The sequence below is a fragment of the Pseudorca crassidens genome, chromosome X, assembly GCF_039906515.1.
Source record: "Pseudorca crassidens isolate mPseCra1 chromosome X, mPseCra1.hap1, whole genome shotgun sequence".
NCBI lineage: Eukaryota > Metazoa > Chordata > Mammalia > Artiodactyla > Delphinidae > Pseudorca > Pseudorca crassidens.
In genome coordinates this window covers 109,312,942-109,385,030 of record NC_090317.1, presented here as the reverse complement: position 1 = coordinate 109,385,030, position 72,089 = coordinate 109,312,942, and the positions used below count along the sequence as shown (strand labels likewise).

Sequence of the window (72,089 nt, the reverse complement as noted above, 5' to 3'; positions counted from 1 at the left end):
ATTAGTTATAGCAACAAATGGAAAACAACTTATGTGCCCATCAGAAGGAGAATGGTTAATTTAATTATGGCACATACACACTTTAGAATTATTGGGGGTAGTTAAAAGACTGAGATGGATCCATATGTGCTTTCACAGAAAATCCTGCGCTCATTTCGTTAAGTGACAGGGATGAGAGGCAAAACAATATTTATATCATTATCTATGTGTGTTAAGACTCACGTTGAATTTTCGTACTATATCTATGTAAGAAAAAAGCCCAGAATATATTTTAATATAATATATAAGCATTGAAAAATTATGGTTACCTGTAAGGCTGAATTTTGGAGGATGCAATAAGGAATGGGATTTGGATTCATCCATATTTTTGTAGCATCAAGAATATATGCAGTATTTCTATTGTAATTAGTATATTTAAGTAAGACGGACAACAGAAATAATTGTAGCTGTGTGTTATTCAGATAAAGTATCTGTTAGCAGAAATGTAGGACGAAGCCGGAAACCTGAATGACAACACTTCAAAAGTTTCTCTCTCCTACACATAAAGCTTGCCTTGGTTAGCCAGTGTCTCTGCTGTCACGTGACCCAGGGATCCAGGCTGCTTCCACCGTATGGATCCAAATCTCAGCACAGGTTTGCATATTTGCTGCTTAATTGAACAGAAAGCATTGAGGTAGCACACTGTCAAATGCCTTGGTCTGAAAAGGACAAACATTGTTTCTGTTCATATTTCAGTGGCAAGGGTAGTCACAAAACCCTTTCTAATACAAGTGGACTGGACGATACAGTCTTGCAATCTCTCCACAAACAGTTAATGGAGTAGGAGATCATCAGTAAAGTACAACGCTTACAGTTTGTATACAAAAGCCCTCTTCATTCTTGGAGAAGTTTCTGAGAAGGCAAAAATTGCCTTGCAACACTCCAACTTTTTCTAGTGTCTGCTATGTGACAGGTGTTTTCAGATACAGGCTCACACCAGTTTCCTAAAGGACACTAAATCTCAGCAGGGAAGTGTCGGTCACCTTTTGTCACTAAATAGTACCTTTCTGCACTTACCTTTACAGTAGTCTCAATACACTGAAACTTTTCTTCTTCTTTTTTCTGCGTGGTCAAAAATCACAGCTTGTGAGCCTCTGCTGCCCATCACCTGATGAACATGCCTGAACACTTGTACAGGTGTCTTTAGGCACACTGGAAAACCAGGGTTTTCCTCTTGGGCAGATACAGGCAAGAGTCAGGAAAATGATGGTCAATTTTTTTTTCTTATCAAAGGTGGCATGTCCACCATGGAGATTATGTTCTATATTGTTGGTAGACTGAATAATTGCTCCATGAAGATGCCCATACCTTATCCCTGAAACCTGTGAATGTGTTATGTTACATGGCCAAAGGCACTTTGCAGATGTGGTAAGGTTATGCAAGCGACTTTAAGATAAAGATATTATACTGGAATACCTGGCTGGACCCCAGGTAATCTAATGACATGACCCCTTACAAGCAGAGAACCTTCTCTGGCTTGCTGCAGAAGAGAGATGTGGCAGACAGGGAAGTTCAAGAAATGCCAAGCGTGAGGAAGATTCAAAGTTTAATTGCTGACTCAAAATATATGGGCCCACATGTGAGGACGGGGGAGAGGTCTGGAGAAACTATGGCAGCTCCAGCTGACAGTCAGCAAGAAAACAGGGCCTTGGTCTTATTATCACAAAGAACTGGGTTCTGCCACAACCTGCATGCTTTTGGAAGGAAATTGTTCCCAGAATTCATGAGGAGAGGTCTGGCAGCTGAAAGCTTGACTTGGGCCTTGTGAAACCCAGAACAGAGAAACCAGCAGACGCAACTTGGATTTCTTACCCACAGACATGTGAGAGAATAAATTTGTGTTGTTGTAAACTGCTAAATTTGTGGCAATATGTGGAATACTGGCATAAACTTCTGGAAGGGCTACAGGGTCTGTTAGAATCCAGTCTAGGCAGATGGTTGTGACACAGTGACTTCCTTGGTCCTTCCTCATCTACCATTTAGAAGGGAGGCTTTGGTTCTTTGCCACTTAGTTAAGCTCACTCATCAGTGTACCGATTCAGTGGCCAGTCTCAAATAAGTCAGCAGATTAAATTCTCTTTTCTTTCTAACATTGTCTGCTTTCTAAAACCTTCTAACTTCAGGTTTATCTTGCAAGAACCTGTAGATCCTGTGCCTAATCTACTCACAAGCCAATTTGGAAAAAATTTTGAAAGTGTGGTGGAAGCACCCAGAGCAGATGAGCAGACTTCTAAACTTCACCTCCAAAGTAAACAACAGTGGTTGGGGCTGCTGCTAGAAGAGAGATTCCACAGTCAGGGATGGGACAGATGGGATGTCTGCAGGGAGTTGGAATGCTCTAAATCAGGGGAAAGGTGGGTGATTCTGGGTTTTCTGTTCCACTGGGAGTAGAGTGCAGCCTTATAAAAGGAAGCAGGGGAGAGCTGGACAGCAGGTTAGGATCCAGATGTGGGCATGAGGGCACACTGGGGAAAACCCAGGGGAAGAGCGATGTAATTCGGAAAGGACTGGATCTGGTCCCATGTACCAGCACTGGGTAGAATCAGCCCTAAAAGAACCCTGTGGATAGGGGCAGGAGAACGTTAGGCAAATGCAGGCCATAGATAGTCCTCACTTGGTGTTTAATTCTCATTTTCACTTTATTAATACACCTGGGTTTAGTACATTGGCTGCAGATAACTTCTTTTTTTTATTTCCCGGGAGACATTGTGGAGTAATGAGAAATGAATTAAAAGATAGAAAGTTGGCCTCAGGCTGGGAGGGGTGGAACAGTGTGGGCTCTAGAGGAATTCAGACCAGGGTTCTGGTCCCAGCTCTGTCACTTACAAGCCAGGTGAACTCAGGAAAATTGCAAAACGCTATGAGCCTCAGAGTCTTCATCTGTGAAATGGACTTGATAAGTAGTCCTCTTGCTCTTGCTTCACATATATCATGTAAATAGGAATGTTGGAATGTAACTTATGCAAGACACTGGCACACTCTCTGGCATTTATTGGGTTTTACTAAACTTTAGTTATTACTATAATTATTTTCACCCTAAAACCTACTAACCTCCCCCTCTGGTTTATTTTTTTTTCAATCCAGGAAATATCATAGAATTTGTAGCTCTCTAGGATATGGCATAAGAAATCAGCCAATATGTTGCTTAGCATGTTAAACTAAGTTACTTGCTGTATAAATTTTCTTAGGATATATTATTTATTACTGGTGTGGGGGATCCTACCCAGTTTGATGCAACTCAAAATTCCTGAAATTTGTGTCAAAGGCTATTTCCATCCCTCCCTTATATCTTCCCTTCCATCCAAAACACTTGTGTTTGCAGTTACTTTACCTCCATCACAAATCTAGTTCTAGCTTAGAGTTTACCAAATTACATCCCAGATAACCTAATTAAAATGCCCATCTATTGGATGGACTATGTCTCTCCCAGCCCAAGGCAAAGATTGCCAGCACAGTGGCTTCTGAGCATCCCGCCTCATATAAGTATCACGCTTACTTCTCAGACACTCCATTGTTATAATGTGCACAAATCACCTATTTTTTGGACTGTGTTCCCCCACACTGGAAAAAGAGCACAGGCCCTCTTCCACTTCCGCCCCAGGTGAAGATCGCTCTGCTTTATACATGGTCTTGAAGCAACTGCTAAAAGCAGCTTTTCATTCCAGGCTTTAGTCTCTCAATCTGAGACACATCATCTGAGATTTTAGTCTCTGCCTACCGCTCAAACAAACTCATCTGACCGACCACCCAGCTTAATTAAAATTACCTCCCACTGAAGGGCTTGCAGTTTCCCAAGGTCTCAAACCCCTTTACCATGGGATATTTACATTTCACTACAATTAAAACCCCCAAGTCCTCACACCATCTTTTGACTTGTCATTTTAGTGGTAGGGAATATCTTACAATATTCCTAACGTCATAGCTGCTCCAAGACTTTAAAATTCTACTTTAAAATTCTATGGGCAGGAATGGTTCTTGTTCATCTTAGTATTCCCCATACTAACAGGGAGCTTTGCAAAGATTAGATGCTTAATTATTGTTAAGGGAGAAAAAAGTGGGCCACTGAAAAAGAGGTCTAATTTATTACAATATTATTTCTCCAATATTAATAATAATAAATATTATTATTACAATATTTATTACAATATTATTTTATTTTTATATATATATCATGTTATGAAATAACAGACCAAAAGTGATAAATGAAGCCAAGAATTTATCATCTTTTATTTATTTCTTGACCCCAACTATTACATTGTTGAGTTTTTCACATTTCCAAGGAAATGCCTCGTCTATTGCCATGTTACCTTATTCCAAATTACTAAATAAGGTAGAACTTTTCCAATTAGTTTTACAAAATAATAAAACTCTTACTCTTAAATCTCATTCACAGCCATCAGTGTTTGAGCAACATCACTCATAGATTTGGATTATGAAGCTACTTAAACCTTCTACTAAAAGGAACAATATTTTAAAAAATTATCCAAGTTACTACATAGAACAGAAACACAAATATATGTTATACACTATGTTGTCTGCAGCCCCACCCCAACCTTCTACTACTTAGAATGTGGACTTCTCTTTTTAACAACAAAGTGAAGAATCTGCCTCAGACTCTATTGGGGTGGGAGGAGCTGCTGGCTATGGCCCTGGAGCGCACGCTGGCCAGGGCAGCAGTGCCAGCCCTGGCTGCAGCCCTGGCTCGGGCTCTCTCTCCCTCATCTCTCAAAGCCCCTTCATACCAGGATGGGAAGGCCCTGGGGACCGTATCATGGATCTTGGCCACAAACTCCAGCACTTTCATCTTCCCGGTTTCAGTGTGGGCTCTTGGGCCCCACAGAAACTCATAGCACAGAGGATCGCTGTTGGGCACCTGGCGGTACTCCAGGTACCTTTCCCGCACTAAATCTTTGGTGATAAGCTTCCTGGGCTCCCCAAAAATGAAGTGCTTCCTCCCCTCATATAACCCCATCCCATTCAATATTTGCCAGACTTGCTCCTCAGTGGCACAAGTGCCCTTAGTCAAGATCACACCCAGAACAGCCATCAACAGGCCTGTCTTGGGAACCTCTTTATCATCGCTCAGGTTTGCATCATAGCTTGGTTCTGGCTTGTTGACAGGGACATAGATGTGCCAGTAGGGATCCACTTCCTTCAGGTCAAGGCCAAAGATCATTTCCAGGTGCTCAGAAGCTCTCTTGAGGATCTCAAGGAAGTGATTCCTATAAATCTGGATTATATTTCTCAGCATATCTGCCTTGGTAATAGGCTCTTTCATTTGATGCTTGTACAACAGGTAGTACACCAGTATAACCACCTTCTCATCCATATGGCCTCTGTAGATGGGCTCAGTGTATGAAACAGCTCTGGCTCTCTGACCCTGTGGATTGCAACATGACCAAGCAATAGGTGAGTTTTGGGAAATAGCTTTGCAATGAGGAAGAAGACGGGATCTCTTCTCCCACTCTCACAGTGGCCTGAGCACCTACCAGATCCTTGGGCTCGTCTAGGGCCTGGCAGCGTTTTTCTCAGGCACAGAGCTTACTCTTCTGACCCCGAGGCATGATGACTTTCAACAAAAGCAGCAGGCAAGTGGCGGGTGACTCAGTGACCTAAAGGAAAGAGGATGAGATTGCTGGGCCACTTCAACAGGGAGATAGATACAGGCTTGGCCTCTACTGAAGGCCGCCTCTGTAGGTTTCCTTGAGGGCACTGTTCTAGGAGCCCACAAAGTTCCTATTCTCTAATTTGCCTCTTCCCTGAGGACCCTGTGGAAATAACTAGGGTGTACCTTAGCTCCTACCTACCAAATCTGCCTGGGGCTCACTGGGGCTTAGAGCAGTGGCTCTGTTCCGAGTTAACGAACAGAGTGTCATCACTTCACTTTTGGCAAGCCCTGGGGTTCCTGTGCTCTACTGGTCTGATGCTGACCCCTCATTTCAAAGTCCTTATCACTCTGAGACCCCAGAGATGGAAATGAGCAGAACTTCATTATACCACACTTGCCTGGGAATGCACAGGGAAGAGAACACAGAGCTCCGTGGGACCCTCTATATCCTTGGATGATTAGCCGTCTCAGTCCTCACTCAGTGCCCTTACTTTCGCTTCTGGTAGGGCCTAGGACTCCTCCCTCTGCTGACATGAGACCTATGCTCTCAGAGCAAGGCCCTCAAATCCTGAAAGTTCTGAGGAGGAGGTTAGGGAGGCCTCAGTCTAACCTATCTGCCCCAGGTACCCTCGGGGCTAATGACATGGATAGGATTCTCTGTGACCCCCACTGTTCTGAGGCAGGTGGTCCCCCCGGCCCTCACTCGGGATCCTCACACTGACGGTTGGAAAAGCTTGGATTCCCTCCCTTTAATGACCATGAGGCTGCTGTCTCAGACCAGACTTCGTCTTGCTGAGAGTGCCCGAGGAGCACACGAGGGGATGCCGCGGCCTCACCCCTTACGGGAGGCTGCTTAGGGCTGACGGCGGTGGTGGGGCTTTGCAAGGCCCCCTTTGTCGGGGGTGGGAGTTCCCCAAGACCTCACTCGGCGCCCTCGCTGTAACAGGCCGCGGGGCCTGGGAGCACCTCCCCCTGACGCCATGCCATCCTCCTCCCATTCTCGAGTGTTCATTCCCCCCGGAACACCAAGAGACAGATGTCGCCTCTACCCCCATTAGGGCCTGGGACCCGTCTCGCTGTTGGTCTGAAGCTGACACCCTGCTCCGCCCTCATCCCCTCAGGGGAAATTTCAAAAATACTTAACAGGTCGTTCGGTCAGATGATTGCCATCCAGGTTCTCTCAGGGCTGAGAGCAGGGTGGAACTCTCTGGGGACACCTTTAATCTGGACTGGCCAGTCCCCTCAATCCCAACTCTGGGTCTTTACCGTAATTCCACACAGAGCCTGGAGCTTTTCCCTGGACTGACGTGATGCTGCCTCCTCAGACACCACAGGCAGAAGTTGGCCCACGTCACATCCTTACCCCTACCTAGGCCCCTCGCCGCAGCCGGCAAAAGGGGTTTGGGCTCTGCGAGGCCACCTATGCGCTGGAGCGGGTGGTTCCCTCAGACTTTGCCCAGGGTCCTTGCCTTTACTCCTTTAGGGCCTGGGACTCGTCCCTCTGCTAGTTTGAAGCTGACACCCTGGTCCCACCGCCCTCACCTGCCTTAGGCCTCTCAGAGGGAATTTAGAAGGTTCTCAGAGGTTGCTACATTCCTGCTTGGTTTCTTTAAGGGCTGATAGCAGGAGCGGGGCTCTCTGGGAGCCTCTCTAGTCCGCGACGGGCGGTACCCTCACATCTAACTCAGGATCTTTCCTGTAATTCCAGGCAGAGCCCAGAGTGCCTCCCTTAGCGTACAAGACACCGCTCCCCTCAGACCTATGCCTTCACTTCCCTGAGACCCCAAGGCAGATATCAGAGTGCACCACTTCTGGCCAGCTTTGCCTGGGGTCTCCCAGGACTGACATGGGGCGAGGGGGCGGGGTTCTATGGGTTCAACTTTGTTGTACGGGTGGGGATTCCCTTGGAATTCACATAGGGTTTTTTTTTTTTTTTTAATTCCTGCCTGATCCTGTGTATCCTCCCTCTGGTTAACTAGACTGAAACCAAGGCCCTCCATACATCGCTCTCCAGGTTTCAAAGGGTGAGGTGAAGGGACTTCTTGAGCCTCATAGCCATACCGGGGTTTCCCAGAGCTGACACCAGGAGCAGGCCACTCTGCTGCCCACATGTTCTGGGGTTCCTTCAGAATCAAACAGAATTCTCATGTTTACTTCTGTTAGTGCCTGGGACCCACTCTCCATTGAGCTGACACTCAGGTCCAATGCCCCCAACTTTCTGAGTCCCCAGAGGGGAAATGCAGAAGGCACTACTTTAGGAAATCCCTGCACAGAACTTGCCAGGACTGAAAGCAGGGGTGAGGCCCTGGGGTCCACTCTTCTGGGGTGCGGGGTCCCCTCAAACTAAATCAGGGACCTTACCTAAACGCCAAGCAAGACAGGAACTCTTCCCTCTGCTGACCTGATGCTGCCCACCTCAGATCAAAGTGTTCACATCCCTTAGACACCAGAGACAGAATTCAAGGGAAGCCATTTCCAGCCACGCTTTCTGGAGCTTCCCAAGGCTGACAACAGGGATGGGCCTCTGTATGGCACCATCTGTTCTGGAATGGCTGGTCCCTCTGACCTCATTCAGAGTCCTCACCTTTAATTTTGTTAGGGCCTGGGTTTCCTCCATCGGCCAGCCTGAAACTGACAGGCTGGTCCACTGTCCTCACTTCAGAGTTTGATTTTACTATATTTACTACAGATCACTGTGATGATTTCAGGAATGGCTGGCACAGAATTTTCTTTTTTTACTTTTAATTCAATCAAGTTAAACCATAAGAGTTATTACCATAAGAGAGATATAGCTTTGGATTCCACATATATCTGTCATCCACCGTCCATTTAACAAGGAACTACACAAACTACATGGTTCTCCATCTACCCTGTAAATGTTTGCATTGTGGACCAGCCCCCTACTCCAGTCAGTATCTGGTAGCAACACAGACCACCAAACAGAGCCAAAGTACTTCTGCCCTCTGGTGTGCAAAGAAATCAGGAACCATGGAGGCAGTCCAAGCTGGGGATAACACCAGAGTTGTTTTTCAAGGCATGTCTATACTCAGCCCTTTATTCCCAGAGTCACTGAGGTAATTAGCCTTAGGGAATTCCTCCTCCAGTTTCCCCCTCCTTGCAGCTGCACACCCCCTTCTACTCATTAGTAATACTTGCCCAGTTAAAACCTGACCTGGATCACCAACCAATTCCATCCACTTGCATAGCTTCAGCCTCAGCAGTAGGAGGGCCACATACATGGGGAGAAATAGTCGTCTCCCTCAGGCATCAAGACAGCTCTCGGCCCTGGTACACTGGCAAGGGTGCATGGAACCACCAGAGTAGTGAAGAGATGTACCCTCCCAGAATCCGTCAATAACGTCACTTGGTGGATGACACAGATCAGCTAGCTATACTCTGCCTGACATTGGGGAGGGGCATTCTCAGGCGTGCCTCTGGTACTTTGATCCAGCAGACCTTCCCACTCAGACCACTCTACAACTTCAGGGTGGTAATGATGATCCAGAGATTCCCTAGCCTTTCCATGTAAGCTGTCCAGTACCCTCCACCAGATTCTCCACCTTCTCTCCTCCTTGTACCTTTTCCATCTTTTGCTGAAGTCTGTATACAGGTCCCCGACTTCCAGCTGCCCTAGGCTCTCTGGACTTGTTTCAATATTTGATCTCTCTCATGGATTCTGGAAATTACTCCCCCCATCCCCCCATCACCCCATCACCCCTCCCAACATCCTCCTGTTGTCCCTCACTTAGTGATGTTTTCCTGTCCAGGCTCATTTCCTGGCACCTGATCATTCTGACAGATCCTTGCTTCTCAAAGTAAAGGGAACATTTACTTGACTTATCAGAATTCTTAAAGCGTGCACCTAGGGCAATCGTGGTACTTAAGATATCACTGAAGAAACTCTGCTTTATATGGGTGAAGGACTAAATTAATTTTCTGCTCAATCTATTTAGAAAATAGGGAAATACAAATTAAAATGACAGTGAGATGATATATTTTCAATCAAAAGTTTGACCAAAATTTAAAAGTTTGATAAAATACCAATGAGAGCTTAATTTATTCACATACATAAATATGTGAGAAGATAATTTAGTATAGCATTCTTGGAACAGAATATCACCAATATTCATAAAAATTTACTATCATCACACTCCTTCCACTTTAATCTAATTGCACTTTTGTACATCTTTCCTATGATAAAACATGCACATTTGCCCGAGAATTGATGTTCGATGATGTTGATGTCAGTTCTGTTAATCATAGCAGCAAATGAGAAACAACTTGTGTGTCTGTCAGGAAGAGAATGGTTAAATTAATTACAACACATACACACTTTAGAATTCTAGGGCATAGTTAAAAGAGCGACACGATCTATATATGTTCTCACGGAAAGATCCTGCATTCATTTTATTCAGTGACAAGGGCAAAAGCCAGAACAATAGTGTTATGCATGTATTTTAAAAACTCACAGTGTATATTTCTAGCACAGGTATGTAAGACTAGGCCTGGAATAAATGCTAAAATACTACACAGAAGAATTTTTAATGCAGTTACCTCTGGGCAAGGATGAATTTTGGAGGAACATGGTAAGGAAGAGGAATTGGGATTTCTTCCTATTGTTAGAATGTTTTGGAAACAAGAATATATGTCCTATTTCCTTTTTGGTTAAGATATTTAAATAAAAATAACAGAAAGAGTAGGTATGTATTATTCAGATAAAGATTTTTATGAGATGTGATGGGAGAAGTCTGATTTCTGAATGGCTTAACATAACAAAATGTTATTTCTTATGCACATAAAATCTGATGGGTGCTGGCAGGAGGTGGTGGTGTCTACACTGTCAGGTGACTCAGGGATCTAGGCTGCTTCCATCATGAGCTTCCACATCTCAACACAGGCTCTCCGCGTTTGCTGCTGAATGAAACACGAAGCATGGAGTTGACATACTGGTTCTCAAATACCTGGGTCTGGAGGTGACAAGCATGCTTCTGCTCATATTTCAGTGTCATGGATAATCACATGACCCTTCTTAGCTACAAGTGGTTGCGCGTGTAGTCTCCATATGAACTACAAGGATGGAGAGTAGGACACGAAGTGAATGAGCACTTGTAGACGTTCCCATTAACTGTCACACAGTAGTTGCTCAAAAAAGAGCAACTATTAAAATTTGTTATGACATTAGCCCTCATCATTCCTGGAGGATTTTCTGGGAAGATCAAATTTCCTTGCAATTCAACAACTTTTTCTAGTGCCCGTATGTGACCTGTGTTTTTCAAATACAGGGTCACCTCAGCTTTCAAAAGGATCTCATAAATCTCAGCAGGGAGGATGCACCCTTCTTCATTCTTAGCACCATTCTACACTGACCTTTTCAGTAACCTCTATAATCTCAATACACTGAGATTTTTCTTCTTCCTTCTGCTGCATGAAAAAATCATAGTTGTGAGTCTCTGCTATTCACCACCTGTTGAACATGCCTGAACACTTGTACAGATGTCTCTAGGCACACTGGAAAAGCAGGGTTTTCCTCTGGAGCAGATACAGACAAGACTCAGGAAAATGATGGTCAATTTCTTTTTCTTATTAAAGCTGGCATCTCCACCAAGGAGACATATTCTACCTCAGTGGTAGACTCAGTAGTCATTCCACATAATGCCCATAGCTTTATCTCTGAAATTTGTGAATATGTCATGTTACATAGCCAAAGGCACCTAGTGTATGTAATTAAAATTATGGAATGGACCTTAAAATAGGGAGGTTATACTGAATTATCTGGGTGGGCCCAATCAAACAACATGAGCCCTTACAAGCAAAGAACTTTTCTCTGGCTGGATGCAGAAGAGAGATGCAGCAGAGGGGAAAGTAGGAGTTTCCACAAGAGACAGATGCAATATGCTGTTTCAGAAGCAGGGGCCCATTTGCAAGGACTGAAGGAAGGCCTAGAGGAACTATGGCATCTCCGGCTGACAGTCTGCAAGGAAACGGCCTCAGTCTTATAACCACAAAGAACTGAATTCTTCATAGAACTGGATTCTGAGAGCAACCTGAGTAAGAGTGGAATGCAATTCTTCTCAGCACCTACCAATGAGAACCCAGTCTCCAACAGCTTGTTTTGGGCTTTGTGTAGCCCTGAACAAAGAAAACAGCATAGCCAACCCATATATCCCATCTACAGAAATGTGAGAATAAATGTGTGTTGTTGTAAGTCCCTTAATTTATGGCAATTTGTTTGTCAGCAATAGAAAAATACTAAATCCTCCTAAAAACCTGAGTTCTTAGGAATCCAGCCTCTGCAGATGGTTGTGACACAGCGATTTCCTTGGTTCTTCCTCATCTACCACTTAGGAAAGAAGCTTTGGTTCTTGGCCACTTAGTTAAGCTCACTCTTCAGTGTATGGATTCAGTGGTCAGTCTCAAATAAATCCCAAGTTAAATTCTCCTTTCTTACTAACCTCATCCGCTTTCTAAAATCTCTTCCCTAACTTCAGGGTTATCTTCCAATAACCCGTAGATCCTGTGCCAAACCAGACTCTACTCACAGGCCAATTTGGAAAAAACTTTGAGTGTAGGGGAAGGGCCCAGAGCAGATGAGCAGACGTCTAAACTTCACTGCCAAAGTGAACAACCACATGGACGGGGCTATTGTTATCAGAGGGATTCCATAGTCAAGGATGGGACAGACAGGGGACATCTGTGGGGATTGGGAGGCTCTAAATCAGGGGAGAGGCAGGTGATTCGGGGCTTTTTTTTCCACTGGGAGCAGATAGCAGCCTTAAGAAAGGAAACTAGACAGCAAGTCAGGATCTAGATTGTGACAGGAGGAAGACCCAGGCCAAGAGTGATATATTTCTGGAAGTGCTGGATTAGGGCAGAGTCAGATCTCAAGGATCTCTGGGGGTAGGGGCAGGAGGAGCCTAGGTAAACTAAGCTCACAGCCTATCCTGAATTGTTTTTAATTCTCATTTTAATTTTTACTTATTATACCTGGCGTTAGTACATTGGCAACAGGGTCCTTCATTTCATTGCCTAAAAGACATTGTGGAGTGTTGAGAGTAGAACTGAATTAAGCGACAGAGCAACTGCTTTATTCAAGGAGTGGAACAGTGAGAGCCCTAAATGAATTCAGACCAGAGGTCTAGTCCCAGTTCTGACACTCATGAGCCATGTGAAGTCAGGAAAATTGCGAAGCTCTGTGAGGCTTTTCTATGAAGTGAGTTTGATAAGCCCTGCTGTGTAGGACTCCTGGGATGTATGTAATGTATGAAAGCACCAGGCACAGTGTCTGGCAAGTATTGAGTCTTTTCATGATTTGCAGTTATTACTGTTATTATTTTGACCGCAGACCCTACGAAAATCTGCTCTATGATTTTTTTAATCCAAGAGATATCAGAGAATATGGGGCACCCTATGATATGGCATAACATATTAGCTAACATGATGCTTAGCAAGTAAAACTAAATTACTTACTACATAAGTTTTTGAGGTTATGTTATTTATTGTGTGTCTAGGGGAATCTTCCCCAGGTGGAACTTAGGGATTCCAGAATTTGTGTCAAGCACCAACTCCTTCCATCCCTTCCAACTGTCCTTCCATTCAAACCACCTCTATTTTCATTTATTTCAGTCCCATTAAAAATCTAGCCCTAAAAAAAAAAAAAAAAATCTAGCCCTAACCTGGAGTTTGCCAAATTACACACAAGACAACCTAAATAAGATGAACTTCAAATGTAGTGGACTCTGTCTCTCCCAGGCCAGAGCAAAGATTGCTAGCATGGTGGCTTCTGACCACACGCATGTCGTAGATGATCACCCCTATTTCTCAGAAATTCCCTGGGGATGATGAGCATAAAACACATAGTTCACGTGCTGTGCTCAACTGCACTGGGAAAAGGACACTGGAAAGGATGTAGGTCACCTTCCATTCTTATCCCAGGTGGAGAACTTTCTCTGGTTTATCCATGACTCAAACGTAACTGCTAGAAATTTTCCATTTCAGGCTTTAGTCTCTCAACTCTGGACACACCTTCTGAGTGTCTGGCCCTTGCCCACCACTCCCACAGCCTCATCTGACCCGCCTCCCAGCTTATCACAGCACTGACTCACACTGAAGGACTTGCCATTTCCCAAACCCACTGGCCTCAGGGCATTTACACTTGACTGCTCTCTTCTGGATCCTCCTATGTCCTCTCCTCCTTTTGACCTGTCCTTAGGTCTTAAGGTGTATCTCATTATCTTCCTTACTTTACAGCTGTTCCTAGACTCTAAAATTCTATGGGCACAGTTGGTCTTGTTTTTCCTGACATTCCCAGTAGTAGCCCAGAGCCTGCCAAAGAGCAGATGCTCATGGAATGTTTGAGAAATAGATGAGACAGTGTGCAAGAGGTCTAATTTCTTATGATGTAATTAATTCTACATTCTTGAATAAAGTAAGCACATCCAAGTATATATCTCTTAATTTTACAGAACAACAGACTAAACATGATAAGGGAATGTAAATATTTATCGCCTTTTACTTTTTCCTCTATTTCTTGATCCCAACCATTTTACTGCTGATTTCTTTTCACATTTCCAAGGAAATGCCTAACCCAATGACATGTTATCTTGTTCCAAATAACTAAATGAGATGGAAAATTTCCCAATTCTATAAAATAGTAAAACTCTTACTCTTAAACCTCATAAACATCAATAAATGTCTGATTTACATCATTCATAAACTCAGACTCTGAAGCTACTTAAACTTTCTACTAAAAGGAGCAACATTTAGGCAAATTTATCCAAGTTACTACATAGAACAGGAGCACAAACATGTTATATACTCTGTTTTCTCCAGCCCTGCCCCAACCTTCCACTAATGAGAACATTAGCTGTTCTCTTTGAACATGTTAAATAATCTTCCTCAGCCTTCACTCAGGGCAGGAAAAGCTGCTGGCTATGGCCCTGGAGCGCACGCTGGCCAGGGCAGCAGTGCCAGCCCTGGCTGCAGCCCTGGCTCGGGCTCTCTCTCCCTCATCTCTCAAAGCCTCTTCATACCAGGATGGGAAGGCAGTGGGGACCGTATCATGGATCTTGGCCAGAACCTCCAGCACTTTCATCTTGCTGGTTTCAGCGCGGGCTCTCGGGCCCCACAGAAACTCATAGCATGGAGGATCACTGTTGGCCACCTGGCAGTACTCCAGGTACCTTTCCTGCACTAAATCTTTGGCGATGAGCTTCTTGGGCTCCCCACTGATGAAGTTATTCCTCCCAGCATACAACCCCATTATATTCAGCAATTCCCAGACTTGCTCCTCAGTGGCGCAGTTGCCCTTCGTGAAGATCACACCCAGAACAGTCATCAGCACACCAGTCTTGGGAACCTCTCTGTCATCACTCGGCTTTGCATCATAGCTTAGTTCCAGTTTATTGACAAGGACATAAATATTCCTGTTGGGATCCACTTCCTTCACGTCAAGGCCAAAGACCAGCTCCAAATGCTCAGAGGCTTTCCTGAGGATCTTATAGAAGTGATTCTTGTACATCTGTATTACATTTCTCAACATATCCGCCTTGGTAACGGGCTCTTTCATTTGATACTTGTACAAAATCCTTTGGATTTTCTAAAATGATGATCAAATTTACAACGAATAACTTTTGTTTCTTTTTAATAGTCCTAAAATTTATTTATTTTTGTATTCTTATCCTCTGGCTATGCATTCCAGTCCAGTGTTGAACAGTAGAGTTGGTAGCATTCTGCTTGCTGTGTCTTCTTCCTTACCTTAACGGGAATGCTACTAACACTTTGTGTTTCACATTTCAATTCTTTTGCTGTAGATTTTAGGAAATGAAAATTCCCTTCTAATGTCAGTTTGCTAAATGGTATTACTATGCATTAGTGTTGAGTTCTTTTCAAAAGCTTTTTCTGCATTTCAGTACATGGTCAAAGCGTTTTAAAATTTTATCTGTTAATGTGGTAATATTTTAGGCAGTTTTTTCCTAATGTTATATCATCTTTACATTTCTTGGATTCGGCCTCATTTTTCTACATTTAATTCACTGCTGTATTGAAACTTCTATGGGTTTATTTAGGATCTTTGCCTGTGTGTGGGTGAGCTTGGCTCAAGTATTCTGTTTTCGGGGTGTCCTCAGCTGGTTTTCTTATCAAGGAAAGCTAGCCTGGGAAAATGAGTTGAAAGATTTCCCATCTTTTTGTATGCTTTGGATGTGTTTACATAAGATAATGGTTCATTTTTTGCTTATTATATGGCAGAACTGCCTTGTCCTGAAACATTTGAAGGTGGCTGGAGCTTTGAGGAGAGTTTCAGTTTGTATTTCTCAATTACAGTTTTCTATTTCTCTTTGGATCAATTGGGTAATTAATATTTTTTCTAAATAATGGTCTATTTTCATTGGGGTTTCAAATTTAATGGCAACATGTATATTCTTTTCATTGGAGAAATTCTCAAACATATACAACATAGAGAGACTAGTGTAGTAAAACCAGTACATCTGACATTAGAATCAACAATTATCAATACATAGTCAGTCTGGTTCCATTTATACCCATAGGTACTCCAATCTCTGCCACTGAAATAATGAGAAACAAATCCTAGATATAATACCATTTCATCTTTAAATATGTCAGTACCGGTTTCCAAAAGGTAAGTACTCTTTATGAAATATAAACCTTATATGGTAGGATTATACATATTCTACCTTAAAAAAACTAACTCTGTGATATCATCAAATGTCCAATTACTTTTCACATTTACCTGACATATTTTTTAAATGTTTTGTCCTTGAATTAGAGTCAAGTAAAGTCTGTTCATTGTCATTGTTTTTTATGTCCATTAATTTATAGATCTTATCCTCCCCCGTCTCCAATAGATACATTACTTCTTTTTCCTTGTCATTTTGTTGCTGTTGTTCGGGGGAAAACCCTCATCTTATGTTCAGTCCGGTTTCGTATGGCCTGGATTTTGCTGATGCCAACACTGGTGTCCTTCTCCCCGTGTATTTCTTTAAATCGGTTGAAGTTAGATCAGATTAAGGTTTAACTTTTTTCTCTTTGTTTTTTTTCTTCTTCTGGAAAGACTGCTCCATAGGTGATACTGTGCACTTTTATTACTAGGAACCTAATGTCTGTCTCCATTTGTGTTGATGTTTGCAGTCTTTGAAGATTAGCATATTTATCCATTAACTAATTGAGAGTTACACAATGTTAATTTTCTCTATCATTCCTTCTGAATTTATTAGATGAAATATATATTTATGTAGAAACCTATCCTTGTCCTCCATTTGGTAATATTTATACTGTTCTCTTAGAATATTTAAATTCCTTCTGCACCTATATTTTGTACAATATTATTCAACTAATATCACTTCTGTTTCTTTCTTTTGTAATTGATGATAACTATAAAACTGTCAGTTATATCAGCGTTTTCAAAGAGTAGGCTTTTGTTAGTTGGCTTCATTGTCTTTTTTTTTTTTTTTTTTTTTTTTTTTTGGCGGTACGCGTGCCTCTCACAGTTGTGGCCTCTCCCGTTGCGGAGCACAGGCTCCGGACGCGCAGGCTCAGCAGCCATGGCTCACGGGCCCAGCCGCTCTGCGGCATGTGGGATCCTCCCGGACAGGGGCGCAAACCCGTGTCCCCTGCATCGGCAGGCGGACTCTCAACCACTGCGCCACCAGGGAAGCCCTTTTTTTTTTTTTTCATTGTCTTTTAATTAATCATTTCTACACTATTTCATACATTCTATTTTGGGGGGTTTAATATGGTGCTCCTCTAGTTTCTTGAAATTTTTTGCGTGTTTTAAATATTTCTATTTTTTTTTGTCCATTGGGATTTCAATTTCAATAACTATATTTTTATTTCCAGATATTGTTTTAGTTCTTTTTCAAATTAGCCTGTTCTTTTCCCTAATTTCTTATTCCTATGGTCTCTATGCTTTCTATTCTCTTTAATGGATTTTATTTTTAAATTGAGTTATAATTGACATATAACATCATAATAGTTTCAGGTATACAACATAATGATTCGACTTTTGTATATATTGTGAAATGATCACCACAATAAGTCTAGTTAACACCCATCACCACACATGGTTACAATTTTTCTTGTGATGAGAACTTTTAAGATCTACCCTCTTAGCATCTTTCAAATATACACATACAGTATTATTAACCATGTTGCCATACTGTACATTACATCCCCGGGACTTATTTATTTTATAGCTGGAAGTTTGTACCTTTTGACTACCTTTATCCATTTTGCCCACTCTCCACCCCCTGCTTTTGGCAACCACCAGTAGTTTCTCTGTATCATTGAGTTCATTTTTTTTTTTTATTCTACATATAAGTGCCTTTCTCTGTCTGACTTATTTCACTTAGCATAATTCCCTCAAGGTCTATCCATGTTGTTGCAAATGGCAAGATTTCCTTCTTTTTATGGCTAAATAATATTACATTATGTATATATATATATACATACATATATATATATATGATATTTTCTTTATCCATTCATCCATTGGTGGACATCTAGGTTGTTTCCATATCTTGGCTATTGTAAATAATGCTGCTATGAACATGGGGGTGCATATATCTTTTCAAGTTAGCATTTTCATTTTCTTCCAAGAAATACCCAGAAGTGGAATTGCTGGATCATATGGTAGTTATATTTTTAGTTTTTTGAGGAACCTCCATACTGTTTTCCATAGCAGTTGCATTATTTTTTAAATAAATTTATTTAAGGCTATAAATATCCCTCTGAGTACCACTTGGGGTGTTTCCCACAAGTAATGCTAATAGAGCTTTATGTGTAGTGCTGGAATTTTTTACAAGCTGAATGTCTCTGTATTCCTTATGTTCTTAGAATTTTTTGAATATCTATATACATATATATACATACACACACACATATACATGCAAACACACACAAATACTAGTAAGTGGAGAAAATTATTTTGGAGAAGGATGTGAAGAGGAGGAGAGAAGCAGAGAATTATTTAGAGAGGTTTCAGGGTCCCAGTGGGTGTTTTGCTTTGTTTTGTTTTGGTTATATATGATATAAGAGACTTGAACACATTTAACTGCTTATGACTGAATTGAGTTTTTCCTAGGAGTGAAAGGAGAGTTTCACATTAGAAAATCAAACAAAATAATTACAAATGCAACTGTCAGAGATTATTCAGGAAAACAGAAGTTACTTTCAATCGATAACTCAGGTAGAATTTAATGCAAGAAATTGGTTACTCAAATAATGGAGAAGCCAAACAGGATAGAGTCAGGAAAACCAATACTTTGCAACTTGAGGAAATCACTCCCATCTTTAGGATAGAGAGACAAAGAGACGAGGTAGTGTTACTGGAGACTGGGAGTTGGGGTCAGCAGGATCCAGAACCATGGTTAACCAACATATTGGGGGCTAGAGTCATAGAGAAGATGTAACCATTGAAGGAGAAGCCACTTGATTCAGAGAGAGAAAGGGAGAAGGAGAAAATGTCTGACTGTTTCTCTCCTCCTGGACTATAATCTGCTGGTGTCCTTGTTGCCCGATCCTTGATAGTAGCCAAATATTGGAGAACCTAGGAGCTGCAGCCTGCAGGAGTTATCTGCAAAACACTACAGAGCAGAGCAAAGAAAGAGTAAGGAGTGGCTCTGAGGGCAAATAAGTATAGGGCTGGCATAACACAATGACATATTAAATGAGACAAATATACAAGTTGATAAAGAAAATTGTTTTATACAAATCAATATTGATTCATGATAAAAAGAGATGTTATCAAACTAGATAATGGATATCTACCAAAAAAATACCCTCCATTGCAAACATCATACTTAGTGGAAAACCACTGGAAATTGGGAATTAGATAAGAATGGCTACTATCACTATTTTTTATTCCACATTGTAAAAGAGACACCTGCCAGCCCAGTAAAAGGAAATAAATGAAATAAAGGAGTTAGAGATTGGAAAATGAGACCATTTAGTTGTCAGTTCTCCCCCAAATATCTCTAGGTTCAACAAAATCTCCATCAAAATCCCAGAAGGCCTTTATATTTTTTTAAAGAAATTGATATACTCTAAAATTTATGTGGGAATACAATGGACAAGAATAGCCAAAATGACTTCGAAAAAGAAAAGGAAATTTGGAGGACTGACACTACTTCATGTCAAGACATTATAAAGTATGATAATCAAGACAATGTGGTATTTTTGTAAAGATAGACAAATGGCTCAATGGAACGGAATAGAAAAACTGGCAATAGACTCTAACATATATAAACAACTGATTGTCAACAGTGGTACAAAGGCAATTCAGTGAAGAAAAGATAGTCGTTTCAAAAAATGATACTGGAACAATTGGAAATATACACACACACTTTGATCCATTACTTTCACTGTACAAGAAAAATAACAAAAAATGGATCACAGATCTAAATGTAAAATCCAAAACTATAAAACTGCTAGAAGGAAATTTAGGGGAAAGCCTTTGGGTTCTTGGGCTAGGCAAAGATTTTTTGGCTACTACTTCAAAAGGACAATTCATAAAAGAACAAATTGATAAATTGGATTCCACCAGAATTAAAAACATCTGTTCTTCAAAAAGACACTGCTAAGAGAATGAAAAGACAACTAATAGAGTGGGAGAAAATATTTGCAAAACATATATATGGTAAAAAGCTACCCAGCATTTATAAAGAACTTTTAAAGCTCAATAATAAGAAAACATATAACCCAATATAAATGGTCAAAAGGTTTAAACAGACAGTTCACTGAAAGACAGTTAAGACTGACAGAGAAGCACGTGAAAAGATGCTCAACATCATTAATCATTAGGGAAATAAAAATTAAAATCCCAATGAGATACCACTACACACATATCAGAATATGCACAGTAAAAAGACTGCTCATACCAAGTATTGCCAAGGATGTGAAGGAACTCTCAGAGACTGCTGGTGAGGATGTAAGTTGGTACATCCACTTCGGAGAACAGTTTGGCAGTTTCTTAAAAAGTTAACCACATACCTGCAACATGACCTAGCTATTATACTACCAGGTATATTTACCTGAGAGAAATGAAAGCTTATATCCATGCAAAGATGTTTATATGAAAGTTCATAGCATCTTTATTTGTAATAGTGAAAAACTGGAAAGAACTCAAATGTCCATCAACAGAGGAATAGATAAACTTTGGTGTATACATACAATGGAACAAAGTATTGATACATGCTATAACATACATGGCTCTCTAAATAATTATTTTGAGTGAAAGAACATAACACATAACTCATACTGTATGATTTCATTTATATGCAATTCTAGGAAATGAAAACGAATGTATAGTGACGTAAAGAGTATCATTCAGTGGTTGCCTGTGGACTGGGAGGGCTGTGAAAGAAATTACGAAGGAGCATGAGGAACCTTTTGGGGGTGATGGATATATTCATTATGTTGATTGTGCTGGTTGTTATGTGAATGTATTCATATGCCAAAATTTATCAAATTTTGTGCTTTCAATATATGCAGTTTATTGTATGTCAGTTACACCTTAATAAAGCTGTTAAAAATTCTAGAATGAGCCAATCCAATCTATAGTGGAAATCAGAACTGTGGAAGAGGAATGATGTGGAGGTGGTCTATTGGAATTGGCTGGGAAAGGCATGACTGATCTTTGTGAGGTGGTGGAATAACACTATATCTTGATGGGGATGGGTTACATATGTGTATGCATTTGTACATTTAGGTTTTGTGAATAGCCTCTATGAATATTGTATACATTTAGGTTTTGTGAATAGCCTCTATGAATATTGTATAAGAATTATAAGAATACGATATGATTCAGAATAGAACAACATGAACTTTAAGAAAACAGGAATACCCAAGTTTTACTGATAATGTTTAATTATCCACTTTATTTAACGCATTGGTGAAGCATAGGTTAAGTATTACTTAATCCTTCTTAGCTTTGTATACACCAAGTATTTGAGTAATTTTCCATGCATTTTCCCTTTTCACATGGCTGTGATGGTATTGTATATACATCCTTCAACTGATCTTTCTATCTTTTAGACATTTCAGAGCCCATCTTACTCCTTCATCTAGAATCGATTCCTAATATTTGTTGGTCATAATTAACCCCATCCCAAATATCACAATAACAAAAAGAACAAGGTAACATTGCTTTGTAATTAAGGCTAGATAAGTTCTAGATGAGCAATTTTTGAAGCCAGACTGTTAAAAAAAAATGTAGGTAGTTTAACTATTTACAGTGTTGCTGATAAACGTTCATTATTACCATAATGGAAGCAAATTACTGTAAAATTACCATAAAAGTACAGGAAATATTCAATAAGTTACTTAAAATGAAAGAGAATAATAAACTAACTTATGGCAAACACGTTTATGTGGCCTCAAGGCATAAGCCCCAAAGAAGAGAGTCAGATGTAGTGCGTGAGATATTTGTATATTATCTATACCCTGTTACAGAAAGATAAGCTTTTTGACTGTTCATTTCACAGGTAGGTGGTATTTTGCTCAAAATAGACTACTTCTCTTTGAGACTGCTCACCATATTGATCACTGGGCTTTACCTAGGCATTTGATATGGTCATTCTCATGTAGATCATATTTTGATATTTACGTTTTTTTAAACCCCAAATCAGCTATTAAGATCTAACTTATTTTAGCAAGTAATTCATGTAACAGGCATCCCTACCCCATCTCTACTACTTCTGTTATCCCTAAACTCCATATCTCATCAGTGACCCTCTACCCATCAGCAAAAACACAGCGTCTTAGGACAATATCTCATGTGCTAATATTCACCATATTCTTAATCTCTGCCCCATTCTTTAAGACTTAACCAATTATGAATTCTGTTTTTACATCTGTCTCCAGGGATTAGGCTCGAGAATGAGTTGTGATTTTTGGCAATATAGAATTAGCTTTAAAGAACAAAAAAAATATTTCTATCATCATATAACTTAGATATAACAACCATCAACATTTTTATTTTCTGCTTATCTTTATTTTTTAGCATACTGCCTAGCAATTAGGAAAAAATGTTAGCATTGCCTTTCTCGAGTTTCTAATCTAAAAACAGGAATAATAGAAGAGGAAGCACAGACTTCAAACATTCTCAAACTGATAGCACTGTAGTGAATGTCCAAAATCTCTTTTTTCATGTTGACTTAGATGGGTTTTTAGGGTCCAATCCTAAGTACGCCATCATGCTGATACTATCTCTGAAAGAGATTTAATAGTATTCATAGTCTGCTGAGCTAGGAAAGTTTCTTAAAGGATCAAAAATGTCCTCTAATTCTAGCTTCCAAGTTTCCCGTAATGACGTCAAGTGCAACTGCATAAAAATGATTTACTAAAACTGTGCCTATTCTTTAGAGTAGTCCTTGTTGTTTGGTGATAGAAATAGCTTTGTGATGATGTCCAGATCTCTGACCCCACCAGCACCAGTATCCTGGTCAACACTGAGGCCAGCAAATTAATCCTGATGCTGATGAAATCCAGGGAGAAGATATTCCCTGTTCTAGCAAGCACTATAGTAGTATAGATAACTATGACATGGAATTGGTAATACTGTTCTGTGTATACAGAACTCAGTGATGCTATCTGTCGCATCACACCTGGATGTAAAACTGCATGTCCCTTCTTCTCCATAGGAGCACATGTTTGAAATTGTGCAGTACTTAAAATTCAAAAGAGAAAATACATGGGGAAGGGGATAGGACAAAAGCCTATGACAGGAAGTCATGAAATTTTTCAGTAGTTAAATACCTTTGTTTCCCCCATGTTCTTGCATATAACACCATACAAACATTGTGTACAACTATTTTAGATAATTATATAAGATAATCAATGCAGATAATGAGTAGAATTAATTTGTTGCCTACAATTTTAAATTGTTTATTCTGCTTAAATACAGAAGAAATTCAGACTTAGATAAGTAATTAGCAAAGGAGCTTATAGTGATGTGGCTTAAATATTCACACATATTCCTCAAATGTATGTTAATAAAAATATATAAATTTATATATAACGTAAGTATATAAATAATACTGAAATGTATATAAATTTAGATCTAAATAATGTATACCTGTGTAATATATACACATATATGTTATTCTTACAGTTCTGACAACATTTAAAGTAAAAAATATGGATATAAACAAGTAAAAATAATGTATATGTAACAATAGAGAGTTCAATTTTATCATCATTACTTAACCTTAGTGAATTTGATGTTCTGTTAAAAAAAGAACACAGTGCTACAAGGAGACAAGTTAAAATGGTTGTAGCGTCACTTTCATAAATAACTGATATCAAAACTATATTCCTTGATTTACAGTTTCACTCTTCATCATGTTACGTATCTCACATTTTAATCATATATTTGAAGCTAGTTAAATGATTTGAAGAAATTCAGACTTATGATACATATTAAAACAAAAATAGGAGCAAAAGGAAAATTTTAAATGCTTTTTTTTTTCGGTCGCGGGCCTCTCACTGTTGCGGCCTCTCCCATTGCGGAGCACAGGCTTCGGACGCGCAGGCTCAGCGGCCATGGCTCACGGGCCCAGCTGCTCCGCAGCATGTGGGATCTTCCCGGACCGGGGCACGAACCCGTGTCCCCTGCATCAGCAGGCGGACTCTCAACCACTGCGCCACCAGGGAAGCCCTTAAATGCTATTCTAAAGGCTAATTTTGTTTGTTTTTTGTTTGCAAATAGGAAAACAGAGGTATTTGCTGCTGTCAAGAGCTGTGAAGAAGCTAAGATTTTTATTCTTCTTGCAAGCTAACAAGTTAGCCTGTCACAGTTTCATGGATGCTGGCAAAAAACACAAGACGCTTGGGTAAGAGATAAAGAACGTTATTACTCAAAGCAATAGTAGTAGCCAGAGTATATGCATTTTCTTACACTGGTTATCCAAGTCCCAGTAACCAGAGAGTGACATGGAGAGGTCCAGGTGACACCAGAACATACAGTGAGTTGCATTGCAGGAAAGGAGCCCTGTGCTTAGGAAACCTGAATTTTGTATAATGGGCAGAAAGCATGCCTCCCCCCTGCTCTGGAGACATTATTTATAACTTCCAAGGCTGTTTGATACACAGACTTTGTTGAAAATATCAGACAAAGGGCAGCCAGTGCCTCACAAGATATGCAGAATAGCAAGTGACCCATAGAGAATTGTCCCTAAACATTATATGTTCTGTTTAATAGTTAGTCATTTGTATAGTTGATTTTCTCCTCCTTAGACATAAACTTTTGGCGAAGTAATATGAACGATTTACTTGAGGAGAAATCACCTTTGCAAAAATGTATTCTCTCACTCAATCCATTTTCTTAACATCCATCTGGTGCATATTTTATTGGGAGAAAGTAAACAGTAGGACAAAAATTAAAGTCCATGTAAACCAATTTGTTTCAGGAATTATATGTTTTAAGTGACAGTTGACTCACAAAATGTACTCACTATTGTAAAGCTTATTCCAGGTGAGTTTCTTCAATTAGAAGTTAAAGCTTAAGCAAAATGAAAAAAGGTCCTTTGTTTTTCCATTTTGTGAATCAAAATAAACTGTCTGTGAAAACATCTATGTGCCCCTAAATGGAATTAATCAAAGATGTAAAGGACAGATAGGTGAATATAATGAAAGCTATAGGGTTAGGAAAAATCTTCCTTCCTCTTATATTTTACACACACTTACCATTAGTACGTGACAGGTAGATGTTCTTGAGTGCTCTGACCCCAAGGTTCTCAGCTTGTCAATGGCACAATAATAAGCATTCATTTCCTTCTCTGATGAAGCATATTTTATATTCTCTAATATCCTGTAAATAAGGAATCAGTGAGATATAATAACACCTGAATCCTTACCACTGTTCTAATGGGGGTAGCCTTTGGTTACAGGGAGATTTTTGAAATATTAAATATAAAATTAGATTTCAAAATTTACCACTTAGCATTCTTTTTTTTTTAACATCTTTATTGGAGTATAATTGCTTTACAATGGTGTGTTAGTTTCTGCTTTATAACAAAGTGACTCAGCTATTACATATACATATATCCCCATATCTCCTCCCTCATGCGTCTCCCTCCCACCCTCCCTATCCCACCCCCCTAGATGGTCACAAAGCACCGAGCTGATCTCCCTGTGCTATGTGGCTGCTTCCCACTAGCTATCTATTTTACATTTGGTAGTGTATACATGTCCATGCCACTCTTTCACTTTGTCCCAGCTTACCTTTCCCACTCCCCATGTCCTCAAGCCCATTCTCTACATCTGCTTCTTTATTCCTGTCCTGCCCCTAGGTTCTTCAGAAGAATTTTTTTTTTTTTTTAGATTCCATATATATATGTGTTAGCACACGGTATTTGTTTTTCACTTTCTGACTTACTTCACTCTGTATGACAGACTCTAGGTCCATCCACCTCACTACAAATAACTCAATTTCGTTTCTTTTTATGGCTAAGTAATATTCCATTGTATATATGTGCCACATCTTCTTTATCCAATCATCTATTGATGGGCACTTAGGTTGTTTCCATCTCCTGGCTATTGTAAATAGAGCTGCAATGAACATTGTGGTTCATGACTCTTTTTGAATTATGGTTTTCTCAGGGTATATGCCCAGTAGTGGGATTGCTGGGTCGTATGGTAGTTCTATTTTTAGTTTTTTAAGAAACCTCCATACTGTTCTCCATAATGGCTGTATCAATTTCCATTCCCACCAACAGTGCAAGAGGGTTCCCTTTTCTCCACACCCTCTCCAGTATTTATTGTTTGTAGATTTTTTGATGATGGCCATTCTGACTGGTGTGAGATATCTCATTGTAGTTTTGATTTGCATTTCTCTAATGATTAATGATGTTGAGCATTCTTTCATGTGTTTGTTGGCAATCTGTATATCTTCTTTGGAGAAATGTCTGTTTAGGTCTTCTGCCCATTTTTGGATTGGATTGTTTGTTTTTTTGATATTGAGCTGCATGAGCTGCTTGTAAATTTTGGAGATTAATCCTTTGTCAGTTGCTTCATTTGCAAGTAATTTCTCCCATTCTGAGGGTTGTCTTTTGGTCTTGTTTATGGTTTCCTTTGCTGTGTAAAAGCTTTGAAGTTTCATTAGGTCCCATTTGTTTATTTTTGTTTTTATTTCCATTTCTCTAGGAGGTGGGTCAAAAAGGATCTTGCTGTGATTTATGTCAAAGAGTGTTCTGCCTATGTTTTCCTCTAAGAGTTTGATAGTGTGTGGCCTTACATTTAGGTCTTTAATCCATTTTGAGTTTATTTTAGTGTATGGTGTTAGGGAGTGTTGTAATTTCATTCTTTTACATGTAGCTGTCCTGGGAGCTATTAATTGCCTATAATTTCTGGTCTGCTGTCTAGCTGCAAAACAAGCCCCAAGGGCCAAAAAAAACCCCACACACACATAAATTTAAGAGCTGGCAGTTTGAAGTTCACAAGTATGAATCAAGATGGTAAAGGTAAGAGGTGGGATGCCATCTGTGTCTGCTACAACTATCATCTTACAGATTCAGTCTAGGGTTTGCTTCAACCTCTTCAGGTTCAAAAAAGAAATCATGCAAACACTTTTCATTGTATTGGGCTCCTCACATGTTTTCTTAACCTTTCAAAAATAGTGTAGAATCAGCATGTTTAATGCAAGTAAATCTACATCCAGCATTGATCTTAGATTTCCTATAGGGTTCCTATTACAAAGAAAATACCACTGGTTCATGACCTTTGCTTATGGAAAGGCACAATTTGGACTCTTTGTTATATTTTGGTCCACTAGCTTTGCTTCAAATTACTTTGTACATTTAGTTTAAAATTCAGCTCTAAGGGTTTTAATTTCGGCCCTAGTCCTCTAGTCTTTTTCACACAAATCACTATGTCTTTCTCCTCATTTTTCCTCAACTTAAACATGAGTCTCCTATTCAATTTGCATTGCCTTTAACCATACTATTTTCTCCCCTGACTTAACTGATTTGCCCATTCCTCTTTCCCTGGCTGCACTACTATTTGCTGAGGAATTTTTTACAATCCCACTACATCCTCAAGTCACAAAGTTATGGGCATGATGGCAGCAAAGAGCTTAGATATCTAGGAAGAAAAGTTGGAGTGAGGGGCTCTTCATGGAAACGAAAGTGAGAAGGGGCATGTAGAGGGGAGTGTGATGCTACTACCTTTCAAGAAGTCAAGGTAAATGATGATGCGATTGTGGATGATTTTCTGTCTTTCCCAAAGCATTACTTTTCACTACAATATATATAACATCATGATCCTGAGGTTTGCTTCAACAGATTTCACCAAAATAAACCCAGATTTGTACATTTCTTTTGTTTTTCTTTTTCTCCGTATGTTTCACTTCTTATGAAAAAGCTGTTTGATGTGTTATGTAGAGCAAGGCTTCCCAAGTCCTGCTCTCTATCTAATTCTATATCCTCATCTCCTGAAACATTCTAAGCATAATCCAAAAGGAAAAATTTTGGCCCTTGCTCAAACATGTCATGTTGTTTGATGTCCCCAAACCATTAAACAGACTGCTTCCCCTGCTGAGATATAATATTCCTCATGTCTCTATGGTGAACTCTTAACTTTTGACACCAATATTAGTCATCATTTCTTGGCAGGGCCTTTCTTGACATTGATGGGTCAAGCAAACAAATTCCTTTTTTGTACTTCGTCTGTATCATGTTTCCTACATATATTTCTACCTATATTGTAGTTTACTAAATAGTATAAATTTGTTTTAATATTAGTCTTGAGATTCCTAAGATCCAAAACTAGGTCTTATTTTCTTTTACCACCCAGAGCCAGGAAACATCTGTTACATAGTAAGAATGTAATAAACGGGGTTCATTGTTGAATTATCTTTTTATTTGATTCTCTCTTAGAACTCCTTATGCCTCTATAACTTTCTACATTAAAAATTCACATAAAGTATCCACTTAAAATTTTTACTCTCCTTTAAACAAAAATAAAAGTGCATATTCAACTTTTCCTGACCTCCTTTGATTTCTTCTCTTTCAAATCAGAGAAAACCTTGCCACTTAATTTTTTATAAAGCAAATGCTTACTTTCTGAAAATGTTCCATAATTAGGTACATTTCTGGAAATTATTTATATTATAACCATGGTCATTTCTTCTTTATAAGTTACTATAATATAGCAGTTGTATCTTTTTAAGTGCTTTGTATTCTGTTTTAGTAATTTGGATGAAAGAAAGAATGGCATATCCAAGCAGGTGCTTAGTAATATAATTATCATCAACATAATCTTAATTCTCCTTTTTGAAGTATTGTTTCATTATACTGTTACTATGACTACTTATGTAGGTGAAAATCATTGTGGTGTAGTAGCAGAAACACGAAATGGCAGTCAAGATACCAGTGTTCCAATTCGGTACTTGCACTTTGTTGTGTATCCTGAAGTATGCTGCTTAACTTCTCAGACCTTTGAATTTGCTTACCAATAAAATAAAATTGCTGGTATAAATAATCTGGAAGGTCCATTATAGCTCTCAGTGTTATCTGATCCCAAGATTCAATGCATATTCCTTTGCCTTTTCTGATGATACCACTGATTCATATATTCTACATATAAATTGTGTTGAATGAGTGTATTTATGGAATAGGGACTTAAGTTTTTATGATCTTAGAAAAAGGGTATGAAAGTGAAGAAGGTTGGCTTTGTATACTCAAATGAGAAAGGAAAATACCTAGGTGTAGGTCAAAGAAATGGAAGCCTGGAAGATGATGGCTTTTAATTTGGACTGAATTTATGTTGTGGTCATGGGGATGTCAGTGACATCTTTACCTTAGTCATTCTTATTGTTAACTCTATGTAAAAGATGAGGGTAGGATCTAGATTCTTTAAATAATAATAATAAAATAAATACAAGAAGGAGGAGAAGCTAAAAGCTGTCAGAACAGAAAAGAAACAAATAGATGCAGCTTCTCAAACAACCATTAATGTGAAAATAAACTGAACAATAAAGAGCAACTTTTTCTTGAGGAACAACTACCCCACAAGAAGTCTATTAAATTACATGAGCTTACTAAGATCGATGATCATAAGTGTTTATAACAGTCCTTCAATTAAGGATGTAGCAAACAATGGAATGCTATGAGGGTAATGAGAAATCTATAGGTGACAAAGAGATCTCAACACTTACTTTGTTTTACTCTAACAATAGAAAAAGGGAAAACATTTTTAGATACTGATTTTTCTTCCAAAGCCTTCAGTTAGTTATTTCAAACTAATAAAGTAGAAAGAGCCTAGAAATTGTATTTCAGATCTTAGTAAAATTATAAAGCGACTTAAAAGCCCTTTGAATAAATTTACTTAACATGCAAAGGAATTTGAAGACTATCCTAAAGTTGAGGATAATTTGCCACATTTAAGATAAAAATAGGGACACCGTGCAGAAAAACTGTTACTGAATTTGTGGAAGATATTCTGCAATAATTTGTTAGTGGACCAATACATATTTCAGTAATACTGAGAAACTGACAAATGTAAATCAAGTTTTGTCAGTTCTTAAGCAGATAGGAATTTACTCCAGTACGTCTCTCCTTAATCTCAATCGCAAATGTTACTACAAGATGAATTTGGATGTGCAGACTCTATCTTTCTCTCCACATGTTGTCTACTTGATAAACTATCAAGTAAATTCTTATTTGAAAAACACAGCTCGGAGCACTCTTACTACTCATTCTGTCATGGTCTCAGCCTATCCTAGGCAAATGTGAAGTTATTTTTCTACATGAAATGTCAATGAAATGTTTCCTAAGCAAATGCCCTTCTGATGTATTGAAGTCCATATTTTATATTTACATGGTATCATAAATCTATTACCACTGTAATAAATTTAAAAAACATTTTGAAAAAAAGTGAATTTAAAAACTATAACAATAAGATAAAGCAGGGATATTTCCCCCTATTTGGTACCATGAATTCAGCTGAATTGCAATAGTTGCCTATCTGGTCTCAATGCTGGTGCCCTAGACCCACAATAGTGTCTTCTCAGCCAGAGTGAACTTTTTAAATGTTTGATCAACGTCATTTTCTCAAAACACAAAGGCTTCTGATCTCACTTACAAGGCTCTTAATAACCTAGCCCCTTCCACCTCTCTTTCCTCCTGGACTCAGCGCCAGTCACATATCTTCTTTGCTGTTACTTGAATACACAAACATAGTCTTGCTTCAAGGACATTTTACTTATTTTTCCCCTATGTATTTGCTTTTTCCCTAGGTATCATCATGGCTTACTCTTAGCTTTCTTCAGGCCTTTGCCAAAAAAAACAAAAAAAAGCTCTTGTATCCTCCTAACACATATTGTCCCCTGTTTCTTGTTTTGGTCTTTGGTTTTCTACACTGTATACATTGCAATCACTTTGTGTATATATATACATATTTTATGTAGTGTTAAGTATTATTCTCTTTTCCACCCACTAGAATATAAGCTTCATGTGGGCAGGGACTTGATCAGTTTGATTCATTACTGCTTCCCCAGCCCCTAAAATGATATGTGGTACATAATACACATTCAATAAATATTCTTTGAAGGCATAAATGAGGTGAGATGTGTGTATTGATAATAAATGTATCAATAAATATTAACTCTGTTGGCTCTTTTGCTCTCAGCCAAATTACTTGTCAACTGAACCAATCAAGGGTACATTTAATATGGCTAAATTATATATCCTAAACGTTTGTTGAGACCTGCGAAGTGTGCATGTGTTTACTCTTTGATCCTAAACATAAATTTGGGATTATTAATATATAAGCTTTTGAGAAGGTAGTATAGAGTGGCAGGACTGGAGACAACTCCAGAGAAGCTGGATTTGAGAGGCCTTGGTTTTATTTCTTCTTAGAAGTGTGTAATTGGACAATTCAGCTGGCTTCTCTGCATCTTAATTTCCTCATCTACTAAACTGGACCAATAGAAATAATTACTTTCTGGCTTGCCTCACAGGATTGTTGTAAATCTCAAGTAAACCAAAGCATTTAAATATATTGTGTAAACCTTTCTGTGGGCTGCATTCCTGATGTTTACAGGTGTAAGAAAAAATACAAATTAAAAATAAGAAAAAAAAAATCAATTCTCCCTGGTGCAAACAGGGAAACAGGCTCCTCCCCCTTCCTTTTCTTAAAGCATTTACTTTAGAATTTCAGTAATTATAAAATCTTTCTCTGCCTCTTTGAAATGTATGTAAATCTTTTCAAAAGCTAAGTAAGCCTTTTTTTAGTTCTACAACCCAGTAATGTTTCCTCAAGGACCAGGGAGCCATGATTTGAAATGCAATCATCAAGGAAAATAGTGCCCCTATCTCCCAGTTTCCACGGAGGACAGGAGCCTAAGTTTAGCTGGTATCTGGCTCTAAGCTGCAAACCTAGCTCCTGTCATAAAGATCCAGGAAATTTTTTTTCTTTTGGATAAAGACCATTACCAAACACAAATGGTCACTCCAATTACCAGGTGAATTTTGGATGAACTTTGTGTGAGAAAGGGTGCTGTCAAGTCCTCATACTTGAGGCTTGTTATTGTTTATTGTTTACTTGGGAACAAGTATATAATGGGTTGTATCTGCTTGGTTGTATAAAAGGGTAAGATTTCTTTCTGTCTTTGCATTCTTTTTAGATTGCCTGTGCTATGTATCACACTCCAGTTTAATGCTCATTCAATAATAAAACTGTTTTCTTTCTCTTTTTCTACCTTTGTGGAGAGGTTTTCTAGGTTAACAAACGATTTTTGTTTCTAATAATATTTCCCCAACTTAGGTAAATGAAAAGTCACATGAAAAACACAATGAGGAGAATTCTGGTTTCTACATGGGAAGTAGAGAGCTGAAAAAAACATTAATCCATCCTTATAACAAGAACCAAAGCTGGACAAACTGCAGGTTTACAACTTTTTTTAGATCCGTAAGAGACCTCAGTCACAGGGTAGCCAACTAGACCAAAATCTAAAAAGAGTTCAGCTGGAATTATTAACAAATTGGTAAAGGACAAGTAGAGACTGGCAAGAGTATGTGGATCTCTTGGGGATCATAGATAGGGAGGGAGTTCAGACCCACTCTTAACACCTAACTTACTCCATGGGCCTCGCTCCCCTACCCTCCCCCCAAAAGATTGGTAGAAGACCTGAGACAGCAAAACACACTGTTAAGAGAATGAAAACACAAACCACAGACAGGGCAAAAATATCTGTCAATCACCTATATGGCAAAGGACTTGTTTACAGAATATATAAAGAACTTTCAAAACTCATCAAAGAGAAAGTAAACAACACAATAAAAATATGGGCAAAATGTTTGAATATACACTAAATCAAAGAAGGTATACGGATGGCAAATAAGCAGATAAAATGATGTTCATTTTATCTGGTCATTAAGAAAATTCATATTAAAACCACTATGAAATACTACCAAATGTTTATTAGAATGCCTAAAAAACAACATCAGTTGCTGGTGAGGATACAGAGCAACTCGAACATTCATAAATTGCAAAATGATCACTTTGGAAAGCAGAAACAGTTTCTTTTAAAGGTAAACACACCTATACCATGTGACCCAGAAATCCCACTTCCCCCCAAAAGAGAGAAAAATTATGTTCACACAAAAACATGTATGTGGAAGTTTTTAGCAGCTTTACTCATAATCACAAAACACTGGAAAGAACCCAAATGTTCTTCAGCCAGTGAACAGATAAACAAACTGTAGTACATCCATACAGTGGAATAGTATTCAGCAATAAAACTTAAAAAAAAAACCAAACCCAAAACTATTGATACGTGCAACAACATTCATAAATCTCAAATGCTTTTTGCTAACTGGAAAAAGCCAGGTCAAAAGACTACAAACTAAATAATTCTATTTATATGATGTTCTGGAAAAGGCAAAGCTATCGGGATGGAGAATAGATCAGTGGTTGCTAGGGGTTCAGGGTAGAGGAAAGGGTTGACTATCAAGGAGAGGCATAAAGAAAGGTTTTTTTTTGGTTTTTTTTTTTTGTGCGGGCCTCTCACTGTCGTGGCCTGTCTTGTTGCGGAGCACAGGCTCCAGACGCGCAGGCTCAGTAGTTGTGGCTCACGGGCTCAGTGCTCCGCGGCATGTGGGATCCTCCCAGACCAGGGCTCGAACCCATGTCCCCCGCATTGGCAGGCAGATTCTTAACCACTGCGCCACCAGGGAAACCCATAAAGAAAGTTTATGATTTGATAAAACTGTTCTGTATCATGACTTTGGCTGTAGATACATGACTCTGCAAATGTGCCAAAATTAATAAAAATGTACACAACAAAGTGAATTTTACGACATATAACATAAAAACTGTATTTAGAAAGAATAAAATATACTAATGTGATAATTTGTCCTCAGTTACTAATAAATCTCAACTGTGGCACGTTGAATCATATAAAAGTTTCAGGTTTATTAAGCATAACTTAATTTGACTTTAGTGTATCAACAAATGGATCAAACAAAAAGCCATATTATTCTCAAACTGAGGACAAAATGGAAAAAGAACATAAAGTATTTTATAACAAAATTATTAAATGTGTCCCACCAAAGGGAGGTAGTATCGTTTGGGCCTCTCACTGTTGCAGCCTCTCCAGTTGCAGAGCACAGGCTCCAGACACGCAGGCTCAGCGGCCATGGCTCACGGGCCCAGCCGCTCCGCGACATGTGGGATCCTCCCGGACCGGGGCACGAACCCGTGTCCCCTGCATCGGCAGGCGGACTCCCAACCACTGCACCACCAGGGAAGTCCAGTAGTATCATTTTTGAAATATCAGGCTTACCTCCAGATTCCCTAAACTAGGGAAAGGATAGTGGAGATTGAAAAGTTTAGGTCAGAAGGCAGAGAAATAGTTCAGGGTTGTGGGTATGAATTATAAAGATAGATTAGTCAGAGGTGACTGATAGAGTTAAAGAAATGATGGCACAGAAGTTTGAAATAGAAAGGAACTGATTGATTCTAGGAAGCTGTTTGAGCCAATGTAATAACTAATTAGAAAAACAAGAGGTTTATCGATCAAGTTTGAGAAGGGGATTATTTTATAAGCAATTCAAGCAAAATTTCATTACAAAGTGGTCCTTAGACTATAGAATTAACTGCCACAATGTCTTATGCAAGAGCAAAAGAACTAGATATATATGTATCTATTACAGCAAGGGTTTAAATGAGAACATTATTGATAGGCAATGTGCAATTATCAAAAATTAGAAATAGGGAAGTGAAAATTAGAATTCAGCTCAAAGCATGTTACAGACAACTGATGTGGAGATTGTAGACTATAGTTTGTCAGACATCAGCCAGTTTTATCCAGCACATACAAAGATTTGTAAAGCATCTAGTTAATTTGATAAATGTAAGCAGCCTAGTTCAAAGTGACGAAGTAAAGAAGAGGGCTGAATCATCCCTTGGAACGTAAAATTTTTAAAAGGTTTTTGCTTTTGACTATTCTGTTGAATTGCTTTTCCTTTATGAGTAAAAAGCCAACATGCTCAAATGAAAATTCATTAATTTCACTCAAATAATACCCACAAAAAATCAAATGGTTATTCTGAAAAGGGCATTATGATTTTCCCATTTATCAAATGTTTACACAAATTTTATTTGTCTCCTTAATCTAACTGTTGCAGCTCTCTTAACATAACTCCATTTTCCCTCTTTTCTGACAGCATGTATAAGTTACTTATTAAAAAGGAACTCTCTCACATTATTGATGAAATTTTAATTGGTACAACAGTCAAGAGGCTACCATGTGTTTTTCAAAAAAAAAGAAAGAAAGAAATATATTCTGCCCTCAAATACCTTCTCAATTATGGGGGCATCAGATATATTTTAAAAATATGAATTGATACCTTAGAAGTTTGTAACAGAATTAAATATATCTAGAGCCTAGACAAGAATGTACCTTGTTCTTTCAGGGATAATAGAACCTTGAACTTGACAGTGGACATCAGGTGTATGAAAACAGTCTTTAATAAGGAGAAATAGAAGAAAATTACACAGATTTTTAGTTTTTTGGTGGAAAAAGTCTTCCCTTGTGCATCCTGCCACCAGCAGCTCAGCCTTCAGTTATTACCTTTTCTGGAAAAGAATCCCTATTTTGTTAGACTGTTTATTTAGCACATGTTCCCTCGAGGTCTTCAATGAGTCAGACTCTGTTTTAGACACAGGCGATACAGGGATGAATAAGACAAAGTCTTTTCCTCACAGAGCTTTCTTAACTAGTGGAAGAGTCCAATTATAGACAAAAACTGCATAAATAAAATTAGATATTTTAGAGAGCTATGTGTAAAGCTTTAAGTAGAATTTTAAATTGTTTTGTATAGAGCCAAGAGTCCAAAATTCAATAATCATCCCAAGAATATTAGTTCATTCTTTCCTTCCCCCCTCCTTCCTTCCCTCCCTTTCTTGTTTCCTATAATCCACTGTTGCCCTTTCTTTTCTTTCTTAATTTTCACTTGTTTAATTCTCTTGCTGTGTATAATTTCCACTATGCCTATCCCCTCCCCTCTAAAAAATTAGATTATTATTCTGTTGTGATTTTTTACTTTTGAGGATGACTGCAAAAAAACAATCCCAGTGCAGCAGTACCAACACTTGGAAGAGCCTTTTCATTGTGGGTGTGAACATCAACAGCCCATCCCATTTCATACATTTATTATTAGCCTCCATTATTAAAGCTGTTGCTATTCTCAGCAATTAGAATCTATGTGTGGCCTGAGCAATTCTGACATGAGCAATTCAGGACCAATGACGTTCCACCCTGAGTGCCCTGGAATTTCTCTCTCTATTCATATCTGTAGCTATTCTCTGGAAAAGTGGCAAACGATTTAACTCTTCTCTTAACATCCCAGTTGTATTCTCATCTTTTCTCAAACAGAGAATCCCTTGGATTAAAAGCATCCATCAAGCAAGAGGGCGGGTTACAGTGGTTTCCCCGTCCATCTGCAATCATGACACACCATGCTAGGCTGTAATATGGTAGATACTAAAATCGATTTGAGTGCCATTTCTGCTTCATTATGTCATGGTTTACACACCCTGCACATCGATTCTTCACATGTATTTAAAGAGGAGATTGTATATATACACTCAGATACTGACTTAAGTGAAATTAAAAAGGATATATAAAGTTATTAATATTCCTTGAAGTGCTTATATTTTCATGCTCTAAATGAACCTTCATGTATGTGGATAGAAATGTGTAAAAATATTGTCTTGTTAGTCTCTTTTAAGATAGTTCGAATCTTCATTTTTGGCGTTTTACCAATAATCTCCACCTTGAATGATTTATAAAATATTACAAGAAAATATTTCAAGGAATTTATCCCCCATTTTTCTTCTTTCTAAAGAAGTGTTACATCAAATAGTTTCTTTTTTTAAATTTATTTATTTATTTATTTATTCATTTATTTATTTATTTTTGGCTGTGTTGGATTTTCGTTGCTGCGCGCGGGCTTTCTCTAGTTGCTGCGAGTGGGGGATACTCTTTGTTGCAGTGCGTGGGCTTCTCGTTTTGGTGGCTTCTCTTGTTGCGGAGCATGAGCTCTAGGCACGTGGGCTTCAGTAGTTGTGGCTTGTGGGCTCTAGAGCACAGGCTCAGTAATTTTGGCGCATGGGCCCAGTTGCTCCGCAGCATGTGGGATCTTCCCAGACCAGGGATGAAACCCGCCTCCCCCGCACTGGCAGGCGGACTCCCAACCACTGCGCCACAAGCGAAGCCCCACATCAAATAGTTTCATGCATTAAAGGCAGAAGATTTAAAGATTGATCTGGAAACAAAGGTGAGGTGCTGAACTCACAGCTATTATCCCCCAACACCACTGAGGTTCTCTAAAAAGCCGAGCCATTTCACAGCTGTAAACATTTATAAACATCCATATTAGTGTCTAAGGCGCTTAGCTGATTGTGATTCACAGCATTGATCTCCACTCCAAAGCCCACTTTCTTCTTTCCACAATTAATATTAAAATCTCTGCTTCACCTTCAATGCACCATCACTTACCTTTTCCTGATGTATTTTTTCTATAAACCCATGTCCTTAATGTTCCTTATAAATTTCATTGAAATACATGTTTCCTTTTTATGACTTCTCTCTTTTTTTCTTTTTTTTAAATTTAATTTAATTTTTTATGCAGCAGGTTCTTATTAGTTATCTATTTTATAGATATTGGTGTATATATGTCAATCCCAATCTCCCAATTCATCCCAGCACCACGCACCCCCTTTCTTTCCCCCCTTGGTGTGCATACGTTTGTTCTTTACATCTGTGTCTCTATTTCTGCCTCGCAAACTGGTTCATCTGTACCATTTTTCTAGATTCCACATATATGCGTTAATATATGATATTTGTTTTTCTCTTTCTGACTTACTTCACTCTGTATGACAGTCTCTAGGTCCATCCACGTCTCTACAAATGACCCAATTTCCTTCCTTTTTATGGCTGAATAATATTCCATTGTATATATGTACCACATCTTTATCCATTCTTCTGTCGATCGGCATTTAGCTAGATTCCATAACTAGGCTATTATAAATAGTGCTGCAGTGAACATTGGGGTACGTGTGTCTTTATGAATTATGGTTTTCTCTGGGTCTATGTCCAGTAGTGGGATTGCTAGATCATATGGTAATTCTATTTTTAGCTTTTTAAGGAACCTCCATACTGATCTCCATAGTGGCTGTATCAATTTCCATTCCCACCAATAGTGCAAGAGGGTTCCCTTTTCTCCACACCCTCTCCAGCATTTGTTTGTAGATTTTCTGATGATCCCCATTCTAACCGGTGTGAGGTGATACCTCATTGTAGTTTTGATTTGCATTTCTCTAATAATTAGTGATGTTGAGCAGCTTTTCATGTGTCTCTTGGCCATCTGTATGTCTTCTTTGGAGAAATGTCTATGTCTTCTGCTCATTTTTGGATTGGGTTGTTTGTTTTTTTAATATTGAGCTGCATGAGCTGTTTATATATTTTGGAGATTAATCCTTTTTCCGTTGATTCATTTGCAAATATTTTCCTTTGCTTTGCAAAAGCTTTTAAGTTTCATTAGGTCCCATTTGTTTATTTTTGTTTTTATTTCCATTACTCTAGGAGGTGGATTAATAAAGATCTTGCTGTGATTTATGTCAAAGAGTGTTCTTCCTATGTTTTCCTCTAAGAGTTTTATAGTGTCCGGTCTTATATTTAGGTCTTTAATCCATTTTGAGTTTATTTTTGTGTATGGTGTTAGGGAGTGTTGTAATTTCATTCTTTTGCATGTAGCTGTCCAGTTTTCCCAGCACAACTTATTGAAGAGACTGTCTTTTCTCCATTGTATATCCCTCCCTCCTTTGTCATAGATTAGTTGACCATGGGTGCATGGGTTTATCTCTGGGCTTTCTATCATGCTCCATTGATCTATATTTCTGTTTTTGTAACAATACCATATTGTCTTGATTGCTGTAGCTTTGTAGTATAGCCTGAAGTCAGGGAGTCTGATTCCTCCAGCTCTGGTTTTTCCCCTCAAGATTGCTTTGGCTATTTGGGGTCTTTAGTGTCTCCATACAAATTTTAAGATTTTTTGTTGTAGTTCTGTAAAAATGCCATTGGTAATTTGATAGGGATTGCATTGAATCTGTAGATTGCTTTGGGTAGTATAGTCATTTTCACAGTATTGATTCTTCCAATCCAAGAACATGGTATATCTCTCCATCTGTTTGTGTCATCTTTGATTTCTTTCATCAGTGTCTTATACTTTTCTGAGTACAGGTCTTTTACCTCGTTAGGTAGGTTTATTCCTAGGTATTTTATTCTTTTTGTTGCAATGGTGAATGTGATTGTTTCCTTAATTTCTCTTTCTGATCTTTCGTTGTTAGTGTATAGGAATGCAAGAGATTTCTGTGCATTTATTTTGTATCCTGCAACTTTACCAAATTCATTGATTAGCTCTGGTAGCTTTCTGGTGGCATCTTTAGAACCTACTTAGGATGTACCACTCCTATCACTTTAATGATTCATTCTCTCTCTTCTTTTGGTTTCCTTTCCACTTTCTCTTATGTACAGCACTTAGTTCTTTCTTGGGACAGCTGCATGCAGTTGGTGATGTGTATGTTTATATGTTCTTGTCACTTGAGCTTAGAGACATTTTTCTATGTATGCCTTGTCACTTACTGATTAATATGGCTGGAAGATGGCATTTTTTTTAGAAGAAATGTCATCAACTGCACAAAATATGCTGACATCTCCAGTAGTAAATAATGCAAGACAGTCACGGTTTAGAAAGCACAGTTCCCACCTTTAGAAAAAAAGGAAAATCATAGACTTATAAGAAAATGATAAGGTAACCTTAAAGTGTTCTAGAAAATGATCCCAGTACTTATAGGAAATATTTGCAGAGAATATTGTTTTCTCCTTCATTTAAAAGATATTTGCTGTGTGCATTCCAATCACTGTCCAAGGCACTCAGAAAGTCACAGTGAATAAGAAACACAAGAACCTTGTTTTTATGAAATTCACATTCTTTGTGGGGAAAGCAAACATAAATAAGAAGGCAAATATGTAAGATAACTTTGACAATGATAAATGAGAAGATATAGAAATGTATTAATAGTTGACAAGCAGCATAGGCATAGGTAGTGTGTACGTGTGTTTGGGGGACAGAGGTGTGTGACAGATGCTATTAATGCCCTGCCATGTATTTCCATGGCCTACGTTGAATTCACCTGCAACTATGGTAGAACACCATCTGGAACCTCAAGCACATGCATATTTCTGCTTCTCTGCCTGAGGACTTTCTCTGGCACCACAGTAGTATGCCTGACTAGGCACAACTCAGCAGTGCAAAGGGCAGGGTTCACCTCAATCTCAACCAATGGGGGATGAGAGTTAGTATATAAATACCACAGTGTCCTTCTCTGATGGGATAATTCTAAAGTGTGTTCCACAGTTTCTTAGGGTATCCTAGAAGGATTTAGCTCCATTTTCTCACTACAGCAACCTACTCATTTTTCATTACTCCCCTGACTCACTTTCCCCATTCCTTCATTTGTGATTCCTGGAATAAACTTCTAAATAAACTACCTGCATTCAAGGCCTTGTCTCAAGATGTGCTTTTGGGGAAAACTAAAACTAACGTAGTAGGAGAGGGAAATCAAAAGTTTTAATTGGGTAATTAAGAAAGATCTCACTAAAGTAGTGTTAGAAATGAGAGCTAAATGACAAGAGGTTACTACCCGTGGGAAGATCTGGGGAAGAGAGTTCCTAGTGAAAACAAGAACAACTGCAAAGTCCCTGAGGTGAACAATGTTCAATGAGTGCCAAGAAGACCAGAGTGGCTAGAGTAGAGTGAATAAGTGGTAGGCCATGATGTCAAAGTGGCAAGTAAGAGACATATTTTATAGGACTGTGTAGGTGATAGTAAGGAGTTCAGCCCTATATTATAATTATAATCAGCCTTTGTAAGGTTTTAAGCAAGAGAGTGATATAATTTTTTTTTAAATAAATCTCTGGCTGTTTTTTGGAGAACAGATTTTATGAAGACAAGAGTTACAAACCAACAGAAAGGAATCAAGAAAACCAGTTATAAAACTACTGTACTAGGCTAGATGAGAGAAAAATATTAGCTTCTCTTAATGAGGAAAAGTGGAGATGGAAAGAAGGTTCACACCTAAGATACATCTTTGAGGAGAAACCAGTAAGACTCACTGATAGATTACATGGAAAGGCAGTAAAAAGAAAAGAAAGAAACCAAATGCCATTGAATATGAAAAGCCACATTGAAATGAGTATGGTCAGATGCAAACTGTTATATGTAGAACGGATAAACAACAAGGTCTTATTGTATAGCTTACAGAACTATATTCAATATCCTGTAATAAACCATAATGGAGAAGACTATGAAAAAGAATACATATATAATTGAATTACTTTGCTGTACACCAGAAACTAACACAACACTGTAAATCAACTGTATTTCAATTTTTTAAAAAAAGAAATGAGGATGAGACAGGAGATATAAATTTAGGACAGAGTGGTATCTAAGAATTTAAAAACACAAAACCAGATGTGCTCCTCTGGAGAAGAAAGTAGAAAGCCTACGAAAAAAACTTGAGGAAGAGTTGAAGCAACCTCAAAGCAGAATGAGATGGGAAAGTTAGTAGAGTAGGCAGAAGACAAGCACTATGGTTTCATGGACACCAAACATGATATACATCAAGAAATACCAGGAAGGGGGAAGTGGCCAACTGTGTGGAATATTGTTGAGAGTAGTATTAAGAGAATAGAAGTTCAACCATTTGATATGTCACCTTTCAGATCACTGATAATAGCAGCATGATTTAGTGGGCATGGAAAATGGATTGCTGTATGTTGAAGAGAAAAAAGAATTTAAGGATGTTTAAATAGGTAATAGAGATCTTTTTAAAAATTTTGTTCTTAAGAAGAACAGAGACATAAGAGCAATAGCTGGATGGGACATGTGGGATTAGTGTGACTATGCCAGAGAAAATGTTAGTATTCACAACATTTCCTCTTCCTAAGCATAGGAAGAGTACATTTTTCAGTCTTCCTCGTAGTTAGGTTCCTACTATGGAACTGCATCTGGAAAATGGGGTGTTGATAGAAATGATGCATGCCATTTCTCAGCACTGAGCTTTGAAAACATCTCATGCAGTCTTCCACTTCTTTTTTGCCCTCAGTGGCAAACTTGAAAGACATGTGTCCCAGAAACAGTAACCACAATATGCAAGCAACCTGGGTTGCTGGGCCAGTATTAAGGAGAGCTTCCAAGAAGAGCCAAGCTACCCATCTTGGACTCTGACATCAGGAAAATATAAACCTTTCTTGTGTTTGGCCAGAAATAAATAGTTTCAATTGTTACCTCAGCAGAGCTAAGCCTGTCCTGACTAATATCCCAGCAATGTTTTTAAGGTGATTGGCAAAGTATCATTTTGTGTATTTTGGAAAATGCACTAGTAGAGAGATAGACTAGTAGACAGAGCAAGAGAGAGAGAGTGTATGATTGCAAGAATATTATGCTTGATAAGATAAGGGAGGTTGAGATCAAGAGTAGCAATTGTTGAGGTTGGCCTTAGAAGTAGGGACACTGCAAAGGAAGAAAGGCAGGCAATGTGAATACAAAAGAAGTCACAATGATAAACTTGGTCAAAGGAAACTGAGGGAGTTTTCTCATTTATTGTTTCTATCTCATAAGAGATGAGTGAGATTAGAATATCGGCTGAGAGAGAGGGAGTAGATGGAAAAATGTTGGTTCTTTGACGAGAGAGAAAAACTTACGAAAAATAATTTGAAGGATGGGAAATCAGTCAAATTAAGAAAGTGAAAAAAGTTTGTCTCGCAATATTGTGTATGTTTTAAATGCGTGATCATGAATATAAAATATATCCAATATATTTGTGTGCATTTTTTATGTTGATTTCAGCTTCCTGGCTGAAGGCACAAAGTATTTGGATAGATGCTTTTAGCCAGCCATGTATAAGGGAGAAAGAGTGGAGCAAGAATATTGCAAGAAATTGCAAAGGAGTGACTTTAATGATGGATCAGGAATGTTACCTGGGTAAGAGGGGAATATAGACATCCACAGGCAATGGACAATGGATAATCTCCAGGTGAGAGGCTTCCATAAAGACAAATAATTGCTGAATTAAGAGTACTGGTGTAAGTTATCTAGATGGATAAAAAATGATGGTCAGAAGACAGAATGATCCAAATCAAAATTTAAAAATTAGTTCACATGTTTATTGATGATTAAGTTATCAAATGTGTTACACACTAAAGAACAAAATACAATGTTTTCCTTATGAGAGCCCTTGGGGGAAGTCACTATCGTTCTCACGATCAGAAAAACTTTGCTATATCTGAATAGCTTATTTTTTTTGTTTTATTGACAGCAAGAATTCTGTGAGTTACTGGAGAGGGTTATACACATGGCAGAAACATGAAAGTTATTTCTGCTAAATGTGGTGCAGATGATAATAAATCTTAGAAAGAGACTAAGAAACAATTTGCATCTCATCTTATAAAGTATGGATCTGTAGAAACTAAAAAGGGAAAACAGAAGGAAAAAGGCTATTAGGCAGATAGAGAAGGTGCCATTTGGTATCCTTTTTTAATATATTAGACCGTCAGGCAACACTTAAGAATAGATAAATGTTAGGCCCAGGATATAGGCTGCAATAGAAAACAGAAAATCATCCAAAGGTATAGTGAGGAAAATTCACCTCAGATAATGTTTCTTACCTGATTAAGATGGCAGCACTTGACAAGAACCCAAGCAAGTCATATCACGGTGCAGTGTCCTCATCAAGCACAGAGAAGGTAGAGATACAAATGTTCCCTGAGGAGTAGAAGGACGTGCTCTCACTCCCTCTTGTGAGAACACCAGAATCATAACTAGCTGCTGGACAATCATTGACAGGAAGACACTGGAACTCACCAAAAAAGATACCCCACATGCAAAGACAAAGGAGAAACCACAATGAGATGGTAGGAGGCGCACAATCACAGTAAAATCAAATCCCATAACTGCTGGGTGGGTGACTCACAGACTGGAGAACACTTATACCACAGAAGTCCACCCATTGGAGTGAAGGTTCTGAGCCCCACATCAGGCTTCCCAACCTGGGGGTCCGGCAACAGGAGTAGGAATTACTAGAGAATCAGACTTTGAAGCCTAGTGGGATTTGATTGCAGGACTTTGACAGGACTGAGGGAAACAGAGACTCCACTCTTGCAGGGCACACACAAAGTAGTGTGCGCATCCGGACCCAGGGGAAGGAGCAGTGACCCCAGGGGAGACTGAACCAGACCTACCTGCTAGTGTTGGAGGGTCTCCTGCAGAGGCAGGAAGTGGCTGTGGCTCACCGTGGGGAAGAGGACACTGGAAGCAGAAGTTCTGGGAAGTACTCCTTGGAGTGAGCCCTCCCAGAGTCTGTCATTAGCCCCACCAAAGAACCCAGGTAGGCTCCAGTGTTGGGTTGCCTCAGGCCAAACAACCAACAGGGAGGGAACCCAGCCCCACCCATCAACAGTCAAGCGGATTAAAGTGTTACTGAGCTCTGCCCACCAGAGCAACAGTCAGCTCTACCACCACCAGTCCGTCCCATCAGGAAACTTACACAAGCCTCTTAGATAACCTCATCCACCAGAGGGCAGACAGCAGAAGCAAGAAGAACTACAATCCTGCAGCCTGTGGAACAAAAATCACATTCACAGAAAGATAGACAAGATGAAAAGGCAGAGGGCTATGTACCAGATGAAGGAAAAAGATAAAACCTGAGAAAAACAAGTAAATGAAGTGGAGATAGGCAACCTTCCAAAAAAAAAAATCAGAATAATGATAGTGAAGATGATCCAGGACCTCAGAAAAAGAATGGAGGCAAAGATCAAGAATGCAAGAAATGTTTAACAAACACCTAGAAGAATTAAAAAACAAACAGAGAAGAAAAATACAATAACTGAAATGAAAACTACACGAGAAGGAATCAATAGCAGAATAACTGAGGCAGAAGAATGGATAAATGACCTGGAAGACAGAATGGTGGAATTCACTGCTGCAGAACAGAATAAAGAAAAAAGAATGAAGAGAAATGAAGACAGCCTAAGAGACCTCTGGGACAACATTAAACACAACAACATTCGCATTATAGGGGTCCCAGAAGGAGAAGAGACAGAGAAAGGACCCGAGAAAATATTTGAAGAGATTATAGTCGAAAACTTCCCTAACATGGGAAAGGAAATAGCCACCGAAGTCCAGGAAGCACAGAGAGTCCCATACAGGATAAACCCAAGGAGAAACATGCTGAGACACATAGTAATCAAATTGGCAAAAATTAAAGACAAAGAAAAATTATTGAAAGCAGCAAGGGAAAAACGACAAATAACATACAAGGGAACTCCCATAAAGTTAACAGCTGATTTTTCAGCAGAAACTCTACAAGCCAGAAAGGAGTAAAACTGTCACTGCAGATGACATGATACTATACATAGAGAATCCCAAAGATGCTACCAGAAAACTACTAGAGCTAATCAGTGAATCTGGTAAAGTAGCAGGATACAAAATTAATGCAGAGAAATCTCTTGCATTCCGATACACTAATGATGAAAAATCTGCAGGAGAAATTAAGGAAACACTCCCATTTACCATTGCAGCAAAAAGAATAAAATACCTTGAAAATGAGTATACTACCCAAAGCAATCTACAGATTCAATGCAATCCCTATCAAACTACCAATGGCATTTTTCACAGAACTAGAACAAAAAACTTCACAATTTGTTTGGAAACACAAAAGACTCCGAATAGCCAAAGCAATCTTGAGAAAGAAAAACGGAGCTGAAGGAATCAAGGTCCCTGACTTCAGACTATATTACTATGCTACAGTAATCAAGACAGCATGGTACTGGCACAAAAACAGAAATATAGATCAATGGAACAGGATGCAAAGCCCAGAGATAAACCCATGCACATATGGTCACCTTATCTTTGATAAAGGAGTCAAGAATATACAGTGGAGAAAAGACAGCCTCTTCAATAATTGGTGCTGTGAAAACTGGACAGCTACATGTAAAAGAATGAAATTAGAACACTCCCTAACACCATACACTAAAATAAACTCAAAATAGATTAAAGACCTAAATGTAAGCCCAGATAGTATAAAACTCTAGAGGAAAACATAGGCAGAACACTCTATGACACAAATCACAGCAAGATCCTTTTTGACCCTCCTCCTAGAGAAATGGAAATAAAAACAAAAATAAACAAATGGGACCTAATGAAACTTAAAAGCTTTTGCACAGCAAAGGAAACCATAAACAAGACCAAAAGACAACCCTCAGAATGGGAGAAAATATTTGCAAATGAAGCAACTGACAAAGGATTAATCTCCAAAATATACAAGCAGCTCATGCAGCTCAATATCAAAGAAACAAAGAACCCAATCCAAAAATGGGCAGAAAACCTAAATAGACCTTTCTCCAAAGAAGATATACAGACAGCCAACAAACACATGAAAGAATGCTCAACCTCACTAATCATTAGAGAAATGCAAATCAGAACTACAATGAGGTATCACTTCACACTGGTCAGAATGGCCCTCATCAAAAAATCTACAAACAATAAATGCTGGAGAGGGTGTGGAGAAAAGGGAACCCTCTTGCGCTGTTGGTGGGAATGTAAATTGATACAGCCACTATGGAGAACAGTATGGAGGTTTCTTAAAAAACTAAAAATAGAACTACCACATGACCCAGGAATCCCACTACTTGGCATATACCCTGAGAAAACCATAATTCAAAAAGAGTCATGTACCACAATGTTCGTTGCAGCTCTATTTACAATAGTCAGGATGTGGAAACTACCTAAATGCCCATCGACAGGTGAATGGATAAAACAAGATGTGGCACATATATACAATGTAATATTACTCAGCCATAAAAAGAAACAAAATTGAGTTATTTGTAGTGAGGTGGATGGACCTAGAGTCTGTCATACAGAGTGAAGTAAGTCAGAAAGAGAAAAACAAATACCGTATGCTAACACATATATATGGAATCTAACAGCAAGAAAAAATCGTTCTGAAAAACCTAGGGGCAGGACATGAATAAAGACACAGATATAAGGAATGGACTTGAGGACTTGGGGAGGGGGAAGGGTAAGCTGGGACGAAGTGAGAGAGTGGCATTGATATATATACAGTACCAAATATAAAATAGATAGCTAGTGAGAAGCAGCTGCAAAGCACAGGGAGATCAGCTTTGTTCTTTGTGACCACCTAGAGGGGTGGGATCGGGAGAGTGGGAGGGAGATGTAGGAGGGAGATGATATGGGGATATATGTATACATACAGCTGATGCACTTTGTTATACAGAAGAAACTAACACAGCATTGTAAAGCAATTATAGTACAATAAAGATGTTAAAAGAAAAGAAAGAAATATTAACTCAAAAGTAGTTGACATTTATATACAACTGGTATATAATATACTGGTACAGTATATTTTTCTTAACTGAAGAATTACTTAAATTGAAAAAATAAATCTTAATTTCTTTGGATTTTCACATATACTCACGTATGTAACCACCACCCGCATCAAGTTAGAGAACATCTTCAACATCCCAAGAAGTTTCTCCTGTCCACCTGACTAGTCAGTAGCGTCCCCCTACAATGATAAATACTATTCTAATCTCTATCACAACAAATTGTATTTTTAACTTCACATGAATGGAATCATACAGTGCATGCTCTTTTGTGTCTGACTTCTTTCTGTCAATATTATGTCTTTGAAATTACTCCATCTAGTTGCTCCTATCGGTAGTTTGCTCTTTTTCATTGCTGTAAAGTGTTCCACTGCATAAATATATCACAATTTGTTTACCGATTCAACTTTTGATATACATTTAGGTTGTTTTCAGCTTTCAACTATTATGAATAAAACTTCTGTGATCACTGTCATGCATGCCTTGTACATGCATGAAGAATTATTTCTGTTGGGTATATATCCAGGAATAAAATAAGCTGCTTAAGTTGCTGCATAGCTTAAGTAAGTAATTTTAGGTATTTTCCCCAAAACAGCTGTGCAAATTTACATCATCACTAGCAATGTAAGTGTTCTAAAATTCCACATCCTTGATCGTACTTGATAAGGCCAAACATTTCAGTCATCCTATCACCAACAGAAAATTTTTAAAGAGTCTTGCCTTCTAAGTGACAGAGAAAAAAAAAGCATGTAGAGCAACTTAGTCCAGAAAAATAACAAAAAGGGGAAATAAACAAAAATACCATAAAGTAAAATAATAATAGTAAAATACCAAACATAGCATGTCTTTAAATTATTATAATACCTTAAGCCCTGTGTTAAATATACCAGGCACTCCTGTTTTGGAATGCCTCTACAGAACATGTATTGATGGCTCATCTCTTTTTTATAGTTAGCTACCAAGTATGCATGAATTTATTGTCTAGACCTACAAGAAACATATTTTTAATTGCCACACTAGTAAGTAAGTAAATAAACAAACAAACCAAAAACCAGCAAGTGGAGGTTCTCTGAAAGTGGACTTCAGAGTATAGCATGAATATACAACCACAGGAGTGGTTAGGGAGACCAAACCCTGCTGCTGAATTCACACAGCCAAAGTGGAACAGCTGCTGCAATGAAACCAAGCAGTAGGCTTTGAGAATTCCAGAGCTCTTGATTTCTGGTTGTTCTTTCTGCTCAGTGTCATCAATTGTAACAACTGATTAACGTGAAAGAAGATCACTTACTTTCTCCTCAGTTAGTAAATTGTTAAGTTATAAACTCAAGCCTTCTAACACTTGTGTAGGTATAGCTAAGATAATTTTAAAATGTAATAGAAAAACTAGTTAGCTGAATGCTGAGGGTGTGAATAGGTGATTACAATTCCAAATCCAAATTTAATTGCAACCAGTATTTTCCAGGTTCCCGTCCATTACTACGAATATTTGAAAATTTATATCTGGTAATGTAAATAGTATTTCTGTATATCATTTCCATTTCACTTTTAAATAATTTTGAACTTAGATTTTAAAACAGAGCAAAGTCATCCTAATCTATACAACTTAGATAATATTCCCTGCCAAAAACACAGTATTTGTTTTTAAAAATATTTTAAAATATTTGTGCTTCCTCTTCAGATTTTTTTTTTTTAAAGAGGTCATGTAACCAGCGATATGGCCATATGATTAAGTGTATTTTTACAATGCTGGAGAATGTTCAGAAAGATTTCATCTGCTTAGTTACTTCCCCTAATGCACTTAATACCAGTGATTACATTCTTGTTGCCTTTTTCTATAAAAAGTAACTTCTGAAACAGGAAAACATTTACCATTGCATAAACATGTAAGTCGTGTTCAATGCCAAAATCATCATTACCTTGGATAATGCCATGAACCCTTGCTTCCTATTGTGGCATCTTATAAATATCTCAGCTAATTTTTAATGTATTCCTTCTGTATCTATAATACATTACATTTATTTAATCTTCAGCAGTAATATCTAATACACACACAGTGAAACAATGTGATTTCCTTTTGTCACTGACAGTAACAGATAGTTCTTGATAATTATGATCCATGTGTAGCTCCTTCTTTCATTAGAGGAGAAGAGCATACAATGCCAGATCATCTGCTAGAGCAGTTCTATGTCATCAATCTCAAACCACTTGCCAATGTCGTGAATGCGCATATCTCCACAGAGTAATATATCTGTGTCATATCATTGTTATATATCCTGAATTGTTTAGAAAAGCAAACTAGAAAGGAAAAAAACAAATATGAGTATTTCTCTGCTCTATATGAAATGTGATATAAATGGCCATTTACTGAGTCTGTATTTTCCTGTGTGTGTGTGTATTTGTGTGCGTACAGGCACATGTTACGGATGTGAGGGGAGGTATGTTCACTAGTCTGTACATTTAATGTGTTTATTCTATGCTATAATACTCCATCCATAACTTAACCACCAAAAAGTGTATAGGGATAAAAAGAACAGAAAGGGGAATTTGATTTTCTCTTTCCCTTAGTCAGTGTTAAAAGGCCCTTTCCCTGAAAATTAGCAAATGATCACAGCTACATTTTTTAAGATACAGAGTCAAGTTGATATAATATAGGCAGAACACTGAGGGATATCAAGATGACATCATACCCTGGATGAAGATTATGGCCGCTACTAAATAGCATGGATATATAGTTATGTGTTTGCTTAGTAGGATCTATGAACGAGAACTGGTAAGGCAAGTTCCAAAATTATATAAATAGATAATATTTTATAATACAGAATGTTTTATTTAGCTCATTATTGACGTCTTGGTATAAAGGCAGAGTATGATTGCTGTAGATCCTTGATGTTAGCAATCAAGATCTTAAGTTAATGCTGATCTTAAAACCATATAATTTTAGAGAGAAAATCTGAAGGAAGCCTTTCCTAAGGGCCCAGGCAGAATCCAAGACCTTATTTTTTTCTGTTCCCCAGCACATATTATACATGGTGCTTCTAATACCTCCCGGACCTTGCACTTTAAGTAGTTAACTTCTTCTAATGCCAAACTGTAATTTATTTGCATTCTTAACCTTGAAGTCTCAAATAATCCCCAAATGTAGTGGATGTTCAATAAACATATGTTGAATGATTGAATGTGCTAAGAAATTACAGACATGTGGCAGACAATAAGGAAGAAAATAATTTAGGCTAAATGTTTTGCTCCAAGATTTATCTTGAACTCCACTCAATAGTAATAGTTTCTTGATAGGAGAAATCTGAATTATGAAGAAGGACTAACCATCTCCCCACAATTATGATATAAATCATAAGAGCAGTGGCTCTGGAATCAGACCGCCTGGGTTCAAATCGTAACTCCACCAGTTCATTCTTGTGTGACACTAGTTAGGATACTTAAGTTTTTTGTGTCCCAATCACCTCATCTTTTAAATGAGGATAATCCTATCCACCTCAGATTTGTTGAGAATATAAACAGTAACATATGTAGAGTACGAACTTAGAAAAGTGCATGGCAAATTGAAGCACTCAATAAATGTTTGTTTTTATTACTTTGTGTTCTCTTTCAAGGTGATTCCTCTGACATACCTAAGTCATTCTTACTCCTCAGGTATAGAATTGCCAAGGGATGACACGATAGGAACAATGCTGCTACTAGAAGACACAGTCTTTTCTGCTGGAAAGAAGGGAGATCCCGAATTAATTGCAACTACCCACACTGCGATTTGAAGTGGTTAATCGTTGAGCAAACCGTTTCTCCTTTAGCAGGCTAGGCTTCCTGTTGCACATTAATTCTCCTGTCCCTCACACAAAGATCCCTAAACTTTGGAATAGGGAAGAAATTGAGGACCACACAGTCTAGTGATAAACAATACAGCATTTCTACCAAAATTTTACACACTTATTAATTAAAAACCTCTTGATATTTGGAGAACCAATTTGGACCTTGAATTAAAGAACACTCTTGAAACTACAGAAAGTGAAATAGATACAAACTTATCTCCTCGATGAGTTAAAATTACCAAAGGCAGATTGTGTCTTTTTCCTTTGTGCTGTCTGCCAAAGCAAAGTGTACTCAGCTATTTAACATTAGGTATGTTCAATCTAAAATATTGTGGTATTTGATCTAAAAAGGCCCCCCAAATTATTGTCCTCCTAGTCATCAGCTGCGAACAGTTGAAAATCACTTAGCAGTATTTGCTGAACTGTACTGAGAAGTTCCAATTAATCTGATCTGCTGAAGAGCACCCAACTCAAAATCAAATCACCAACTTGATGTAAATGATAATAAACAAGACTCCCATTTTTATTTTATTAAGTATATCTGGATTTACTTATATAAGTATATAATATGAAGTTTAAAAATTAACGTATATACATATTGGTTTTCTCTCTTTATGAAAATTCATGGCAAGAAAATCACAACTAGAATTAGACTGAAACACCATTTTCATTTATAAAGAAGTGAAGTGGTACAGAAATTGGCTTACTATTTGGCTTCTTGAAACATTTCTGCATTATCAAAAAAGTTACTGATGCAATTTCACAATGTTTTTCAGAAATTTTTAAGATATACCCAAAGGAAATTACTTCCTATATACTATACCTCATATCTAACCTATATGTTTCATATCAATAAAAAGGACTTTTCATTGATTGTTATTAGATATACGTATTAACCTGTTCCAGGGCTTAGATAAAATAATGTTTAGCTCATTTTTTTCTGTGCTCCTAATTTTTGCAAAGTAGAATATAGGAATTTACATATAGCTAAGCTATGAAAACTAATAGCGGATTTAACTATAAACGTTGTTATTTAGTCAGATGGAAAAATCTGAAGACAAGTAGATCTCTTCCTGTCAGAGCTTCCACCTATGCAAAGTGCCCAAACTGGAACAGAAGGTATGGATAAGAAGTAGGAAAATGTACACAGCAATGTCAAATATTTACCAAGCATTCATTTTTGCATTTTGCATGTGCTAGCTCATTTAATTGTTCCAAAAATCCTTAGACTTATGCAATTTAAATCCCTAAACTAAGGTTGTGCAAATTAGCAAAGTGTAGGATGCCCAGTTAAATATGAATTTAAGATACACAACAAACCAATTTTTCATGTAAATGTGTCCCAAGTATTCCATGGGATACACTTATACTGAATCAATTGTTTGTTGTTTATCTGAAATTCAAATTCAACTGCACGTCCTATATTTTATCTGAAAACTCTATCCTAAAGGCAGGTGAATTTTATAGATGATAAAATTGAGACATATACACATGAACTTTATAGAAGACAAAACAGACACATACGGTTCGAATGTAACACAGTAGCAGTACAATTTGAGGTCTATCCATCTCCAAGACCCAAAATATATATGTGAAGTATAGGTGAAAGTTCACCTCCTGACTTTTTTGAGGGGTTTCTTTCATCCATGATCACGAAAGTTAATCATCCCTGTTTAAATTCCCAGAAATTTCAGGCCCATCACATGATCTTATGACATGCTTTAAGATAACTTCTCTTGAAGCATGAAAAGTCTCAGGTTTTCAGGTTCAAAATATGACTGTGGAGTCCTGAGGCACAACCCCTTCCAAATGTGCCTACCATCTTAACTCATCTGGTATAAAATAGTAGCATCATATTCAAAGGCATTCTAGGTGATTTACTCTTTTGAATAAAAATGGAGGAAAGTGGAGATATTTGCAAAGCTAAAGACAAGTTAGAAACAATCTCTTACTTGAGATATGTTGTTGGCAGAGGGTACAAAGACATTCAATATTGAGGTAGGATTTGTCATTATAGTTGAGATCAGAGACCATTAAGGTAGGCCTCATGAACCTCAGAAGAGAGGGTATGCCAAGTTTGAAGAGGTCTGGACTCTACCAGACCTAGGAAACAAAACAACTCCACTTCTTAGCCTCCATTTATCACTGTTTCTTGACTTAGGTGTTCCTAAGAATCTTGTAGGGAGCTTCTTTAAAATGCAGACTCTTGGGCAGTAAAACCAAAGGCTCTAACTGAATAGGCCAGAGGTGAGGCCAAGGCATGTACATTTTAACAAGCTTTCTAGGTGATTCTGATGTGGGTGGTCCATGGAACAATCTTCAGGAACAGAACTGTATGCCTAGGAGATAATTGTCAAGAGGAATAAATCCCTATACTTAGATTTCACTACCAATATTGATTCATTCCATAGGCAGAACTGGTAACTTTCTCATCTTGACTACGGTAGTAGGTCTGATCAAATTACTTCTCAGCCACTGTAAGTGCTCTTTATCAATGATCTCTCCAATTGATTCTCAAAAGAAGATCAATGAACCAGCAGTAATAGAATCAAATTAAGGAATTATTTAAAATATAGGTTCATCGATGTTGAGATATAATTTTAAACGTATGATAGTCCAATATTAATGCCAGAAGGAAATTTGTAATTAACTGAGAAGGAATAAAAAATGTTCAATTTTCCAATCATTGTTGTGGCTCTGATATTAAGGCAGGGTGGCTGTTAATAAGCAGAGTCTTCACTATGACCTCTTTTTGTTTCTCGACTTTGCAGATCACTGAGTTGCATACCAAAGATACATTGTAAGGCAGTTGATCATCCTCAATAAAAATAATGTTGGCCGTACAGCCCAAGATGAGAACAAGGTGGATCATGATCACTTAGGAGTATCAGATGTTTCAAAACACAGACACTTCTGTGGTAAGGTTTTCTCTACTCTCTTTCTTCTAGAATATTGTATGTTATTACCAGTTTGAATGGAAGATGGAAAAACTGTAAGAAGGCTTAGGATATTATTGACACTTTGGTGATCACAAATATATATATTGTGCCTTCCTCTCTAAGTCAGTTTTTAAAAGGACCTTACCTGATTCTCACACGGCACGCCCATAAAATTCATTGTACGGACCAAGTGGCCTTGATTTTAATTAACTTTTTCTCAGTAACCATTGACAGATGTTCCCTAGTAGTCTTAACTGCAGGCCACACATGCAGACCTACTGAATTAGAGCCTAGGAATCATCTACTCACTGCATACTCTCCTCCCTTTAAGTCCTCTGATTCCTGAGGAATTGAACCACACTAAATATGAATAACATGCTATGATTTCAAATACTTTATGTACAGAAATGCTGCAGTCAAAGTGTCTCTTTCTCTCAAATAATAGATACTAAAAAGCAACCTCCTAAGTGCCAGTGCACTGTGTTAGTTTTCTATTGTTCTGTACCAAAAACACGATAAATCTAGCAGCTTAAACACCAATTTATTATCTCACAGTTTCTATAGGTCAGAAGTTGAGCTAGCATGAGTGTATTCTCTGCTCATAATCTCACAAGGCTGCGATCAAGATGTCAGCACTCTCATCTGGAGCTTGGGATTCTCTTCCAAGTTCGTTCAGGTTGTTAGCAGAATTTACTTCCTTGTGGTTGTAGGAATGAAGTCCCCATTTCCTCATTGGCTATCATCTATGGCTACTCTCAGCTCCTAGAAGCCTCCCACATTCTTTGCCATGTAGCCCCCTTCATCTTCAATGTCAGTAACAGAGACCTTCCCTCTCATTGAATCCTTCACACTTCCAATCTCTTGCATTAGGAAGAGTTCAGGACCTTTTAAGGGCTCATCTGATTAGGTCTGAACCACCCAGGATGGTTTCCTTATTTTAACATCAACTAATTTAAGATCTTAATGACATCTGCAAAATTCCTTTTGCCATGAAATTTAACATAATCATGGTAGTAATATCTCATTATATTCACAGGTCCCACAAACACTCAAGGGCAGAGGATCTCATAGGAGTGGGTGAAGAACATTGAGAGACACCTTAGCATCCTACTTATCACATCCATCTTATACTTCTAAGTTGAATGTGTGAAGCTTTAAAAGGCTGAAATATTTTGTTGTTTATCTTTGCACAGTGCTGCAAAGTGCATTGAGTTGGCAGCCCTGTTTCACAGAGATGAAGATGAGAATTTCTGGGATTGTAGTGCCATACTGTCTCGTGAGGCTGTTTATCAGCTTTCTTTCACAACCAGAATATCAACTTTTAGCATGAGAGAAATGCCATAGACAGAATTTGCATAAGCTTTGACAGTATACAAAGTACATTCAAACATACTTTCTTCATGTCCTCTTTACAACAATCATGTTGGTTCCATTTATAAACAAGGCACTGAGATCCAATGATGTCATACAATGTCACAGAAAAGTGAGTAGAATGGGGACATAGACATACAGCATTCCGTATAGAAAGCCACAGCCCCCTGTTCTCTATTCTTCATAGCCAAATTGGCACTATAGAGAGGATTCAATATAACACGCAGGACAATTTAGAAGAAAATGAAGTAAAATTGAATATTTTACATGTTCCTGAATGGTACATTCCTCTGTTCCAACATCCCAGGATCAAAATATGTTTTACTATTTTAATTTTACTTTTAATTTTCTCTATTATCTGTGCCCTCAAATTAGAACTTCAGGAAGCTCTTAAAACCTACAGAATTTTAAATGATTAAAACATGTAAGGGACAATCTTTCCCAGTGTGTATGTCTTTAAACTGGATCCCAGACTTGAAGGTTAGCTTGTAGATATTAGATATTGAGTGAGAAAATTGTGTTCGTAAGTGTGCATGTATGCACGCACAGATGATCTTAGCTGGAGGGGGATGTTGAGGAAGACCAAATGCCTGAAATTACATCACTGATCTGCCTGCTCTGTTTATGTTATGTTATGTTAACTTGAAAAAGTTAAGGAAGGGACTTCCCTGGTGGCGCAGTGGTTAAGAATCCGCATGCCAATGCAGGGGAAACGGGTTCGATCCCTGGTCCAGAAAGATCCCACATGCTGCAGAGCAACTAAGCCTGTGCACCACAACTACTGAAGCCAGCGTGCCCTAGAGCCCACGTGCCACAACTACTGAGCCCATGCGCTGGAAGTACTGAAGTCTACACACTCTAGGGCCCGCATACCACAACTACTGAGCCCGTGTGCTGCAACTACTGAAGCCCGTGTGCCTAGAGCCCGCGCTGTGCAACAAGAGAAGCCACCGCAATGAGAAGCCCATGCACTGCAACGAAGAGTAGCTCCCACCTGCCACAACTAGAGAAAGCTCACGAGCAGCAATGAAGACCCAACGCAGTCAAAAAAATTTTTTTAATAAAAAATTTTTAAAAAGTTAAGGAAGACTCTATTAACTATCCAATACAACTTCCAAAGATGAAGGAAATGTTCTTCTCTGTCTACTCTAGTAGCCACTAGCCACATGTGGCTATTGAACACTTGAATGTGGCTAGTGTGACTGAAGAACTGAACTTTTAAATTTATTTAGCTTTAATTAATTAAATAGCCACATGTACCTAGTGTTTACCATATTGGACAGTGAAGATCTAAGTCCAAAGGTCAATTAACAAACCAGGTGGAAACAGAGCCTTTTAAAGATAGTTATGTTTGCATATTTATAATCTTTTCTTGAATACAAAGGATTCTAAGTGATTCCAGATGATCAATGAAGAATCTTAGTTTGGAAATCTAAAAATCTTACATATATTCCAGACCAAATATTCCTGAAGTATGGTCCCCAGATCAGCAGCATCAGCATCACCTACGAACTTGTTAGAAATATAAATTATCAAGCCCTGCCCCAATCTTAAATCAGATACTCAAAGCTTGGGGTCTAGCAATCTGCATTTAATAAGACCTCCAGGTGATTCTAATGCACTTTTGAAAATCTCTGTTGTGGAGCAACAACAGTATACAAAATAACTGACTAATTAATTAACACAATAACTTATTTTCTTTATTATTTAATAGTTCAGTAAATAATTATGTAACACTTCAAAAAATTCTTTTGGATATCAATGACAATGGCACATATTTATTTTATGATTCTCCTTAAAATAAAATGAAAAAGCCAAGAAGGCACATCTTCTTTAGCTGATGGATGACTTATTCTATTGGCATTATTTCCTGGGCTTCTAATGACTGTCCCAGTGAGAAGAGTTCTTGTCAGATATTTTGTCATACAAAATGCTGCAGCAGCTTTGAGACTCCTGCCAATAAGGGTTTTTTAAGGTGCATTGCAGTTATGGGGGTAGAAAAAAGGTCTCTAAGGAATCATTCAGTTTTAAGCCAAATGTGTCTGAAAGTATTCAATATCAGAGAAGCTATGTGACAATTTTTCAATTAATCAGTCATTTTTATGTCTAACACATTGATAAAAGCAGTATTTCTTTTATTCTTTCTTTCCATTTTAGTCTTTTTTTTTCCCCCTTCAGTAAACTGAAATGAGCCATGGTTTAAAGATCAACAACTTCTAATTTGTAAAGGGCTAGCATTTCATTACAAAGCAAAGTTTCAAAATCCATTTTGCCACTAAGAAGGCTCCCATCTCATTTTTCATTGAAAGTGGTCTTGGCTATTTCAATTTACTTTATATTTTAATGACTCACCTTTCACTAAATGCCAGAGGGTTAAGGTAGAAAAAGTATGGGATTAAGATCAGGCTGATGGGGATGTGAAATCCAAGAAGCATAACTCCTGTGTGCCCTTGAACAAGTTATTTAATTGCTCTGAGCCTCAGTTTCCTCATCTACAAAAATGGAAATAATAACACAACTTAGAGAATGATTCTGTGAATTAAAATAATAATAAATGTGAAAGTGCCTAACTTATTTTAGTTAAAAAAAGTTACCAAAGCAGATCCACAAGAAAGGAAACATTCTTATGATTAAAATGGATATTTCCTGTGAAAGAAGCCAATATATTTTAATATTATCTGGAATATATTTTTTTAGTCTCTTGATAGTTTTCTTAAAAAAAAACAATTAAACTAACATATCCCAATTCTCTATTTAACCGAAGGTTTTTATTACTTTCAAACATTTCTTCGCAGATAATTACATTCCTGATGAAGATACTTAGTTTCAATTTCATTTGATCCTTAGTGCCTGCTTTAGTGCTTGATGGCTTATTAATCTATATTTTTATAAGCTTATGAATTAAACAATCGATAACATACTTCTTTCTATCCTATCCTTTTAGTGTGTTTTTTCCTATTTTTTCAGTTTTATTGAACTGTATAATTTTATTGAACTGTATAATTGATAAATAGGAACTGTATGTATTTATGGTGTACAACTTGATGTTTTGAATACATTGTGAAATGATCACCACAATCAAATTAATTAATATATCCATAACCTCACATAGTCACCATGTTCTTTTTATTTTTCTTTTTGTTTGTGGTGAGAACACTTAAGATCTACCCTCTTGGCAAATTTTGAGTGTTCAATACAGTATTGTTAACTGTAGTCACCGTGTTGTATACTGTATATTTGATCTCCAGAGCATATCTTGCATAACTGAAACTTTGTACCCTTTAACCAACATCTGTTTCCCCCTCCCTCCTGCTCCTGGCAACCACTATTCTACTCTCTGATTCTGAGTCTTAATATGTTAGATTGCACATATAAATGACATCATACAACATTTGTCTTTCTGTGTCTGGTTTATTTCACTTAGCATGATGTTCTCCATGATTTCAAACCTAAAGAAAAGTTGCAAGAAAATCCCCTTATGGCCTTCACCAGATTCATTAATTCATTTATATTTGCATTTTATCCCATTTGTTTATCATTCTCTCCTTTCATATGCACCCCCCACCAATGCACACACACACAAACACACACACATTTCAGTACTTCAGTGTGTATTTCCTAAGAAGAAGTATATTCTCTTATATAACCACAACACAGGAAATTTAACATTGATACATTATTACTTAAACTTCAGCTCATATTCAGATCTAGTCAATTTTTCCAATAATCCCCTTTATATATATTCCCTTTTATCACCAGTCCAGGATCCAATCCAAAATCATCCTCTGCGTTTACCTGTCATGTTTCCTTAGTCTTTTTTTATTCTGGAGAAGTTCCTCAGCCTTTCTTTGTATTTCTTGATCTTGACGTTTTTGAAGAATACAAGTACTTTGTACAGTGCTTATCTGTTGTTTCTTCATGGTTAGATTCTGTTTGTACATTTTTGGCAAGACTAAAAAAATACTTCTAATTCATTCTTAATTATGTACTATAAAAAGTTACTTTACAACCATACACAAAAAGGTACAAAATTTATTAAGACTTTATTTACTCTAGGTACGAATCACATAACTGATGCCCCAGTGTTATCAGAAATAGTTGAATATGGTGGAAAGAACACAAATTCTGGAGTCAAATTGTCTGGGCTCCACAACTTTCTAATTGTATAGTCTTGACATTAAATCTCTGTACCTTGGTTGGGTTCCATATTTACAAAACAGGATGTTAATAGTACCTACCTCATTCATTTAGTGTGAGGATTTATATTTAAATCACTGAATATGGTGACTGGTATATAGTGAGGCTCAATAAAAACTTCTGGGGCTTCCCTGGTGGCACAGTGGTTGGGAGTCCGCCTGCCAATGCAGGGGACACAGGTTCGTGCCCCGGTCCGGGAGGGTCCTGCATGCCACGGGGCGGCTGGGCCCGTGGGCCATGGCCACTGAGCCTGCACGTCCGGGGCCTGTGCTCTGCGACGGGAGAGGCCACAGCAGTGAGAGGCCCACGTACCACAAAAATAAAAATAGTTTAATTGTTTAAAAAAAAAAAAAAACCTTCTGATCATTGGTGCCATTAATAACATATATATCTATATATACCCAAATCTTACCATGTATATTTGTTGAACTTTTAAAAATATTCTTTATTTCCTGCTTTCAACAGAGAAGTATCATTTGAAAGTCCCAAAATATGTAATTAAATTACAGAGAAATGAATATATTTGGAAACATTTTCAAATCTGAAGTGATACATTTTTCTTTTGAATATTTGTATTTTGTTCTAACTTCTTCCTACTTAGAAAAATAAATTATTATTCTTTTGTTTTCTTAATGTATTTTTATAAAAATACTAACTATAACTAGCCTCAAAGCTAATAGTATTAACTTACTACTGCTGATGACTTCTAACTCTATGGTGGAATATTGTTTATCATTATCCCTCATTCATAATGCTCTAGCTGATTTTTGCTTTTTTAACAACACATTCTAACTTAAATGTGTTTTTTTCAAGTAAATTTAGAGTCACTGGTGACCTTGGTAGGATTCAAATGAGATGAATTCTTTATATTTTGAAAGGTAGCTTTATGTGAATTTTATTCACTAGCATTTTGAAAAGTGAAAAATCTCCCCATCTGTATTGCAGAAATGGAATAACTGAGGAAAGATTTGCTAAAGAATTCCCTGATGGCAAATAATTATTAGAATATATTATACTTCAACCCAGTCAATAGCAAGGGAAATTGGAATAGCATTATGTGTCTTCAGCATGTGGTAGGATATAGTTACAAAGTCAGGAATCATGAATTCAATCATGAATTTGCATAAATGTAAATTGTGACCCAATACAGGAATATGATCTGTTGCTTTAAAAGATGTATGTATATCAAAATTGTGAGCCCTGATTGAGAATTAAGATCTTTCATTGATTTTTATTGTGGGTGTCAAATAGATTAAAAATTTTAGCATTCAAGAAAACTTAAAGACCCATCTGTTGTAATTCCTAAAATTTTTGATGAAGAAACTTGTGTCTGAAGGGTTAAAAATCACATAGATGGGCTTCCCTGGTGGCACAGTGGTTGAGAGTCCGCCTGCCGATGCAGGGGACATGGGTTTGTGCCCCGGTCCGGGAGGATCCCACATGCCGCGGAGCGGCTGGGCCTGTGAGCCATGGCCGCTGGGACTGCGCGTCCGGAGCCTGTGCTCCACAACGGGAGAGGCCACAACAGTGAGAGGCCCGCGTACTGCAAAAAAAGATCACATAGATAAATGATGTAAATTCTAGAACTAGAACCCAACAGTTTCCCTTCTTCATCATCTTCCAATTTAATTCCAATTAAACTAAAACAAATGTATTAATTTTCTAAATTCTTCCAGGCAGAAGGGATCCACTCATTTAAAAGGACTTGGAATCTGTTATGGACTGAATTGTGTCTCTCCAAAATTCCTGTGTTGAAGCCCTAACCTCCCAATGTCATTGTATTTGGAGATAGGGCCTTTAAGGACGTAATTAAGGTTAAATGAGGTCATAAAGATGGAACCCTAATCCAATAGGACTGGTGTCCTTATAGAAGAGGAACAGACACCAGAGAGATTTCTCTCTTGGTGGGTGCACATGCACAGAGAAAAGGACTCATGAGTAAACTGTGAGAAGGCAGCTGTCTGCAAGCAAGGAAGAGAGGTCTCACCAGAAAGGAACCCTACTGGCTCCTTGATCTTGGACTTCTAGCCTCCAGATCTTTGGGAAAATGAACTTCTGTTGTTTAAGCCACTCAGTCTGTGGTATTTTATTATGGCAGCCCTAGCAGACTATGACACTGTCTAATGCAAACATACAGGGTTATTAATTTTATATCAGAAAATCAGTACAAAACGTGTGGACACCAAGGGGGAAAAGTTGGGGTGGGGTAGTGGTGGTGGGATGAATTGGGAGATTGGGATTGACATATATGCACTAATATGTATAAAATAGGTAACTAATAAGAACCTGCTGTATAAAAAAATAAATAAAATTAAATTTAAAAAAAAAAGAAAATCAGTACAGCACGAAAGGAAGAGTAGTCATTTTAACTTGGAAGAGTAATGAGTAAGAAAAACTTGAACAGAAAAGGTGATTCTTGTGGTAAGTTGTGAAAGATGAATGGAAGTGATAGGGGCTGAACTGGAGTAGTGATACCATGTGGTATTCACACCATTTCATTTTCCTCCTGGACCACAGGAAAAATACGTTTCTCCTCCTCGTAAATCTAGATATGTCATGTGATCAGTGCTGCCAAAGGGATGTGAGTGATAGTGATGTAAGACACTCCTAGACCTGACATTTGAAACAACGATTGCCATCCTCTCTCTCTCTCTCTCTCTCTCTCTCTCTCTCTCGTGACTTCTTGCTAATCTCAATGGACAGGATCCTATGGAGAACTCAGAAGTCGCCAGGAGACAGTGGAGCCTCAAGATGGAAAGAGCCAGGATGCCTTAGTCACAGCCTGATGGAGACCCTTTCCAGTTAGATGATCTTCAGTAGACTATGCACAAGGAGAAAGCAGTATCATTGATTCTCAGGTACTTTTCCTCCTTACATTTTAATTTCTCTATAATAAGGATGCTTCTTAAAGTGATAAGGAAGCAAGGTACCATAATTTAACTGGGAGAATTCATTTTCTTCCTGGGCACTATACAAAACAATGCACCTTAAAATAGATGGCAGCTTAGATTTGATAAAATGCACTAAATCTTTGTAGGTTAAGGCAATGAGATTGTGGGAATTTTATTATAGCAGGGAGCATTAATTACTCTATTAAAAGTAGAGTGGGTTCCCAGATAAAAAGAACTGTGTCAGCAGGCACCCAAGATTAAAAACAGTTTTATTTGTTTTAGAAGCTGCAAGCAATTAGGTCTGAGTGAAGTGTAAATTATGGAATGGCAAATGGCAGTAACTACTACCAAGCAGAATGTGAGTGGAACTAGCAAATGCTCTGATAATTAATAATGCATTTCCTCTTGCTGGTGAACTGCATAGTCAGAAATTTTTATTTGAATGATGCTTGTGGCTTTTTCAGTATGGTTTTAGTAATGGAAGCATACTTTAAGAAATATTTTGAGGGAGATAAGTCAAATAATTAGTATCAATGAGCTGCTATTTTACTTGGTCACTTATTAAGAATAGTTATATGGTATAAAATTATTTTACTGAAAATAAGGTTGGGACATATAAATATTTTATGTTAATATGGTTATTTTCGTATACTACATTTTCACGTTGCAAAGTCTCTTTGTTAACTCTACATTTTTATCCTAAGATTTGCCTGGAAGAAATGTAATCTTAACAGATTTGTCGATCATTCCCTTAATACAATGTAGAACCTCACCTGTATGCAAACTTCAGTACATAAACATCAGGAATCATAGATGCAATTCAAACTTTATCCCTCCAGGCCTTAAAAGGAGCTAATTTCACTGAAAGAAACAGCATATTTACACTTTTTTTAACCTGAGGCAACTGACCCTAACAAGGAGTTCATCATAAAATGGTAGAAGTATTGATATGCTTTCAACATCCTCTGAAAAATTTTTTTAAATGGAATTAACATGTACCTGCATAGACTGAGGAATTGTGCTTCTTTGATCACATTTGGGTTTCCCAAATGATTGTTTGCATCAATAAAAGCATGGTAAAGAGAGACTTAAAGGAGCCATTGAAACAAGAATAAGATATTCCCAGATTGATGATCTTGGGTTGATTCTATCAGTGTTCCCCCAGACTTTTGAATAATGACTTCCTTTTGTTCTCTATAGGTCTGATCCACAAAATGAAATTGTATTTTGTGTACTACATACATACCTTGGTTATGTTATCAAGTGAACAAAATAAAACTTGTCTGTGCTCTAATAACTATGCCAATCTCCAGTATAATCTAGACTAGAGGGGTCCAAGCTGTGTCTAGAGACACAAAACAAGACAGATGGGGCTGATAGAGTCTGAGTAAGTAAGATATCAAATTCCCTGCTTTCCCAAATCAAACCAGATACATCCACTTTTATCTGTTTTATGTGTTGGAACACACATGAGATTTCATTTTAAAAATTATTGTGTAAAAGCTTCTAAAGCCCATTTATATTCGAAATGCCAGTAAAGCACAATAATTAAACAGGAGGACAATGGAGTCAGTCTGCATTGAAAATCCTTGACCAGCACTTGCTAATTGCAGACACGAGAGTGAATTACACTAACTCTCTGGATCTGAATTCCCTGTAAAATGAGATTAATAATTATTTCTCATAGCATGGATTTGAGGATTAAATTAAATGATACAGGTAAAACTTTGCTACACCAAGTTAATGGCTGCCTGTCCATGACTAGACTACAATGAGATAAGGAGCTTATGCCAAAATGTAATTCAGCTATATCACTAAGCACACTATTTCTTTCAGCCGCTTTCTATTTTTCATGATATGACTTTCTCAAAGAAGGAAGCAGTGCATTGAGTTTCATTCTGGCTCAGCTCCTTATCTAATTGAGGATTGGCCTCTTGGGAGGAACTGAATTTTATTTATTTTCCAGCTTTATTAAGATATAATTGACATATAATTTGGTATAAGTTTAAGATGTACAATGTGATGATTTGATGCTTATATTGAGAAATGATTATTACCACAGTAGGGTTAGTTAACACCTCCATCACTTCACATAATTACCATTTCATTTTTTGGTGATAACATTAAAGATCTACTCTCTTAGCAATTTCCGAGTACTTAACTAATATAGTATTATTAACTATAGTTACCAGGTTGTACATTACTGAATTTGTTGACATAACACTTTTTGTAGAGTCTTTATGCTTTTCTATATATAAGATCATATCATATGCAAGCAGAGACAATTTTACTTCTTCCTTTCTGATCTGGATGCCTTTTATTTCTTTTTCTTGCCTAATACTCCAGCCAGGACTTCGAATAAGCAGTAACAGTGGGCACCCATGTCTTTTTCCTGATCATAGCAAGAAAGCTTTGAACCTTTCACCACTGAGTATGATGTTAGCTGTGGGCTTGTCATATATGGCCTTTATTATGTTATGTTCCTTCTATACCTGATTTGTTGAGAGTTTTTATTATGAAAGGATGTTGAATTTTGTCCAGTACTTTATCTGCATCTATTGAGGCGATCATATGATTTTTATATTTCATTCTATTAATGTGATGCATCACATTTATTTATTTGCATACATTGAACCACCCTAATGTGTTTGGCAGAGACAGTTCTCTACCATGCAGCTCATTTTGGGTTTCTGGACGTGTCAGCTGGTAATGTCCTTGGGCAGGTGGAGCTTACTAATGGGCTCTATTTGGGGGCAAGGCCATTGCCCAAGCTCTGAGGTGGGGTTGGGGTGGTGCCACTCGCTGAGAACAGTTGGCTAGAACTGCCTGCTGGCTTTGTTCCCTGCCCAAGCGAGGCTGTAGGATGGGCTCCATGGTTGTCTGGGTTCTTTGGTTGGGCTTCCTAGATAATAGGGCTGGGTACTATACTCTTGTAGGTGGGACTATGAATTAGTTTCCCTGCACTTGGGGGGCAGCAGAACAGCCCTAAGACCTGCAGTGCTCTCTGTTCGCTGACCTGAATCAAGCAAGAATATTCACTGAATTCCCCAGCCAGATGGGGACACCAGTTTTGTTCTGCAGATGGGGAAAGCCACTGGTAGTGCTCTCTGTTCAAGTGACACTGTAAGCAGGGCTGTTGAATGGGGTCTGCAGCTTCCAGTGTGCTCTGGTTAGGTTCCCTAGTCAGATGGGCTGAAGGCTGTATTCAGTCATAGGTAGGGCTACAAATTAGTTTCCCTGTCCTGGCAGAACTGACTCCAAAGTTAGCGAGGTTCTTTGCCGTCTTGACTCAACCCGACCAGTACCCCAAGTTCCTTAGCTGAATGGGGCCACTGGCTTTGCTCTGCAGAAGATCAGTTCTGTCTTCCAGACTCTCCACTTGAGTGTTGCTGGGCTACACAGCTTCCACATGTTCCAGACAGGATTTCTGGTCGGGCAGAGCTGGGAGCTACACTCAGTAGGGGTGGGGCTATGACACCTCCTCTGCCTGGGTGGGCAGGGGGCGAGGCAGATCAGGCTCCAGGGCCAGCAAGGCTCTTCCTTTGAGGACCCAAGTCAGGCATATCCGCACCCCTCCCCGTTCCTTGGTCAAACTGTCCCACTTGGCTCTGCAGATGAGCATAGCTGCTGGTTGGGACTACAACTCGGGTACTGTAGATAGGAACTTGGTTTGCCCAGATCTAAGTGCTGGTTGTTGTGAGCTCCTCCCCGCTTCTTAGTCACAATCAGGTTCCCAATGACCAAGCCCCACAGATTCCCCCCACAATCCCCATGAAGCGAACAGAGTGGGGACTGACAAGAAGTGACCCACAGTGCTAAGAACTGTAGGCTAAGAACTGTAGGGGAGATCTCTCAGCCTACAGTTCTTGCCGACATCCAGCTTCCTTAGCCCTGTCGGTTGCTTCTTGGCAGTCCCCACTCTGCTCTTACCTCATGGGGATTGTGCGGGAATCTGCGGGGCTTGGTCACTGGGCCAGCCTGCAGGAGGGACATTGAAGTCAGCATGTAACTGCTCGTCTCATCCTCTGATTGGTTCTGTCTTGGCCTCTGTGATACAGGGGGTGCTTTAGCTTCACCACTGTGTTCTAGGATTTTTTCAGTGGTGTCTTGTCCATGAATAGTTCTTAGTTGTTCTTGTTGGGAAGGGGAGCCAAGTTGGGAATGACCTATGTCGCTCCAAGAATTTCTTGTTTAAAATTCATCTTAACTATTACATCCAGGCCCCAATGCAATAAATTCCAATCTACTTCTAAAATACCTTGAAGACACACTCACGGAAGATTTTTAAGAAAAGGTCATATCACTCTCAGAGGCTAAAACTGTCTAAAAACCTGGTGCCACAACCTGGGGGAAATTTCTAGTAACTCTCATGTGATGAAGCTGATCTCTGATCCCATAACCTGGAGGCTGATGCTGTTTCTTTCTATCACTAAACTGCTGAGAATAACGCTTTTGGAAGCCTTCTAAAATAGCCAACCCCAGGGACATCCCTGGTGGTCCAGTGATTAAGACTCTGTGCTTCCACTGCAGGGGGCATGGGCTCAATCCCTGGTCAGGGAACTAAGATCCCAAATGGTGTGTGGTGCAGCCAAAAAAATAAATAAATAATTTTTTTAATAAAATAAAATAGCCAACCCCAACATGTTTCATATGATTGCAATCCTTGGTCACAGGCCAAATCAAAAGCGATCCCTGTTGTCTGTCTGCCTCTAGACTTGTATGCCCACTATACATTGTGCTTTTTCTCACTTGGATCTCCTTTTCGCTTTCTCTGTACCTCCAAGGCTTTTCTCTGAGCCCTCAGTTATGGAGAAAGGTCCTTAACTCCTCAATCCCTTAACTGAATGCACCACCCACTCACCTGCCTTTCATGAGTGAGCTACTTGAAAAACCCAGCTGTTCTCATGGTGTACTGCTTCTGCTCCTCTAACTAATGTATCTCAAAGAACAAAGTGTATTTGTTTGAAGACCACCTAACGTGTGTGTCATTATATCTTGTGATATTTCTGGTTCATTCTGTTTTGGACACTGGTATTTAACAGTTAGGTAAATCCTTATTTTAATCAGTTCACTTGTGTTTCTAGGTCAAAATGAGTGAATAGCACAGTAAGAAATTATGGCGCCAAAATATTTTATATAAGATATGAGAATATTTGTCAGATATTCATGAAAATTCTAGGTTTACCTGTCTATCCAAATTAAATACAAGTTTTAATAATTAAACTAAATTCATGTAATTAACCTACTTATAAAATTATATAAAAAATTAAAAGATCTTACATTTAATCTTAATATGATAATTGTTGCCGACAGCATATGCTAAATTAAAATCCTTATAGGCATTAAAAGATTTTGTCAAAATAGCTTAAGTTATAAATTATAGCAAAGTCCAACCACACCAAAGTCCTCAATAAAATATAGGCTTTAGATTTTAAAAAATATTGGGGTTGAATTCATATTTCACTGTATATTAGATTTGTAAATTAAAATGCTTATACCCTCAATTTTGACAACAGTTTCTTGTTGTCAAACAGTTACTGTTTGACAACAGTAACTTGTTGAAGATGATACCAATTTACCAGGTTATTATGAAAATTAAATGATATAAGACATGCAAGATACCTCATAGGGTGCCTGACCCAATATAGAAGAGCAAATTCAAATACAAAAATAGTGCAACTGAATAAAAAGAGGCGGGAGGGAACTTCTAAAGTCTCTTTGAAATATGAAAGATGACCCTTCTCATAGTAACATATACTGTTAAACACTTACAGTTGACTTTGTGACTAACTGTAGTGGACACTGAAGTGCTGCCCAGATCCCGTTCAGAAAGGAAGGGTCAATTATCCCAGGCGCTGGAAGTACTGCTAATGATTGACAGCCCTCAAGCTACCAAGCCCTCTTCAATGATTGCCTCAGCTGAAGTGAACAGCCTCAGCCAAGGTCATTCCGCCATTCCAGATGGCCCTCATCTTATGACTGATCTGTGAGGGGGTAAAACGACTCATTCCTCTCATCCAAACTCAGGACTCCTCTGAAGTTTCATCCTATCTACAGAACTCTCCATGGGCTGGCTGAGGCTTCCACTGATAGCGCATTGCCGCTTAGCTTCTACCTCTGCCTAATCCCATTTCTGCATATTCCCTTCCACAGTGTTTATCCCAAGAGTACTCCATAATGAACTTAATCTTCAAGTCAGAGTTAGCTTTCTGGGGAATTCAATCTGCTACTACAACACACACAACTTCTAGCTATCATCTCATCAAATTATTTTGAGGACCATTAATATCATCCCCAGAAGTAAATTGAGACATGGAGAAGTTAAGTAATTTGTCCAGTGTCATGAAACTACTACCCTGGATTTAAACCTACATTTCACACCAAATGTAGTGAACTAAGCCAGTGCTATATTCATTCTATCTCTACTTCTGTCTCATTTAGAGCAATCAAATATCAGTAAGAATATAATAGTTAAGCTTCTCTTCTAGAGAAACCTTGTATTTCCAAGTGAGTAGTTGCGCCATAGAAAATTCCTTGGATTGAGTCTGTGGTTTGGCATAAACTAAATCAAAATACAATGTTTCTGTAAGATGAAATTATTATTGAATATGTTACGTAGTTTATAAACTCATGATTAATATTTGCATTCTACTATATTAGGCCTTTCCCAGTTAGTATCAAAGTAAATCTTCAACTTTTTGAGGTTGAATTTGTTTTTAATAACCTTTTTCTCCAATTATGGTTTCTGGCCAAAATAAAATCCTTGAAGAATATTAGACTATTACAATACAAGTTGCATTTACAGTAGTTACAAGAGGCATTAACAATCGGGTAAAAAATCTGTACTCATAAGTTTTGTGACAAATTTGTAAAGGATAGGATTCGGTTTATTTTTTAAAGTCTAAACTTTTGAGCTTTTTGCAAAGTGATATATAGACTACAAATTTCTTAACTTGTTTTCTTAGACGCTTTCTGTATTCATTTCCTTTAGGCATTACAATAGTCTCCATTACCTGACTGGCTCATAATATACATATATATCTATATATCTATATATCTATATATATATATTTTTTTTTTTTTTTTCCTGCGGTACGCAGACCTCTCACTGTTGTGGCCCCTCCCGTTGCGGAGCACAGGCTCCGGACGCGCAGGCTCAGCGGCCGTGGCTCACGGGCCTAGCCCGTGGGATCTTCCCAGACCCGGGCACGAACCCGTGTCTCCTGCATCGGCAAGTAGATTCTCAACCACTGCGCCACCAGGGAAGCCCGGCTCATAATATTTTTAAAACTAAACTAGTGTCGTAATTTTAAGCTGTTTTCCTGAATGACGTAGCTGGCTCAGGCGCTCCTGGAAGCTTTGTTACCAAAAGACAATCAAGTTAAAAATGTTAGTTGATATTGTAGTATGTGCTTAATCACAGAGAAATATACAGTGTCTGAACCTAAAGGGGCACGGGTCCTGGTCACACAAACATGGTGAATTTAGTTCTTTAAATATTTGAGGTCAATGCTCACCATCAAAGCTTTCCTCAGTGACCTCATGGCAGGACTCTGCATTTGGGATATGGAATTCTCAGTCCAGAAAGTTTTACTATTTTTAGTCATTATATTAAAAGATGAGTAGGTTAATGGGTACTTACCCCTTTTGCCCTGTAAAGATTTCTGTTCTGAGAGTTTTAAATCTCACTGGGAGTAAAATCTGTGTTTTTTTGTTTAACATTCCTCTCTACGGTTAACTCCCTGATGTGCATAGAATAGCTGCAATGTGCCAAGTGTTTAGTGCGCCTTACAAAAAAGAAATCTCTGAAATACAACAACCCTGTGAGTAGGTATTCTTCTTCTTCTTTTTTGCGTGAGAAACCTGAGGCTCAAAGACGTTAAATAATTTATATCACCTGTATGGTAAAGACATTTGATCACACCTGCCAACTTGAATTTATTACACTTTATCTTGACTTACCAAGAAAAACATGATATATATGCACTTGTGTAATGCATATATTATCACATGTGCTGACATAAACACAAGTATTTTCTGTAGCATGTGAGCAAACACAAACTAATTTTTGTAACCACTCCTGATATGTCCCTATGCCACATTCATAATGAACAATTTTTCCTTTCCTGAATTTTCCATACATTCTTGTACTTCCATGTTTTTGCAAATGCTACTTGCTAAGGCTTGAGATGAGAAAAGAGTTTTCCAGAAAAGGGGTTTTCAGAGGATGTAAAAGAATATAGTGAGGCTGACATAAAAGAAAAGCAGGAGAAATAGAGAATTTAGGACCTCATTTAAGACATTAAATTTTATTCCATGTGAAATTGGAAGTGACTGAAGAATTTAAGCCAAGAAAAAGAGAAATAATCTGATTTAAATTTTAAAATATCACTTTGATTATTAAGTGGAGAATGGATTGATGAAAGTTGGATCAAATTTAAAAGTGGGAGTAGGAAAGAGTTTTTTGGAGCATGTAAAAGTTCTCCATGCCATGGCAATGGCAGAACCACAAGACTGAAAGCAAAGAACCACGAAGCCCTCTAAGACCAAGGCTCAGGCCGGTTATGTTGTCAATTTTACTGCATTCTCCTGGTCAACACAAGTCACATAAACCCAAAAATCAAATGATAGGGAAATAAACTCCACCCCTGAAAAAGGAGAGGCAAGAATAAGTAAATATTTCTGAGCAGTTATATAATCTACAATACCCCCTGGTTCTTCTCCGCTCCCCTTCTCTCAGCCCCTTTCTTTAGCTCTGGGGGGGAAATCAATTAGTAAGAAACTAAATAACAATATAAGAGACTTGATGTACTATCCTTTGGAGAAATATTTTTATTTTGAAAAAAGAAACATTGGACAAGTGTAATCACTGATGGTGTCATTCTGAACATCTCATGGGAGCTATACTTCTGGAGAGGGCCTTCATAGGTGAGAGCATTTTGGACCAGAGACACACGGGCCCCAAACACCAGGAGAGTTTTCTTTTTTTCCTCGTTATTTCACTTCTGGATCTTATTATTTAAATAAGCCTTCTTTTCTCTGTTTCTGCTTCAGAAATACTCAAATTCTCTGCAACCATAGGAGCAAATCAAACGATGTGCTCACCATAGTTGGCATGCCACCAACTTCTTAGGCTTTTCTGGCCGAGTGAATCGTTAGTATTTTAGTAAGAGAAAACCATAACATCATAATTATAAAATAATCCAAAACCCAGTGTACTGAAACTGCAACATTATCATTTCC

The 72,089-nt window shown here is 38.1% G+C and overlaps 2 protein-coding genes across 2 annotated transcripts; both read right to left on the bottom strand.

Moving 5' to 3' along the window:
• Window positions 1–4,648: 4,648 nt before the first annotated feature.
• Window positions 4,649–5,368, bottom strand: LOC137216713 (melanoma-associated antigen B10-like). Its single transcript, XM_067722752.1, has one exon. It carries the CDS (start codon window positions 5,366–5,368, stop codon window positions 4,649–4,651), a length of 720 nt encoding a protein of 239 aa, XP_067578853.1.
• A 9,181-nt stretch (window positions 5,369–14,549) lies between these two features.
• On the bottom strand, window positions 14,550–68,944 carry LOC137216712 (melanoma-associated antigen B10-like). Its single transcript, XM_067722751.1, has 3 exons — window positions 68,902–68,944; window positions 66,777–67,012; window positions 14,550–15,242 (listed from the first exon to the last, which is right to left on the bottom strand). Exons 1-3 carry the CDS (start codon window positions 68,942–68,944, stop codon window positions 14,550–14,552), a joined length of 972 nt encoding a protein of 323 aa, XP_067578852.1.
• Between the last annotated feature and the right edge of the window lie 3,145 nt (window positions 68,945–72,089).

Coding starts and splice junctions, on each gene's coding strand:
- LOC137216713 (XM_067722752.1), bottom strand. CDS start 5,368: ATGGATGAGAAGGTGGTTATACTGGTGTACTACCTGTTGTACAAGCAT.
- LOC137216712 (XM_067722751.1), bottom strand. CDS start 68,944: ATGCGCTATCAGTGGAAGCCTCAGCCAGCCCATGGAGAGTTCT. Junction 67,013..68,901: donor GCCAGCCCATGGAGAGTTCT/GTAGATAGGATG, acceptor GGAGCGACATAG/GTCATTCCCAACTTGGCTCC. Junction 15,243..66,776: donor TCCCGCACAATCCCCATGAG/GTAAGAGCAGAG, acceptor TCATCATTTTAG/AAAATCCAAAGGATTTTGTA.